The sequence below is a fragment of the Cryptomeria japonica genome, chromosome 9 (assembly GCF_030272615.1).
Source record: "Cryptomeria japonica chromosome 9, Sugi_1.0, whole genome shotgun sequence".
NCBI lineage: Eukaryota > Viridiplantae > Streptophyta > Pinopsida > Cupressales > Cupressaceae > Cryptomeria > Cryptomeria japonica.
This window is the reverse complement of record NC_081413.1, coordinates 416,181,684-416,253,772: the sequence shown is the minus strand read 5'-3', so window position 1 is coordinate 416,253,772 and position 72,089 is coordinate 416,181,684. Positions and strand designations below refer to the sequence as shown.

The 72,089-nt window shown below is 36.7% G+C and overlaps 1 protein-coding gene across 2 annotated transcripts; it reads left to right on the top strand.

Moving 5' to 3' along the window:
• Positions 1-31,428: 31,428 nt before the first annotated feature.
• LOC131073387 (uncharacterized) lies at positions 31,429-58,276 on the top strand. Of its 2 annotated transcripts, none has more exons than XM_058009816.2 (3): positions 31,429-31,741; positions 31,831-31,885; positions 58,121-58,276. In XM_058009816.2, exons 1-3 carry the CDS (start codon positions 31,674-31,676, stop codon positions 58,259-58,261), a joined length of 264 nt encoding a protein of 87 aa, XP_057865799.2. In that variant the 5' UTR covers positions 31,429-31,673; the 3' UTR covers positions 58,262-58,276. The 2 variants fall into 2 exon arrangements, 1 of the variants encoding a protein (XP_057865799.2); XR_009112869.2 differs by lacking the exon at positions 58,121-58,276 and adding an exon at positions 41,049-41,537 and having other exon boundaries at positions 31,444-31,741.
• Positions 58,277-72,089: the final 13,813 nt, after the last annotated feature.

Below are 72,089 nucleotides of genomic sequence, written 5' to 3'. Positions count from 1 at the left end.
TTCTAGTGTCCTCAAGTTGTTGTGTTTGATACTGGCTTCTATTCAATGATCCCTCCTTATACATACATCTATGGCGCTATTCCTTATACTTTCTATGAAAAGCTTGGTTTAAGAAGTTATGGATTTCATGGAACAAGCTACCAGTTCCTCCTAGATCGAGCAACAACATATCTGGGGCAAACAAAAGAAATATTAATGCAATTGCATTTCATCTTGGTGTTGGAGCTACAATAGAAGCAATCAAGAATGGGAAGTGCATAGATACAACCATGGGTGTAACCCCATTAGAAGGGCTTGTTATGGCAACACGATGTGGTGACATTGATCTTGCTATTTGTTAGATATTGGCTTCTCAAAAAACAAAAAACTAAAAAACAAAATAAAATTTGAATGCAAATCAAATTGATTATGTATTAAATAATGAAAGTGGATTGCATGGCATTTGTGGTGACAAAGACACGAGGAATGTCTCGGAAGCATCTGATGCAGGAAATGCAAATGCATTGATATTTAGTGGAGGAGTTGGTGAAGGTTCTGCCAAAATTCGAGAAGTGATTTGTGCCCATCTCACTGCATTTGGTATTGAGATAGATGATATTAAAGAAAATAAAACTCATGCAAGGGAAATCCAGAAGGTTGGTTCAAAGGTCAAAGTATTAGTAATCCCCATTGATGAAGAACTTTGCATTGCAGAGCACCATAATGGATTTAATGTAATGTTCCAAAATCTTCCAAGCTAGTGAAATTTTGGAGAGTCAAAATGTTCCACAAAATCACTCATAGTGATATCGTCTCAAGGAACAACAATGCTTAATATCACAAATATTTTCAAAAGGTGTCATAGATGAAGCAGATGGAGTGAACAAGTAGCTTAGAAAACCAAATTTGACATTTCATTGAAATTGGGAGTTTTCAAGTATCTTTGGGGTAAAAGTGACTTATGTCAAATATTTGTATAAAATTGGAAAATAAACTTCATTTGTGTAAAAATTGAGAAAAGTCAAAGTAAGGAAGCTTATTTTTAATTTCTAAAATTTGCAAAGATAGTTATCTCTAGGTAGTTATCGAGTGGTTACTAGTTAGTTATCAGGGGAAAGCATATAAATACAAGGCTATTTGTAATGTATGGGGGAGATGCTTACAAAGGGGAAACTCTGCAGAAACTATTAGAGAATCTTGTAATGAATTTTGACTTTACACTATGTACAAAGAGGTTTATGAGATTGTATAACCTCACAAAGACAATAAAGAATGCTTTCAAGTTTGTATGTTCTTGATGTTCTTCTAAGTTGTCATTATTGATTTTTCGTATGTTAAATTAGTAATTCCTTTTTGTGCTCATGTGAATTATCAACAATATATGAATTGATGTAATGAAACACAATCACTTCCTGGTATCTTGACTTAGATGTGTCAAGACAACTTCTCTTTCTGTATGTCAAGACTTGTTATCTCTATTTCTTCATCATTGCATATCAACACTTATCTTGTGCTTAAAACCCCTTTGTAATCATTATCAGTTGTGGAATCTCAGTTTGTTTTTGTATGTCTATCATTGGGATTCCTGTTAGTCATATTTCTCTAGTTTTGTATTTTCTCCTTTATGTAATTTTAGATTAAAAGTACATAAAAATCTCAAATATCCCATCATACAAGGGAGTTGCCCCTCTCAAACATAGAGGAAGATTGCGGTTTTACCACAATCTCTCCAACTGTTGGAACGTTCATCACTGCTCATCAGGAAAATAGGGTCAGTTTCGAATAAACGACTGTAGCGACACATCTGTTTACCAATAGATTTTTGGCAACTTTGTTGGGGAGTGAAATACCAGTGTGCTTTGTTCCTCATAAATTGTAAGGTACCTTCTTCAGAATGAAGGTTGGTGACTCTGTTTGAAAGATCAAATTTAGAACAATGGTTTGGTACAAAGGAGAGTTGGAAAGTGATAGTGAAAGTGATGATGAAGACTGTATACATCAAAAGAAGCAAGTTTTTGATGAGCCCATACAAGTTGAATTCTTGAAGAACCTTTATGGTGGCATGTAGTTTACTCCTGATAAGATTCATCCCTCTTTATGTCAAGTGTTGCAAGATATTGAATAAAAGCATGGAAAAGAGATTGGTTTTCTTGCTTGTGATCATTTACCTAAATCAACAACAATCAAGAAAGATGAAGACAAAAGTGATCTTTTTCCTGTACCAATTGCTCAACAGAATCAAAGTCTTGATAATCCTGAACAAGTCAACTTCTTGAAGAGTTTCTGCAGTGGAAAGAAACTTGATCCTAATAAGGTTCATCCTCTCTACTCCAATATTTGCAAGAAATTAAAGAGAAAGAAGGAAGGGTAAAATCATTTCTTGCTCGTGATTATTCACTTGAATTAGAGGTAAACAACAACAATGATGAAGAAAAAGATCTTCTTGTTTCACTTGTTGCTCAAATAAATCAAGATCTTAATGATGTTGAACAATTTCAATTTTTAAAAAGCTTCTATGGTGATAGGCAACTTGATCTTAACAAAGTGCATCCTTCCTTGCTTCAAAAATTGAAAATGACTAAACAAAAAGAGGAGGGAGAAAATTATTTTCTTGAAGATGTGCACATTCCTGATGAGATGTCTTGTGATCCAAGTTTTGAAAAAGATTAATCACATTATGCATGTATTGAGGAAGATGAAGCCATATTAGCTCATAACGATACATGTCAAAAGAAAGATCAAGATGAAGTGTGTGAGGAAGAGAGAGAAGATTGCATTGAAAAATTCCATGAGCACTATGAAGATTGTCATAGCAAATAAAAAGTCTTCTATCAACTTGAAAACAAAGAGCTTGAAGATGATGAATTAAATTCTTTTCAGACATGCATGCAGCCGAAGCTTGAAGAAGATGATGAAGAAAGAGCATCCCAAGATGAATCCCCTATAGTCTTCATTCCAACTTGGTGTCTCAATTCTTCTGACGGTGAATTTCTATGTGGAGAAGATATTCTCATTCATCCATCACTAATAGTTGAAGATGAAAACTTTTCTGAGGAAATCAAAGGTATGATACCTAGTGGACAATCTTGTACGGATATGGCCAATGGAGAAGCAACCATAAGTAAATTTTGTAGACATATTCTTTATCTTAAAAAATGGAGACTTTTACTGAACTTCTAGATCAACCCTGAGTGAAAGAAGATGAACCATCAAGCATCCACTCTTTATCATACATACCACCCGACTATGAAGTTTTCAAATTTCATGAAGAGTGTGATGAAGAGGAATCATTGGGACTAGAGAACATACAAAGTAATGTAAATGTCTATGAGCAAGTTGAAAATGAAATCTATGTAGGTATATGAACAAATGTCCCTATTTTGATGGAATTACAATCTATGCCTTATGAAGTATTCAAGGTTCAAAGCAATCCTCTTTTTGAATATTTGGATCAAGGAGACACCCCTATACAAGAGGATAGTTTTGGGAACTGTAACAAAAATGCAGAGATAGATGAGGTAATGGATGATCTAATGAAGGAAGCCAATGAAGTTAATTATCATAATGTTTGTATTCCAGATTGGTGTTTGAAGGCTTTAAATGATGACTTCTCCTATGGTGAAAGTGTGTACCTTAATCCTTTGTTTTCAGATGAGTGTATTTCTACAGTTGATTTTCAAGTTGATACTCAAGAACAGGATTCGATGGTTGTGTCTACTCAAGTTTCTTCACATTACAAATTAGATTAGGGTTGTCCAATTCATGGGTTAAATAGTTGCAAACCAGACTATCAGAGGGATCTTCAGATAGAGGATATGGGTATGCTTGAGAATATTCCACAATTTGCCAATAATGTTCAAAGTGGTACCAAAATATTTCAAGAGTGCCTGCAGATTTATGATGAGAGATGGTTGTTTGATTCATTGCTCAAATATTTTTCTCATCTTATACATGTTGATCTTGCAAACCTATTGATCTTATAGGTGTCACATGGATGCACGCCATTTTTCCGCAAAGGTGCCTATTTCTCTCAACCTGTGAATGGTTTTGTATGACAATCCTAGAGAAGTTTGAGGTGGGCTTTGCCTACCATGTACATATTTAGTTAGAATTTTTGTTGTGTTCATCCCATTTTTGGTTTGTGTCTGGTTTCTCTAGCATTTCCCTATGTTGTTTCCTCTTTGACTCTGTTGCCCAATGGATAGTAAACTAGCCTACGAACCAGAGATTTTGTGTTCATCTTGCGTCCTTTGTAGTCCTTATCCCCAGTCAGATTCATCTCTTGCCCCATATTTGACATAGCCAAAATTTTGACTTCAAATTGGTCCCAATGTTGAATGAAGGTCCAATAGGTGTTTATGCGTAATGAGTGAGCATGTGACTCAAGGTCGTTGTTAGTCAGAAAATGAAAAAAATGGACAAGTTTTGAAAATTACCAAGAATTGAGGGAAATAATTTGATAGACATGTCGTAAGCATCATTTTGTGTCATGTGGCCAATTTTTGCTTGAACCCAATTCATAGTTTATTATATTTTAAACTTTCAAATTTTGATGTCCCTTGCTTGCAAATAATTAAAATCCCTCACACTAGGTATCTTCATGAGGAATAAATGATGTTATTTTCTCATTTCCCTACCATCATTTATGCTCCCTTTGTTCTACTCAAGGAACAACAATGCTTACTATCAGAAATGTTTTCAAAAGGTGTCATAGATGAAGTAGATGGCGTGAACAAGTAGCTTAGAAAACCAAATTTGACATTTCATTGAAATTTGGGGTTTTCAAGTATCTTTGGGGTAAAAGTGACTCATGTCAAATATTTGTAATAAAATTGCAAAATAAACTTCATTTGTGTAAAAATTGAGAAAAGTCAAAGTAATGAAGCTTTTTTTTTTCTCAAATTTGCAGAGGTAGTTATCTCTAGGTAGTTATCGAGTGGTTACTAGTTAGTTATTAGGGGAAAGCATATAAATACAAGGCTATTTGTAACGTATGGGGGAGATAGTTACAGAGGGGAAACTCTACAGAAACTGTTAAAGAATCTTGTAATGAATTTTGATTTTACACTATGTACAAAGAGGTTTATGAGATTGTATAATATCACAAAGACAATAAAGAATGCTTCCAAGTTTGTATGTTCTTGATGTTCTTCTAAGTTATCATTACTGATTTTTTGTATGTTAAATTAGTACTTTCTTTTTGTGCTCATGTGAATTATCAACAATATATGCAATTGATGTAATGAAACACAATCACTTCCTAGTATCTTGAGTTAGATGTGTCAAGACAACTTCTCTTTCCGTAGGTCAAGATTTGTTATCTCTATTTCTTCATCATTGCATATCAACACTTATTTTGTGCTCAAAACCCCTTTGTAATCATTGTTAGTTGTGGAATCTCAGTTTATTTTCGTATGTCTATCATTGGGGTTCTTGTTAGTCATATTTATCTAGTTTTGTGTTTTCTCCTTTATGTACTTTCAAATTTAAAGTACACAAAAATCTCAAATATCCCATCATACGAGGGAGCTTCCCCTCTCAAACGTAGAGGAAGATTGTGGTTTTACCACAATCTCTCCAACTGTTGGAACATCCATCACTGCTCATCGGGTAAACAAGGTCACTTTCGGATAAACGACCGCAGTGACAAATCTGTTTACCAACAGTATTCAAAAGGCATTTTATGAATTTATTTTTCATCGGAGTCTTTGACATCCAAAGGGGAATCTGAAGCGGTACCAACTACTGTGATCTTAGGTATTGGAGTGTAACCCATGCCCCTGTTATACTTGTATGAGATGGGATTGATTGGTGCTTTTATTCCTTTCTCTTCTGGCCCAAGGCCATGTCCTTTATAACCCATATTATCCACTATGGCTAATGCTTTTGGATACATCTTCTTGGGGAATTTTACTGGTTCTCCATCCTCTTCTGAATACAACCAAGAGGGAACATTTGTCTCTAGGATTTCTTCATCAAGTGGGCCCCATTTCTTGAAGGTGGTATCTTTACATTGTATAGTGGGCTTCTGATCTTTTTTTATTTTCTTGGGTTTTCCAAATGACTTGGGAGATAGTGGGAGTTTGCCCACAAGTAGGACATCCTCAAGGTTGTACTCTCCGCAACCATTGTCTATGATCTTGACCTAAGGTTATGGTTGAGATGAAGTGGAGGCAACTTTAGATGTATCAGATGGAGGAGGTGGAGCGAGTCTATTTAACGGGTAGTGGTATGGATGTTTCCCCTCTTAGATCTTACAATATTGAAAAGGTTATGGATCACCTTTGATAGTGATCTCTCTACCATTGAAGGGGAATTTAAGGCATTGGTGATAAGTGGAGGGGATGACTTGAAGGGAATGAATCCACAAACGACCAAGGAGAATGTTATAAGGGAGGTGGAGCTCTAAGACTTGGCAATGAGTCTCAATTGTAACAGGCCCCACTTGAAGATGTAAGGTGATCATTCCTTTGGAAACCCATTCTACATCATCATAGGCCTTGTTTGTGATTTTTCCTAATGGGTCAACCAAGTCCTCAGAAAGTCCCAATTGCTTTATTAACTTGTATGTACAAAGATTGAGTCCAGATCCACCATCTATCAAGATGTGTCTATCATCGGAGGGAGCATCATTGGAGGTAAAGACAAGGTGGTGTTGGGCAACGAGATTTTTAATGAGGGCTTGGAACTAGGCAACATTGATGTTGCCAGGGACACGTGATTCGAGGAGGGATTGTTCCAAAATCTCCTTGTGAACGGGGGATGTCTTGAGGAGCTCTAGGATGGAAATCTATGCAGGAGTCTTCCCAAGGTGATCAAGGAGATCATATCGGTGGGTGGATGACATGGGGAGAGGATTTGGTGGGGGAGGGGATCCTTGGACAGTTATCCTTCCGCTATGAGTAGTTACATTACAATCATTCTGAGAATGGGAAGTGGAGGGTGTGGCACCTTGAATGACTAGTTTAGCAAGGTTAGACCTGCTTGCCGGTTGTGAAAGGGGGAGGACCACCTTGAATAGTGACCCTAGGTCTATTTTGCGAAGGGGGAGGGTTGGCTCCCTGAACAGTGATCACATTGACATGATTATCTGCAGGCTCTATACGACCCACCAAGGAGTCAAAGACAAATATATAATTGGTGTAATCATAGTTCACAACATTAGATGTCGAGGCCTTGCCTTTCTCATGCTTCGGGAAGGGTTCTTGGTACATCTTGAGTTTATCATTATTATTAGTAGGTTTTGTTGTTGCTACCTCAATATCCCCCTTATCAATGAGATCTTGGATATAGTTCTTTAATTTCATACACTTTCATGTATCATGCCCATTGATGCGGTGATAGTCACAATACTCATTCTCATTATACCACCTAATTTTGGGTTGATTAGGATCAAACAGGCGAGTTATTAGAAAGACAACTACACCAACTTGGACAAGCTTTTGGAACACAACCTCAATGGGCTTAGCAAGAGGAGTATACTCCCTTGGAGTTTGATTGTTAGATCGGGGTGGTTTGCCCTAGATTGAGACATTGTTGGGGGGTCTTTGACTTTGATTATTTTGCTGAGTGTTGAATTGATGATTAGTGGTGGTGGGTTTTGGAAGAGTGGCCACATTTTGGACCCACTTTGCGTTAGTAAAACCATCGTTGATTATGTTCTTATTTTTAGACCAAAATTTTGGTTTATCATTGTTTTGATAGGAAGTGTTCTGATTTGATTTCTGATAATGTTTTAGAGTGCCTTCCTCTAACAAGACATGTTCAAGGGCTAAGCCTTTGCTAGTCAACTTTTGGAAAGATTTTATACACTGAGTTGTCAAGGGTTTAGATAGTTCAGGTACCAAATTCTTTTGAAATAATTCAATATGATGTTCTTCTGGCAATATCCCACAAATTTTTTTTGATGAGATGCCTCCACCTTTGTAAGAAGTTGGCAAAGGTCTCTCCAAGCCTCTGTTTTGTGTTACAAAGGTCCATCATGGAAACATCATTGACGATATTGTAAGCATAGTGGGCCACAAGCTTTTCTGCCAAGTCCGGGAAGGAGGTGATGTAACCTTGAGGTAGGGATGAGAACCACGCAAGGGCGTCTCTGGTAAGACTTTTGGGGAAAAGTATACAAAGGTATAAATCACTATAGGAGACCTCTTGACATAAGATATGGAACTCATGAACGTGGTCTCGAGGGTCACCCTAGTCTTCATACTTCATGAACTTAGGCATCTCAAACCCTGGCAGGTAGGGTGCGACCGATATTGACGGATCATAAGTGTATATGGTGAAAATGGATAAAACAATGATGAAAGACTAAATGAATTCAACCACAAAACCCTAGCCTAACAACAATAAAGATCCACCATAACATATGAAGATTACCTAAGACAATGTAAATCAAATGAAATCACAAAGATTATACCATCACATGTCCAATAGGGTTTGGATCTCCATTCTTCCTATCTCCATTGATCTTGCTTGATATATTTGCTCTCAGATTTTATGTGCACAAGAACTCAACAAAGAACGGAATGTGGTTGCAAGTAGGATCCCATATGAAAGCGCCAAGCGTAATGTAGTCAATTGATCAAGTAGTCAGGGTTTGATAATGAAGGAAGCATCTCCTTATATAGAAGACACCATAAGAAATGGAGGGATAAGATTGAGAGGTGTAAAAGAGGTCGGCTATGATTAGAGGGTAGGTAAAAGAAATAATAAAATAATGAGAGGGTAGGTAGTGTATAAATTAAGAGATGAATGACATGTGTCATGGGTAGAAAAGGCTAATGAATTAATTAAATAAATAAAGATTTATTTAATTAATAGAGGAAGTGGGATCAAATTAAATAAATAAAATATTTATTTATTTAATTTAAGAAAAGGACAATTTAAATAAATAAATGTAATTATTTAAATGAGAAATAAGGCTAGAAGAGGATAAATGAATTAATTAAATAAATAAAGATTTATTTAATTAATAGAAGAATTAGGCTAAAGATAATTAAATAAATAAAATATTTATTTAATTAGACTGGACAATTTTGGGTGTCTACATTTTGCCCCTCTTTGAGACAATGCAACTTGTTGTGTTGTTTCAAAGAAGATAATATGAAATGATACAGAGTTGCCCCAAGATGGGAATGATATGCCCCCTCGAGAGATTGGATGAAAATGTCTGAAAAGATCGCAGACAATCTCTCGATAAGAAAGAATGGCTAGAATGGACTAACCAGATAGGATAGAGGGACAGAGTCACGGGATAATGAAGACTGACTCGGGAGACGCGGGCTAGGGCTAGGGTAGTCTATAAAATATACCATGAGGGGAAAACATCCTCATTGTCATCCACACATCCAAGAGATCAGAGTGCAGAGTGAGATAGAGCAGCAACAGTCAGCAGCGATGGCATTGGTTCATAGATTCGATCGCGTTCGCCGATTTCAGAGGCCAGCAAAGGCAGGAGAGCCGGTAAGTACCGCAAAACCTCCTTGTACTTTGTCGCAATAAATGTTGTCATAAATGCATCATAGGTAGGGTAATATGTCTTCAAGGCCGAATCGACAGTTATGTGATGAACATACGTTGTCGATTGGATAAACTGCTGAGAGGATACACTCAAGCAGGTCCTCTAGGGAAGACTAGGATAGCAGATAGGGCTAGGATTGACAATTCTATGATAGAACATACGTTGCCAATTAGGAAACTACTCAAGAGGATTCACTCAAGCAGAGGCCTTAGGATAGGATAGATCAAGGCACTTTGTGATAAACAATGAGTACCAAGACATAGTACTTTGTGATGAACGGGGAGTACTAAAATATGAGCAACACTTTGTGATGAACAGTGAGTGCAAATGTGAGCAACACTTTGTGATGAACAGGGAGTGCAAAACACGTAGTACTTTGTGATGAACAGTGAGTACCACTAGGATAAATAGCACCACTTTGTGATGAACAGTGAGTGTCACTAGGATAGAGTACCATACGCACTTAGATAAAAAGTAGCATTTTGTGATGAACAGTGGATGCCACTATGACTGACATGATTGATTTGCTTGACTGCAGGAGGATCTACCTATGCTAGAGTCACGGGAGAGGTTCCCTTCGACTCAGAGTTTGTGAGCAGAGATGACATTTGAGGATAGAGCGACAGTTGAGGCCATGGGCTTGCGATACATTATGTATGTGTTTGAATTCAGGCGAACATGGGATTGCTGACTTCATTAGCTGAGAGATGGCACTCAGAGACTTGTAGTTTTCATTTGTCGATGGGTGAGATGACAATCACCTTAGAGGATGTGTACAGGATTTTGAGGATACCGATCGATGGGGAGCTGATTCCCTATGATCGAGACGGAGATAGGGATGCACTGAGACGAGTGTTCCAGGATTCGGGACTGGAGATGAGGGCTGGACACATGGCTTGGGACACGATGACATAGACAAGATTAGCGCTAGCGGTGGTGCTGGTAGGAGTGATCAGTAGGTTCCTTTGTCCGGACAGGGCGACGTGAGGGGTGGCTACAGAGGACATAGGGGCCACGAGAGATGATCTTGGGGCGGGTCCTTCCAGGGCTCAGACTCCATCGAGGCCAGCCGACTCTGAGGGAGGGAGTTCATCATAGCCGTAGAGGGCTTTCTATGTATCAATTTTGTGCCATTTTGTATGATGATGTAGACACCTTCAGGTGATTGTAGCCATATGATTTTGACATCATCGTATCATGACACTTATGATTATATATATGAGATGATTCATCTTTGCGGCAGCTATATGCATGTGTACCTATGTGATGAGATGTTTCATGATGTATGTTTCTATGTGATGGTTATGATATGGATGCAAATATGTACATGATGAAATGCAATATTTTTGATCTTTTATGTTTTATATGCTATGCTAATGTGAATGTATGAAATGCAAATGACTATATACATGATGAGAATGTAAAATATGCTAACATGTGTTGTGTGCAAGATGCGATGCAATTGTGATATCTATATGTATGTATGAAATGCTTATATGTGGTAATGCAGGTGCAACTACATGAAATGCAAATATTTTTGGCATGTCATTATACTCAGTTGTGTGACAGTGGGCTACACGGACTCAAGAAGGACTATGGAAGTCAATCAAGAAAGGGGGATGGAAGATAGACGATATGAAAGTGAAAGAGCTTCTTGTGCGTTATCATCATTGAGCTTTATTATGGTAAGTAGGTTATGACAATCGAGGCATATGTTTGACCCAGAAAGTCATTGTACCCGTTTGCATGAAGATAAGACAGTCACAAACAAGGAATGCCCCAGTTCATACTAGACTCATAGTATCCTCATATCCTTGGACAAGTCATAGCATTACTAAAAGACAATCCATAGACATCAAAGAAAAATAGGTGACGATACCCCATCCTCGCCTTTCTAGTCAAAGACATCCTGGAGATAGAATCTCTAGTTAGAGACATCCCGGAAAAGCTAAAAGACATGTCACCAGAAAGATAAAATCAAAAGAAAACCAAGACTCGACACCAACATCCACTGTAGTCCTCAAGTTTTAGTGTCTCTTGTCACTTGTATAAGTCTTATTTGATTGTGGTCACAATGTTTACTTTCACAAAAAGGATAAATAGCACTGAACCATAATGTTGTCTGAGTCTGTTGAAAGATTTGATTTGTTGAAGCCCATTGTTTGTTGTTGTGTCTCATCTGAAACTGACTGAATCCATGAAACTGATACTTTATTGCGGAGAAGACGGAACTTTATTGTGGATGATGATGCAAATACTGCTTTATTGTGGATTGTGTGCATATAGACTGAAGAAAACTGGAAGAAACTGTACTCCTCGAAACATGTGATGTTCTCAATTCCACACCCATTACTAGATGTAGGATTTGCCTTAGCCACAGATAGGAGCTGATTTATTATGAATGGAAAGGGATAAAAAGGAAGGATTATTATGAATGGCTAACCAATCTTGGGTAGATCAATAACAAGCCATGATGGGAATGTGTAAAGTTTATTATGGATGGATAGGATGTGAGTGTGTGCAGAGTGAAAGGATGCAAGTGAATCCTGAAGGAGGGAGGAGCAATGTCTTTACACATGGCACTGGTGACCCAGTTTTCACTATGGTACTTGCCCAGGGCACCACCAAAGTGGTTTTCACCATTGGACGAAATGTTTTTCTTTAATTTTTTAATTTTTTTTTTTGTTGTCACAAGGCGCCTGTTTGTTAGGTTTTCACCAAGTAACGATTTTTTATGTTTATGATTTTTTTTGTATTTTTGACATTGGGATACTTTGAAGAGCTATGTGTAAAACCTGCGAAGGTGCATGATGTTGATAGGATCCTCCAAAGGTTCACCCTCTGTGGTTGAGAGCTGATATGCACCAGATCCATAGGCTGCTGTAATGATGTAAGGGCCAAGCCAATTTGGTTCGAACTTGTCCTTATTCTATATGTCTTGTTGATTTTTGGGATTCTCCTTGAGAACTAAGTCACCAACCTCGAATGTGTGAGGATTTACCTTATGATTGTAACTGCAATGTTCCTTGACTGAATGATGTGTAGCTCGAGTGACTGTCTTCCTTAATAAAGGAACTGAGATAGAATTACTAGTGTGTGGACTGCACAGGCCCGTATGCATGTCACCTGAAGAAGTTTGGGGATCCCTGATAACAAAGTCCTTCAAGGAAGCTCCATTAAAGGTCCATGATGTATCGCCAGAAGGGAAAGGATGTGTGGAACAAGTGGATGAGTGATGAAGGCTTATGATTGTGAAAAGAAGTGAAAGTAGGATAGCATGATGGAGACTTAGGATCAACAAGTATGCTTTTTGATTTAAAATTTTAGAACTTTTGCCCCCAGTTATTTTGGTATTAGGGGAGATCAACTCTTGTTGTTTTTTCTTCATAGGATTTTTATCCTTGACTTTGATTTTTGCAGAGTCCACTAGCTTTTGATTTTGATTTGAACTAAAGGACTTTTCTTTATTTTTGACTTTTAGATTTTTCTTTTCAAGGCTTGATTTGTGATCCCCAGTGAGTAAGGGATTTTGTAATTCTTGTTGATCCAAGTCTGGAAGTGGAGTGGAAATGGAATGAGTGGATGATATGGTAAGACTATGTGAGATCTCAAAAGGGTCGGCGATACACTCAATAGATTCTTTGTTGGAACCACTCTTAGGAGTATTGATATCAAGAGTTGCTTGCACCACTAGAGGAGATTTGCATTTAGACTTAGTAGCCACAACACTAGGTGGTTCACACCCAATTCCTTGCAAATTTTTTATAGATTGTTCATGTTGACTGAATGTCTTAGGAGATAGTGGGAATTGATCAACATGAAAGATATATTAACCACATCCCATGTCTTTAATCTTGAATTTTTCTTTTAGCTTTGCTTGTTTTGTTGTAGAAGTTTTCAAGGATTCTGGATCCACATGTGCTGATGAAGGAATAGCTTCTTGATTGGTTGGAATTGTTATTTTTGATCTAGGTTGCAGATTGTTGCAATATATGAATGGATTTGGGTCAGCTTTGACAGTCATTTCAACTCCATTGTGAGGAAACTTGATACATCGATGATATGTAGATGGGACTGCGCTCATCTCATGAATCCATGGACGCCATAGTAATATGTTGTATGTGAGATCCAAGTCTAGGACTTGACAAACCACATCTTTTGTAACTGGCCCAACTCTGAGAGGTAAAGTGATCGTGCCCTTGGATGAACGCTCTTCATCATCATATGCTTTGATGGTAATTTTGTTTGTAGAATTCATAGCTTTTTCAGAATATCCCAATTGTTTAATTGTGCTCAATGTACAAATGTTTAGACTATCTCCTCCATCTATCAGGACTCGTTTTATTCGATGTTTGTGTATGAAGGCTTCAATGTGTAGCGGTGCATTATGTGGCTGACTTACGGAGGCATCATCGGCTTCTGTGAATGTAAGTGAGTGTGGAACAAAAAGGTATCCCACCATGGCTTGAAACTGGTCCACGTTCAGATCAGTAGGAATGACAATGTCTCTCAAGATTTTGTCAATAATAGCTTTATGTGCAGGGGATATGCGTAAGAGCTCAAGGATGGAGATGAGTGCGGGTGTCTTCCCTAACTATTCTACAAGGTCATACTCAGGTTTGGTTGATGTGGAAGCGATGCTTTTAGCTGGAGCACCTTGCAAAGTGAATTTACCTCAACGAGTTGTAACATGACATTCAGAGATAGGTTCGGAAGAAGATCCAATGCCTTTTAGGACAATCTTGGGTCTTTGGGTAGAATTCTCAGACGTTTTATCCTTGATGATAATGGTAGAGACATAATTGTCCATTGAAATGTGATTGATAGTTGAATCATTGTTATAGGATGCTCTAGTATAGTTGGTTTTCTCATCTGTGGCTTTAGCTTTTCCCTTGTCATGTTTTGGGAATGGTTCCTTAAACATTTCATGTTCTTGATTGGATGAGTGTCCTTCAATCTCAATGTCACCTCTATCAATGAGATCTTGTATGATGTTCTTCAGTCGATTGCAATTTCCTGTCTTATGACCCTTGCTCTTATGAAATTCACAATACTCGTCATCATTCCACCAATTTGGCTTAACCTTTGGTTCATATGGAGGAAAATCTGGAACTGTGATTACTTTGTTTGCCACTAACTTTTTGAAAACAAACTCAAGTGGTTCTCCCAATGGAGTGTACTTCCTTTGTGATTTGGAAGTTGTTTGAGTATTCACTTGGTTGTTTGTAGAGCTTGATCCCAAAAAAATGATTTTGGGTCGCACTATATTGGCATCAACAACACCATCATTGACTGTGTTCTTGTTTTTGTTCCAAAATCTTAGCTTGTCTTTTCCTTTAAACACATCTTTGTTTTCTTTGAATATTTTGACAATGCCTTGCTCAATTAGGACTTTCTTTGTCGCTAAGCCTTTTTCAATGACGTCCTTGAAGGTGGACAAACAAGATTTCCTTAGATCATAGCCAATGTCTTTGTTAACATTTTGGGTGAACATCTCTATCATTTGTTTTTGTGGAATTTCACAAGAGCATATGCTAGCTAGATTTCTCCATCTTTGTAAAAATGATGAAAAAGATTCTCCATCCCTTTGTTTGGCGTTACACAAAGTAGTGACTGATATGTCTGTCTCTATGTTGTATGAGAAATGTTGGATAAATGCCTCTGCTAAGTCACCCCATGACTTAATACCAGGTGGAAGTTGGGAGAACCATTCCATAGCTTGATCACCTAAGCTTTGTGGGAATAATCTCATCAAATATGTCTCTTCTGCTGCTACTTCAATGCAAGCTGTGAAAAATTGTCTTATGTGTGCCTTGGGATCTCCTTTTCCTCTGTACTTATCAAACTTAGGCGTCACAAAGTGTGTAGGAAATGGAGGCATTGGAATGCTTTTGTCAAATGGATAAGGACATATGTCTCTCATTGTGTAAGTTGGCTTCGGTGTATTTATGTCCTCCATTTTCTTTTTTAAGTCCTTGATTTGTTGTTCCAAATTGTTCTTAGGTGGAGATCAACTTCTTAGACCATACCCCATGCTTGAGGCACCAATTGGAGGAGGAGCATGTTGCATATATGGATGATATTGATCATACACATGTTCATATGGAGGAGGTCTATAATGATGCTGCATATATGGACCACTTGGTATAGAGTCATGTTAAGGAACGAAATATCTGCTTTGTCCATGTATACCATACTCTACAGGCATGTCATGAGTTTGTTCTAGTGTGTTGCCCCCAATTTGACACGGGGTTTCCTTGTGTCCAAATTTTGAGCATGCCTTTGAATATCCAATTGCTTTGGTGGTTGATCCTTAGCATTGGTATGTGGTTGAGCATATTTCTCTGCATAAGATTTCCATAGTGGTCTGCGAAGGTGAGTATCATATGCTTGACCATAAGGGACCTCTGGTTTTTAAAACAAAGACGATGGTGATTCAGGCACCATATGTGGTCTTCTATTGCCTCCACTATTAGGCCTCCTTTGATCCATATTGGAGTGAGGTTGTTGCAAAGGTCGATTTTCCATTATTTGAGACATGTCAAAATCATGAGGTATCTTGGCTCCACTTTGTGCCATCACTTGTAAGAAATATTGTCTATCTCTCCTCATTATTTCCTCAACCAATCGATTGAAACGGGGATCCATAATGGAGCCTTCCACTTCTGCTGAATGTATTGAAATGTTGTCCATATTGTCATTGTGTGTATCATTGTTGTTTGTAGTGTCAATGTTTTCAACATTTGGAATTTTTCTATAGGCATCCATGTCAGGTAATGTAGTATGATCAGTATTGAAAAAGATATCATTGTCATACTCATAGGAGCTCATGTTTGCGGACTCTTGAGCCTCTTTAGTTTCTCTCCTAGATTTTTGGGAACGGGTTTCAACCATGAACTAGGTATTGACCAAGATGTATGAAATTAGATGAAAATGGAAAAGAGTATGGAAGACCAAGAGTTGGATGGAATGTAAATGAATCTGAGGTGTACTTGCAATGTCCAAAGTGTAAGACCAAGTATGTATGTAGTAGAGTAGGTGTGGCTTCCAAAGAGAGGATAGTTTCTCTTGATGAGGTAAGTTGACCTTGACTCTAAGTAAGACCAAATGAGACTCAAAGGTGATAGACCTTGATGAGGGACCACTTAGCAAAATGTTGTTGTATGTAGTGTGTTGACAAAGTATGATGAGGACAAGCAAGTGACCTTTTGACTCAAGTTTAGACAAATGTGAATGTAATGTAAGGTGCAAAGCAATGATGGACTTTGTGAGACCCAAAGATAGGTTGAATGCTAGATGAAAACCTGGAGAAATAACCTAGGAAACTTAAGAATGCTGAAACTGATTGCTCTTGTTTGTTGGATTGTAAATTTTTCCAATTTGTGAAGTTGTTGTTATGACCAAATCTGAATTTTTTTACTATTTTTCCATGACAAGAGGACACAATGTTGATGAAGACTCAATGTTTGCAAGTGTTTAGACTCAAAATGACTCCAAGAAAAGTGTGTTGTTTGATGTAAAAATGTTTTGCATACACTTGAAGACACAAAAGACACAATGTTTTGCTATTTGGTCTTGAATGTTTTGAATGTTTAAAATAAGTCAAGCACAATTCTTATGGCTAGCCAAGACAATAGTTGTTGATTCCACATGAGGTTTTACCCCCGAGGCTACGCTATTCAGAGCAGATACTTAGATGTTTGACCTCACTAGCTCCACCCTCGACACTCACTTCTCGGGTTAGCCAAACATCAGTCCCCACGAAAACTCCCCGTGGCAAACTTTGTATCTCTACTAATAACCGTATGTGTGTGGGCCGCTACCAGAGGTCCGACCTCCTGCCTCAACAACTAGAAGGATTTTGGCTTCTAAAACAAAAAGGTGCTAGTAAGGGCATCCGCTCGTGTGACCATACATGCGGCACTTTCAGATCTGTAAATACAGAAGGCTTCCAGTCGGTAGGGGTTATGCCCTACAACTAATCAAATAAATTTGATCAAATGGGTTTATGGGGAGACATAGTGTCGGTATGAACTAATCAGCACACGTTATCCATAGTTTTCACCATGAATACAGTTGTTTATAGTGGTTCGGAAGAGGTGGTTTTTCCTCGCTACCACTTGGGTCATTCTCTTCTCACTAGTAGTCCTAATGACCACACGGGAAGACAGACCCTCTAAAGATTAAACAAAAAGAGCCTATTACTCAAGACACAAAAAACAATGATTCAATTTTAGTGCACCAATTGAAGTGTTGCTAGTCTATGAAAATAAGGCACACAATAAAAATCCAAAAACCCTTGCCAAGGGCCTGCAACAAAGATTTATTAGTAGTTTGGATTGTTTGAAATAATCACCCCTTCCTGCAAGCACACAAGTTAGGTAAATTTTAGATCCAAAATACTTTGTGAAATAGGGGCCTTCAACAATGCATTTTGTTGACCAATTCAAAGATCTGATTCATCATAAAAAAAATGCCACCTGTAAAATTTCAAGAGATTTCCAGAAATGTAAGAAAATCCAAAAAATTTGCTAATTTGCTCCAAAAATTAATTTTTTATGAAAAATCATAAAAAATTCATATAAAATACAAAATCGATCAAAAAAATCTAAAATTTTTACTGGAGAGTCCTAATGGTCTTTCAAACCTGCATAAAAAAATTTCTGCAACAAATCCAAGCAGTTTGTGAGATATGAATAAAATAATGCAAAACCCTAATTTTCAAAGATCTGATTTTTAAGGAATGATTTTGCATCAAATTTAAAATCACAAAGAACAGATCCCGTGTATAATTCTGAGAGATTTCCAAAAATGTAAGAAAATCCAAAAAATTCACTAATTTGCTCTCAAAATTATTTTTTTATGAAAAATCATAAAAAATTCATATAAATTGAACAGGTGATCCAAAAAATCTAAAATTTTTACTACATCCTTCTAATACTTTTTCTGACTTGCACAAAAAATTTGATGCCACATTTCGAAGCCGTTTGTGAGATCTGATCAAAATAAGGAAAAACCCTAATTTTTAAAGATCCAATTTTTAGGGAAATATTTTGCATCAAAATTAAAATCACAAAAAACAAATCCTGTGTATAATTATGAGAGATTTCCAAAAATGTAAGAAAATCCAAAAAATTCTCTTATTTGCTCTCAAAATTATTTTTTTATGAAAAATCATAAACAATTCATAGAAAATGAAAATGTGCTCCAAAAATTCTGAATTTTGGATTGAGAGCTCCTGATACTTTTTTCAACCTGTGAAAAAAATTTGGTGCATAATTTCTAAGCTGTTTGTGAGATATGATCGAATCTCTCCAAGATCTTGATTTTGTGTCCGAAACCCTAGCTGCACAAGGTTATTCTCCAAATTGTTTTACAAAACAGCAATATAGGGTTAGAAAAATCTGCAAAAAACACAGATCTAACAAAAATCCATGTCCCACGGGGCGTGCCAAAATGTATATGGTGAAAATGGATAAAACAATGATGAAAGACTAAATGAATTCAACCATAAAACCCTAGCCTAACAACAACAAAAATCCACCATGACATATGAAGACTACCTAAGACAATGTAAATCAAATGAAATCACAAAGATTATACCATCACATGTCCAATAGGGTTTGGATTTCCATTCTTCCTATCTCCATTGATCTTGCTTGATATATTTGCTCTCAGATTTTATGTGCACAAGAGCTCAACAAAGAACGGAATGTGGTTGCAAGTAGGATCGCATATGAAAGCGCCAAGCATAATGTAGTCAATTGATCAAGTAGTCAGGGTTTGATAATGAAGGAAGCATCTCCTTATATAGAAGACACCATAAGAAATGGAGGGATAAGATTGAGAGGTGTAAAAGAGGTCGGCTATGATTAGAGGGTAGGTAAAAGAAATAATAAAATAATGAGAGGGTAGGTAGTGTATGAATTAAGAGATGAATGACATGTGTCATGGGTAGAAAAGGCTAACGAATGAATTAAATAAATAAAGATTTATTTAATTAATAGAGGAAGTGGAATATTATAAACAAAATATTATACAAAATAAAAAATCTGATATATGCGAAAAGCTACAGAGAATGCGAAATTGGTGGAAGAGCTTGCACAGGACAGAAGGAAGAAGACAGGTATACGCGGAGGCCCCAAAATGCATAACAGTTGGTTCGACACCATGCAGGGACAGTTGGAAAACAAAGGCAACTCCGGCAGGATTAAACAAAAGGCTTAATGCTAGGTGGAGGGCAACATATGCGGAAGATGAACAGAGAGAACAGAAAGCTAACGCAGAAGGGCAATGGCAGATATATTTGTCAAGAAAAACCAAGCGAGCCATGAAAAAACAGGGAAGGAAAGTAAAGAAGGGCAAAGAATTCGCAAGCTACCATAGAAAAAGGATGATGTCTCACCCGACTACAGGAGCAAACAGAATTCCGCTTGGAAAAAATAGGGCAGTCGAAACAAACCCTAGAATACAGAAAAGCCAGAACACTTGTACAATTCCAGCGGAGGTATTAAATCCCCTGTGGGAACAATTTGAGCAAAGGGGAATATATGTTAAATGGCTCGGACAGGGAGGAGACATAAAGGAAATCATAGAATGGTGGTATGAGCAATTTCCGAGACAGGTAAGTATAGCGATCCTTGAAAATGGCTTCCTTTCAATTTTATGTGATAAGGATAAAACAAAAAATGAAATTCTATATGGAAAATTGAGATTATTTAAAGGATATGGGTTTATCTGTAATGAATGGCAACCAAATTTCGATCCTAGGGTTTTCAGACCTGATAAGTGGCTCAAATGGGTTGATTTGGGTCCGATTCCGATGGAATTTGTAAATCTTAATGTGCTGGAACACATTGGCAATCATTTTGGGTGTTATATGGGATGTGAGGGATTAGAAAGAGAAGACTTATCCAGACACATCAAATTATTAATTAAGATTACAAGCGAAATATCCTCCATTCCTGATACTGTTATAGAAACAGAGAGAGGAAAGTGGAAAATTCGCCCCTCCTTTTATGAAGGGGAAATAGAGGAATTGGATGTTTGGGTGAGGGAGTTAAAAGAAGAGGTGACAGAACCTAAAAAGGGAGAAGAAGAAAGCGGGGGGAAAATTCCTGAAAGCAATTTCTGTGAATTATCACTGGAATTACAAAACCCTAACCCTAGTATCGAATTAGATAATCTAAACCCCAGTAATAGGCTTGAATCAGAAAACAACATTATCCAAACCGAAGAAAAGGAACCGGTTTCCCTAAATCAACAACATTTAGTAAGACCAAAAGACAAGGAAATTATAGTCAAAGAAATCGAGAACCTTAAAGAATTAATCAAAGATACAGAGATGCTCAAAGCGGAAGCAGAATTAGCTTTAGGCAATATAATCACCACACAAGATAAAGAGGTTACATCGGGGCAGAGGTCACCTAGGTTTGAGTCTAATCAGAACCCTTCTCATGAAGAGGAATTGGGCAACGAGCCTCTGTTAGAAGCAGCGATAGAAGTATTTGAGAATAATATGGTGCAAGAACTTACACCAGAAGAAGAAGAGGAACGCTGCTTCATAATCAAGGAACTAATGGCATCTATGGAAGATGATGACATTAGAGAGGTTAGGAAAGAACTAGGGTTCCCTGAAATCAGCAGCCAGAGGGCAGATTCAATAAACTCTCCTATATCAGTTAGGACTGATGCTAAAATTAAATCAAAGGAAGTATTAGGGATTAAGAATACCTATTCAGGGAAAGCTCAACCTGATTGTGCTAAACTTGTCAAATCCCGAGGGAGGAAATCCCTAGGGGAATTAAGATCCCAAGTGGGGAATGCAAAGGATCAAGGCAAACTAACTGCCTTTTTCGAAAATGGGAAGGGGATGGGCCTTCCCATATCACAATGAGAGTCATAAGTTGGAATGTTAGGGGCATGAATGCCCCTAACAAACAGCGCCTGGTTAGACGCTTCATATCTAACAATTATGGTGAACTCACCCTTCTCCAAGAAACTAAGCTGGTTTCTAACGAGATTGAAGCCTTTAAAAAGAAAGTAGGGAGATTAGAATCTGTATTCGTAGAATCGACAGGGGCAGCAGGGGGATTGGGAATTATTTGGAATCCGAGGAAAGTATCATTCTCTCCTTTGGTTGGGAATAGAAATTGGCTTGGGGGGGAGATTACTACACATAATAGTAATCTATCTCTCTACCTTATAAACGTATATGGGCCAATCCATGATAGAGATAAACGTAGGGTCTGGTATGAAATTAGTAACTGGCTGATTAGGGATCCGAATAAGAATTATATAATAGGGGGGGATTTTAATGCAATTCTCGACTTATCAGAAAAAAACGGAGGTCTACGAAGAGAGTCTCAATCTCTCAAAGATTTCCGAAATTGGGTAAAACAGGAGAGCTTAGTAGACATTAAAACCAATAATGGGTTCTTTACCTGGAATAATAGAAGAAATGGATTTACCCAAATAGCAGAAAGACTAGACAGATTTTTATTCAAAGGTGTGTTGTCAGCCTTTCCATTCAATTTATCTGCTTCCATATTACCAGCCTCAGGTTCGGATCATTATCCGATACTCCTTCACATAGAAGAGGCGGTAAAACCTATAAGATGCCCATTTAAATTTGAAAGAATGTGGCTTCAAAGTCCCAGATTCTTTGAGCTGGTTGAAAAATGGTGGGGAGAAGCAGAGTTTCAGGGATCCAAAATGTTCTGCCTAATAAGCAAAATGAAGTATGTTAAGAATAAGTTACTTAAATGGAATAGGGAAGAATTCGGGGATATATTTCTGACTAAAACATCTATAGAAAAGGAAATAAAGGAATTAAACGAGAGAGTGTTTAAGGAAGGGATGAATCAGGACTACTATCTCAAGGAGAAAGAACTTCTTAGGAAATATGAGGATATTCTTTCCAAAGAAGAAATATTCTGGAGGCAGAAATCTAGAGCAAACTGGCTACAATGTGGAGATAGAAACACCAAGTTTTTTCATAACTGTACTAAAGTGCGTAGAGCAGTTAATACCATAACCAATATTATGGACACTAATGGCAATATGCTGGAAGATCCTAAGAATATAGCAGCAGAGACAATCCGGTACTTCAAAGTGACTTTCAATTCGGAGCAGTCTGACTTGGACAACACAATCCGAATAATCAGCAATATCCCCAAAATAATAACCGAAAGACAAAACAGTATTCTAAATAGGAAATTCACAGAGACAGAAATAAAAGCTGCTCTCGATCAATTCAATCCGGATAAAGCTCCTGGGCCTGATGGTTTTCCAGCTTATTTCTTCCAAAAATGCTGGCACTTCTTAGGAAAAGAGGTGGTGGAAGCTCTAGAAGCTGTAAGAAACTCGGGCAACATTCTTAAAGAAATTAATAATACATTTATTACATTAATTCCAAAACATACTGAGGCAAAGAGACTGGATGATTTTAGATCAATCTCGCTTTGTAATACTATTTATAAATTGCTTACTAAGGCTCTTGCCAATAGGTTAAAATATGTGCTTCCAAGTATCATATCAGAGGAACAGACAGGTTTTGTACCAGGTAGATCTACATTCGATGGAATAATTATTGCACAGGAAGCAATACACTCATTACAAAAAAATGGGAAGGAGGCGATGATGATCAAACTAGACATTAGGAAAGCATATGATCAAGTTGACTGGAGATTTCTATGTAAATGCCTCGAAGCCTTTGGTTTTTCAAAACAATGGGTGAATTTAATAAATTCATGTATATCCACACCAAAATTCTCTATCCTAATAAATGGATCTCCAGAAGGTTTTTTTGGAATATCCAGGGGTATCAGACAAGGGGACCCATTATCACCTTTTCTATTTATTATAATGGCGGAGGCCCTTGGAATATCTATAACAAAGGCCAGAATAGAACATCAATTAGAAGGGATCAAGATTACGGAGAATATGGAAGCACTCACGCACCAACAATTTGTGGATGATACCATGCTCCTGGGGAGTGCTAATAGAAGGGAGGCTATGTCATTTAAGAGCATACTCAACCGATATGCACTTGCCTCTGGGCAGAAAGTTAATCACCGGAAATCAGAGATTTTTTTCTTTAATACCAATTATAGGATAGAAACAGAGATAAGCAGAATATTGGAATTCCCAGTAGGGAAACTCCCATGCAAATACCTAGGGATTAACTTAGACAAAGGTAAAGACAAAAAAGTATTATGGAAGAACATCACGAAAAAAATGAAACAAAAGCTAGATTCATGGAAGAATAAGTGGTTATCCTCAGTAGGAAGGTTGACGTTGATCAAATCTTGCTTGTCAGCTATACCAATATATCAGATGTCATGTATGCAACTACCCAAATGTGCCCAGGCAGACATGATCAGAATCATGAGAGATTTCTTCTAGGGAACAACATCCGAAAAAAAGAAATTTGCCATGGTAGCATGGGACAAAGTTAGTCAGCCAAAGAATAAAGGGGGGGTGGGTATTAAGGATTTAGAAGCTCAAAATATGGCACATGGAGCAAAATTGGTATGGAAAATGTTCTCCGAGCCAAATCTTAAATGGGTAAAAATCATCAAAGCTAAATACTTGGAAAATTTTGAACCGGATTGTATTTTCCGTACAAAAAACCCCCCAAAAGGATCGAAAGTGTGGGACTTCCTGGTAAAATGTAGGGACCTAATTAGGAATTGGCTAACTTGGGACATAGCGGATGGTAACAAAGCTCTCTTCTGGGATGATTCGTGGGGAGGACATGCGGCTCTAAGCAAATCAGGTATTAGTGAGGAAGGTATTGAACTATGCAAAACACAGAGGGGGATATATGTAAGAGACTATGTATCCTTTAACCGCAATGATCAGTTAATGGGATGGAAATGGAAGTCCTTGGAAGACTTAAACTTAACTATGAGAGATAAAGAAATTCTAAGAAATACACTAAAAGAAAGGCAAATGGTCTTTAGAAGTGGGGAGGACAGGTTGATTTGGGCTGGTAGTTCAACAGGAGTATATAGGGTAAAGGAAGGATATGAGATCTTAAAGGGTAGATTAATAGAAACGAATTCCAACTATAACCTGTGTTGGAATAATCTGGGGTTGCCTAAAGCAGGGTTATTTTTATGGGCCGTATATCAAAAAAGAATCTTAACCTCAGATTGGTTCAAAAAACTTGGCTATTCAGGACCATCAAGATGTCCGCTATGTGAAGCAGAGGAAGAGAATGCAAATCATTTACTCCTTAATTGCCCTTATAGCCAGAGGTGCTGGGATTGGATGTGCAAGAGCCTTGATTGGCAAACACCAAGGCCAAATGACATAAAGGAGTGGATTGATGGTTGGCAAACCCCATCGAATCTTAGTGTTTATGCTATGATTTGGAAAATAGCACCAACCATTATAATCTGGGAAATATGGAAGGAAAGAAACAGAAGAATTTTTAAGGATAAGAAGATGACTGTAGAAACCCTCATTAATAAGATTGAAGCTTCTATAGTAGAATTAACTAATAATAGATTAGAGGCTCTACAGTTAAGAGGCATTAATTTGTCTAGGGGTGATGAGTTAATCAGAATGAAATGGAACGGACTCAAAATCCCACCTTTTATTGGCCCCGGGGGGAAACAGACGTCATCCCTTAGGGAAAAAGTCAAATGGTCACCACCAAGAATTGGATGGTGCAAACTAAACTTTGATGGTGCCTCTAGAGGCAACCCAGGTAAAGCAGGAATAGGATGTGTATTACACCAAGATAACGGCAACATTCTGGCTAGCTTGAATAAACCCATAGGTATAACAACTAACAATATAGCTGAAAGTAGAGCCTTATATGAAGGGCTTATCCTAGCCAAGACATTGAAAATTAAGAAGTTGGAAATAGAAGGGGATTCAGCTTTGATTATCAATGCAGTTAGAAATGAGAAATGCAATAATTGGAAACTAAATGCAGAGATTGGAAGGATTTTGGACATAATAAAACACTTCGAAGAGGTGTCTATTAAACATATTTATAGAGAGGGAAATAAGGTGGCAGACAAGCTGGCAAACGAAGGGGCTGATGGGAATTCATCTATAAGAATAGCAGGGGATAGATAAGATATCAATGTGTAGTTAGAGGGATAGACATTCATTTATAATTATATGTATATATATATAGATATAAGGACATATATATATATATATATATATATATATATATATATATATATATATATATATATATATATATCTTAAAATAGTTTGGTATATTCATAGAAGTGATCATATTTATGCATATACTCTGGTATATTAGGATATGTATATATATATATATATATTTATTTATATAATTATAAAAATAGTATACCTACCATCTTCGCTGGTTCTGTCTGATAGGTAATAGATAATTATATAAATGTTCATATAGGTATATATATATATAAATAAAGTTATATATATATATATATATATATATATATATATATATATATATATATATATATATCTTAAAATAGTTTGGTATATTCATAGAAGTGATCATATTTATGCATATACTCTGGTATATTAGGATATGTATATATATATATATTTATTTATATAATTATAAAAATAGTATACCTACCATCTTCCCTGGTTCTGTCTGATAGGTAATAGATAATTATATAAATGTTCATATAGGTATATATATATATAAATAAAGTTATATATATATATATCAGCATTGATATAGTTATTTAAAGGAAAGTGTCTCTAATAATATAGATATAACTAGCATTAGGCAAAGATATATTTGGTAGGTATGAGCAATATATACGCTTATATATATATATATATATATAAATATAAATATAGAGGTATATATACAAGGGTATAAATATAAATACATACACTGATAGATTTCGATATTGATACAAAAAACCGAATTAGCTTATCTAGATGTGTACATATATATATATATATATATATTTATATATAAATATATGTATATAAACATAAATATATAAATATATAAATAGATATATATATAGATACACATCATAAGGTGGCTGCATCATGTAAACAGCGTATTAAGTACAGCCTTTAAAATACGGGACAATCTAGGATCATGATTGTCAAGATCATGATTTACGTCTAAATAATCATAGTTGGAAAAGAGATATCAAGGAATAAAGATGGTAGGATTACAGGTGGAGTGGTCGTACTCGAAGATAAGTACGAAAAACCAGAATGTGAAGAAGAGGATAAGAAAATAATTAGAAATGTACAGTTGAAGCAAAGTGAAGATATAAATGGCACTTGCGAAAGGCTTTGTAATCTGGTTTTAGATTTCGCATGAGATTTGGGAAAGTCTGAGCATGTATAACAATGATGACACGGCTAAGATAAATAAACCGGAAGCTTTGAGTCGAAAGCATTTCATATAGGATTGAAGAGTATGGATACCAATATCAGGTTGATGAGCTCTAAAAGGCTAATGGCTTTTGTTGGGGAAATTACTAAAAAGAGACTGAAGGAGATCATCCAATATCCACATGAGCTAGTAATTTATGCGGTCCAAAAGATTTTAGGCAGAGAATTTATCTTCAATGAAGATAGAACCAGGGCTAACACTGACATCGCCGCAATGTTTGTGGCAGTGGTGCTACATTTCGAAAGAAATAAGGAACTTGTTGAAGCCCTCTGTAGGAAGGTGTTTATATCGGCAATATTGGGGGAACTCAATAGGGTTTTAGTAAACATTGATGATGAACTAACGATACCGAAACCCAGGCATTATGATGTGCTGATAGTAAATTCTCTTCCGGTACCTAGATTCCCGGTCTTGATGGTGGAAGACATTGGAAACTTCGAAGCCAGAAAGGAAGAAGTAGGGAGGAGTGTAGATTTCTGTTCAGGCTATTGCAGGTTAAAGCGCCACAAGAAGTGAATTGGTTCGAAGAGTTTATGCAGAAAGAAGGCATTGGTATCAATGCCGAAATTAATCCCCCTGGTCCTTTGATTTAATTTTGGAATAATGCAAATATTCAGAGAGAAACAGGGCTTGATTAAAAATAGATGATACTTGTTTATAGGGGATGCAAAAGTCTTAGCATAGGAAAGTAAAGGGAATACTGGTCTGTTATATTTTGATAGGGTTTATATTTCCGTTAAAACATACTTTGCATTAGTAAGAGACATAACCACGTGAATTATGTGTAAATATGGGGATCCATAGATTTATGTGGATAGATATAGTTGAAAACATATCGATTATAATATGGTTTGCTATTTAAAATTAGGATCTCTTTCATATTAAGCTGTTATTTTAGATAAACTCATTGAATACTACCGTAGTCCGATTTAAGCTTATTTTGAAGAGTTGCGGGTTAACTATTAAATGGGTTTAATGGTTATTTGTGGGGAAGAGTATGGAGTAGGGAATAACATGTGAAAGTAATATATAATTGAATGAATATGTGTAAAAACAGGGGTAATTACGGATTTTGTTATTCTGTCCCTTCAGAGGTATAAATAGATGTATATGCAGAATTTGGCTAGCCTCATTGAAAGCAAGGCCTCAAGATGGAATATGGCAGAGGAGGTATAAACAGGTATGGATAGAAAGGTATAAAATTGTAAGGAGAAGTTGCTTTTGGTTAGTCTACTGCATATTTATATCTAGAAGCATATGCAGGAATATTTGGCAGGTTCGCAATACATGTTTAATTGCATATGCATATTCATATATATATGCTTGAGGAATCATCTAAAATGGTTAGCGGTAAAAGCAGAAATAGAAATTGATAGTTGAAGACATATCAATTATAATATGGTTTGCTATTTAATTAGGATCTCTTGCATAGTAAGCTGTCATTTTAGTGGATACTACCCTAGTCCGAATTAAGCTCACTTTGAAGTAGTTGCGGGTTAACCATTAAATGGGATTATGGGTTACCTGTGTAATTAAATGTATGGGGAAGAGTATGGATTAGGGAATAACATGTGAAAGATATATATAATTGATTGAATATATGTAAATACAGGGGTAATTGCGGGTTTTGTCATTCTGCCCCTTCAGATGTATAAATAGAAGTATACGCAGAATTTGGCAAGTTGACACAGAAGAGGGTATAAAAATATGCATTAACATATAAATATGAATGATGGCTTTAATGAAAGCAAGGCCTCAAGATTGAATATGGTAGAGGATGCATGCACAGGTATGGGCAGGAAGAGATTTTGCTTTTTTGGTTAGTCTACCGCATATATATATCTAGATGCATATGCAGGAATATTTGGCAGGATTGCAATATATGTTTAAATACATATGTATATTCATATATATATGCTTGATGTACCATCTAAAATGGTTAGAGGTAAAAGCAGAAATAGGAATCTATGATTCAAAGCTAATCAATAAGCATGGCAATAATGAATTTGGGCAGATATTAACTCTCCTCATAACTGGCTGAATTGTAGCCTGGCTAATCTCTTAACTTGACACCTACTTGATTAAAGGGATGTCAAGCTAAGGGTTAGCAAGGCTATAATCCATCTAAAAGGTGGGGAGGGACATAGTTATTTGCTGAATAAGCTTTGAATTTATTTTTACATGGCTACTAACTGTTTGGTGGAGGTATATGCAGTAGAATTTGCAAGACAAAGGAAAGGAGGGGAAGATAAAAGTTCGAAGCATTAGAGCTCCCGCCAAGACAGAATGAACTGAGCTTTCAAAGGAAAATGGACATAGAAATGTGTAGAGAGACTCTGTGAAAAATGAAATGTGTATATTAAACTATATGTAACCTCAATGGAGGAGTTGTAAATTGAACAGATACTCTGTAATCTGATCCCGTAAGGGATCTGGGCTAGACCGGAGGTTTTCTTAGCTCCATTCTTTCCTATCGGTGCCCACACCGAATGGAGATGTAACTTTATTATAATAAAAATAAATTTGGCCTCGGCCTTTTATCGATCAAAAAAAAATAGAGGAAGTGGAATATTTAGGAAAAGGACAATTTAAATAAATAAATGTATTTATTTAAATGAGAAATAAGACTAGAAGAGGATAAATGAATTAATTAAATAAATAAAGATTTATTTAATTAACAGAAGAATTAGGCTAAAAATAATTAAATAAATAAAATATTTATTTAATTAGACTGGACAATTTTGGGTGTCTACAATAAGGACAAGGACATAATTCCTCAAATGAATAAGGTTTTCTTTTGTTAGTCCCTTCATATTTTTGATGATGTTCTTCATGTCCTAAATTTCTTTGATTAAATCATGTTGTGGATCTTGGACATGATGGACCATGTTTTCCCCAGGCATTTGAGGAGTCGTGGATGACACACCACCACCACTAATATATTGATAAGACAGAGGATCGTGGATATGAGATGTGATAACCGATGTGACGGGGACTTGAGAGGTGATGATTGGTCATGACCTATGGATTGTGGTAGCATGAGAGAGAGAAGCATTGATGAAATTAGTGACATTGCTAAGAGGAATAGAAGATTGGGGGATAGAAATATTTGGACGAGTGGAGGAAGATGGGATAGAAGCATGTTGAAGGATAGATGTGATCGGGTTGGATAATGGTATAGATGTTGGCAAAGAGGAAGATGGTTGGGTGGAAATTATGGGGATGGATACTACGAGCGCTATAGATTGAGGATGAAGTATGGGGTCGATAATGAGATTAGGAGCAAATTCTCCTTGTAGTTGTTGATCAAGAATGAATCTATCAAAATTAGGGGGAAGATGAGCCCCATTTTCAACGAGGGTCCTTAAGAGACCACTAGGATTATGTCGGATGAATTTCTCCATCATTTCTTGATTGTATGAATCCTCTAGGAATGTTCACATTTCTGAGAGGAGGTCATCTTGGTCAGCCATGTTAAGGTCCACTTGATATTGTGGATTTTCAATGTTTAGTTGTGAATTTTGCCCTTGTGTGGGATCTTGTGTAGGATCTTGATATAGGGCACTAATATCCAACATACCGTATTGTTGCTCGACCATCTTCTTTTGGGATCAAGTTGTTACCATACAAGAATAACCTTAGGGAAGCTTGATTGGAAGAAAGAGCTTGATGAAAGGACTTAGCGAAAATTTTAGATTTTGATGGAATTTGATAAAGTTGGATTGAATAATTGATTGGGTCCTTTGATTAGGACAAAGTTTGATTAAGATTGCACCTTAGTCCTTGGATGAAGATTTTAGGTGGGGGATGTTGATGATGAAAACCACAAACAAGGTGGCAACGAAGTTGGGTGAAATTTAGACCTTAGGATAATGATCAAAGTCTCTTTCTACTAAGGATTGACTAATGATCCTAAGCAAAATAAGACGTGGGATTGAGAGTCTTGATCGACTCAAAGGATAAGGCAAAGGGTACTTGGGGGAGATTCTTTCCTAAGCACAAAAGCCAAATGATTAATTGATTAAAGATGAGGTCCAAATAAAACTCCACAAGGTATAAAACCTTAGAGTGATGTTGATTTGATTTGGATGATTAATCGAGGGATTGGATGATTGATTTGATTGATTGAGGGTTGATTTGATTAAGGTTTGATTATTGGATTGATTGATGTGCTAAGTCCTTAGAAAAGATGGATGATGAAAGATCAAAGAGGGATGGTAGTAATGACTAGAAGAAAGTGATGATTAGATTATTCTTAGGATGAAAATGACTCAATAAGTGATTGGTTCGGATGGCAAGTTGTATGAGGGAATGCAACCACCCAAATTTTGATGATAGTTGGTATTGAAAGACAAGCCCGATCCTTGGTGTAGGGCACATACTCTTAGTTCATCATGAGCATCAAATTTGTTGCTATGACCATGGGTATAATCGTGATATCAATGCAAGAAGGTCCTATGTTTGAGCAAGAGTTTGCGGTTGGTGCACCAAAACTTTCGAGTGCTTGTACAACTTAGGCTTATGGAACATGAGGTGGAAAGTGAGGGGGACTAACAAGAATGGCTGTCCTTGAGGTTAAGAGATTTTCTTGTTCTTCACATTTTACATTTTGTGAAGGTCAAATATATAAAAGGAGGGAATGTAGATGCCGAACCGCAATAACCTTGGTACCATACGAGCTTGTACCTGGTTAACACTCGTCAGGGCTAGAAGAAAGCTGAAGTTATAGAAAATGTTCTCAAACGGTGTTTAACTGCACAAAAAGTGAATCTTTATCTGAGTATGGCGAGGCAACGAAGCAGCAAATTAATGGAGTGTCTGGCATGCCCTCTGTCTAAGGAATCCTTGAGGTAAACTGCACAGGTAAAATGCATTTCTGCTCGTTGCAATAAAATAAATTGTTAACAACTTTGTCCTAATCTAATCTTTCTTTTTTTAGGTTCTGCGCAAAATCAAATACTCTTATCAACGATTCAATGGGCGTTAGTTATCCCGTGAGATCGATCATTCCATGCGATATTAAACTATTACAGTCGCACTTAAATTGCTAGGCAAATAATTGTTATTTTCATTTTGAATTAGTAGAAGCAATTTCTTTGAAAGAGGGATATTTGCATTTTGTCTGGGCAGTTCCATTTGCAGTTTACATCACTTTAAAATTAAGTTTTTGAACTATCCTCTGCGAAATGTTGCAAGTCCCAAAAATTGTTGTTGTAATGGCGATGCAAATGCAGTTATAGGTGACGGTAAGCGTTTCGGTCCCTCTCTACCTAGCACACTTGTACGACGTATGTACGAAGAATAGAACTTTACATAGATTTTACTTTGATATAATTTGTTTGATTTTATATTCCTTAGGTTCTGACCTATTTGCCGAGCTCAAAATTAAACAAGCCTTCAGTTCACATACACCCTCAAATTTGCAGGCTTAAGAACGTGGATATATAATGATTCGTAAACTTTTCCTGCAATGTGCCCCATGAAGAATATGGATTCATCATGTTTTATGTATTTGATTGGATTTAAAAGACATTGAACCTTAAGAACATAAACGAATAGGAAACAACAAAGTGAAAAGAAAAAAACAACACTCAGATTATATTACATTCAACGTTTCAATGTGTTGGAGTGTCATGTCATATTTCAGATGGAGCTTCCTTACCCTTTTTATTAGATTTTCCTTGTGTCTATTTTTGAGATAATTGCCCGCCAAATAGCCTCACTTTCAAAGATTAGTTTCACGATATAGAAACTTGCTGAAGAAGTCTCATTATCTCTGTATCCACAGTTCCATTGAATAGGCCTTCCTTTTTCATTGGTTTTTCTAGGTAAAATAGTTATCTTAATTATTGGTTAAATGAGCAAGATATATACAATTGAGTCCTTTCTACAAAGATGCTAACCATGCCTTAAGGATCACATCTTCAAATGTGGAAATCAATGCAGATGAGCACAGTGTCCAAATAACTACAAACCATGACAACTACGAGATACAATTCAAGACACACTATTCACCATACATAATACCAACATGATGCTTGTTGTGCCCCAAAAGTAATTCTCATGATGAACTTTAACGTCTGACTCCTAAATTATTTACTTTCTTCTTGAAATATGTATCTGCAGCTACCTTCACAGAACAATATTCTGAGAGATCCAAATGATAACATGGTTTGTCAAGAGGGCTTGGCTGACCTCTATTCCTTAGTTTGACATTTAAATTCCATATTGCTATTTATTTTTTTATTTTCAATGGTGATGACATCGGTCCACCTTTTGATACTAGTAGGCTCATTTTGGTGTGTAGATGCTGTAGAACCAGTTATGTGGTCCACTAGAATTTATTTTAATTTTATATTTTGTTGATTAGTACAGCCAGTCTCGTCAGCCTACTTAGTTTTGGTTTCCTAGACATACATTTTTGTAAGAAACTAATTATTCCACATGCAAAAGCTAGAATCTAGTTGAAGTTAACAAAATTTTATAAATAGACTTTTAAAGATGTTGGAGTTTGTAATCTTGTCCAAGAATCTTCTAATGTATTTTAGCTTAAATGGCTTATTTAGGTCAGCCTCATATACGTGTCTGTGTGAGATCAATGTGTAGGTGCAGAAGAGCCTTAGGGAAGTTTGTGTGCACCTTGATAGCTTTATATGATACCACACACTTATCAACACCACACATGCCTATCTTATTGGATTACTTTGTCTTTTGTTTTTGCATGCATAATCTATAACCCTGATTCTTCACCAAGATAACGAAGTCCCTTGCAATATTTTTCACTTACCAATACAAACCATGCATAACAACATAAGAAAGTTTGTCCACTCAATTCAACTTTTGAGCATTTGGATGAGTGTCATAGCAAGAGTAGAATGGTCAACACATAGAAGAAAACATCTTAAGTGTCAGTAGACATTTGGAAGATGATGAATGACACCCTTGGACAATAGCAACAAGAGCTCGTTGAATAGCTCCATGAACTTGTGTCAATTAGGACCAATGCCACAACACATTGAACATGTTCCCACGCAACCCCAAAATCATGACCATAGCAACAAGAGCTCGTTGAATAGTTCCATGAACTTGTGTCAATTAGGACCAATGCCACAACACATTGAACATGTTCCCACACAATCCCAAAATCATGTTAAGAGTGCAAGTCAACTTGGATATACTACTGTTTGAAGGAAAAACTAATGCCATACATTATAACTAGGTGTGGCAATTGGAAGTGTATTTCTTTATCATTCATTTTGATGATGTAAAGAAGATTTCTTTTGTAGTGTTAAAAATGTTAATTTCAGTGTCGTATTGGTGGCAAACACTCAACACACAACATGGAGGGGAGCATGATCCAATTTGGACATGGGTTTCGTTTGTCAATGTTGTGTAGGAGGGATACTACCTTCTCAGACACTATGAAGATGAGCACATGAAGTTCCAACACTTGCATTAGTGTAAGGAGTAATTAGTTGAAGACTACAGCCACGAGTTACATGTCTACATTGCATGCCTGCATGAGAACACCCTTGAGCAATACAAGGTTCTCAAGGACATAAGTAAGTTACCACAACACATTTGTGTAAAGATTAAGTTCTTGACTTCAAAGATAGTGGAGTAAGAGATTAGATGCATTGTTGGATTGGTCTAGAGACTTTCATCTGTAAATTGATGACTAGATGAATATTGGATACATTGCTAGATTAGTCCATGACTTGTGCATCTACAACTATGTGCATCCACTCACTTGGGATGACAATCTGCTCTACATCCAACATGCCTACAATAGGGCTTTGTATAGTTCTATGAGACATATTCCTTTTTTGACATGTCTTGGGTTCAAGCTTGTGGTACCCTTGGACATATACATAGGAATTTCAAAAGGGAGGATGGGGGGAGCAAGGACCTAAATTCTGGGGACAGCGCCATGCTATAATAGTAATAAATATTTTAATATAATTAACAACAAGCTATACTAGTGTCATCCAGTACGAGTGGATGGGGTGGGATGTATGGAGTAGATAGAATGTCACAACATCATTAAGGATCAAGGTGTGGCATTTGTACCTGTTGATCCATATTCCTTTCCATATCCAAAGCCATATATTCAACAATTTGCATATCTAGCGGTGGATCTAATATAAATATTTATAAAATATATTATTATTTTTTACTCATGATATAATAAATTTCAATATATACTAAATGCAATATGTTACCAAGTTAACAAAGTAATCTGATTGAATAGAGTAGGAATTTATGAGATTTATGATGCTTGACTAGATATTTGTGATTTTCTTTGTCGTTTCTTACAGCTGATGCAACTCTAGTGTTTGCAACTCTTTTCAGATTCGTGATTGGTTTGCTTTATCATAATCAAACCACAACTTTAGGTGATAGAGCAACCAAAAGTTTCTTTGTGACCAAACAACTTAGTCTATGGTTTGCAAATTGTGATGAAACGAAACCTTTTTACTATCTTTTTCTGAATTGGAAAAAAGTAACAAAATATAAAAATATCATGTCTTTCCTTATATCATGTGCCCTTGCAATTTAAAATGAATTTAAGGTTATTGTAAGTGTTTTTATTTTTATTTTTTTTTTCTTTATATTTAAGAGATTTATGCAAATCCTTGGACATTTTGGGGACTTTAGCGTATCCCCTAGCCATTCCTAATAGGGGGATGTCTCAAATACATCCCTTGTTTTTGTAGAGCATCTTAGGGACATTTTTGCCCTACTAGTGGTGGTGAGGGTGTGGTGGGGGAATGTCTCCCTGATGTTCCTGCATCTTGGGGACTTCTCTATTTTGAAAATGTGATAATTTTGGGGCTGGGCAGTATGTCCCTATGGAACATTGGACACATCCTACTACATGCCACCTCATAGGAATGAGAAGTAGATAGAGTGTACAGGTTTTTGTAGCACATCTAGAGTTTTCATCAATAGGCTCAACGAATTCTTTTGCACTAGCAACAAAAGAGCACCATGATGTGCACCACACACCTCATTCTTTCTAGGTCGACAACTAAGTTTGTTAGCATCTTTAGAAGGAATGGTTTAAGGGTCCACATTGTAAGATGAATCTTTTGCACTATGGTCTATACACCATTTTATGTGCAATTGGTGAGAAAGCCCTTGTTTTCGATCTTCTACAATACTCAGTTTTTCATCTGGCATCTTTCCACTTCTTGAGCTAGCATCAATTCAACATTCTTCAATCTTGGATCTTGAGCACTTGTACACAATTTTAGAAGATGAGATCATATAGGCAACCGCAACATGCACTTACCAAGGTTCATATCTTTTTTTCAAAGTGGCTAAGATAGGGTAGTATGCAAATTAGACGGTGTAGTAAAATCTTCAGCAACTCTTTGTCTAGTTTCCATAACTCAACAAAGACACAATGGGAGCCATCACTTCTCAGGAAAGGGTGAATGATTGGTTTGCAGCCACACAAGCCTCAAGGAGCTTTGCATGCTCTTGACAACTTTTTTATGATACTGCACACTCATCAACAACCAAGTCATTATGTCATGCCACCACACAAGTCATTGTTTCATTGCACTAGGACACATGACTCAGCATAGATTGACACATTGCTTGGATCAATCCATAATTTGTTACATATAGTGTGTTCAACAAATTTCTTCTTTAGCCACACGAATTGAATGCCAATCATTAGGGAACTCAACGACCAAGCAGTTTAGGGATGTGAATTGTCTCATCTTCTTTTCTTATCTCCTCTTCTCTTATCTTATAGCAATATTGTAATGCCCCCATTTTCAAGTTCTCTTACTTTGCAATTGGTGCTGACTTTCGGGGTTTGTGTAAGCCTAATCAGAGGGATAATTAGATGTTACTAGCGAGCTCAGGTGGTTTAGTGGAGTTATGTGACACTTTTAAATGTTATTTCTGGCTTCTGGTGTGGTCTCAAAGATTCTTGGAGGGAACATCTATTTTAGTAAGTGACCGGGTCAGATTTAGTTATCATCAGTATCACTCCTATGCAGTCAATTTTCGATTCTCATGCATTTTGACCATTGTCGCTACTTGGGTATAATTGTGAGCTATATTCAATTAATTTTACTAAGGTCACCATTATAATAAAAATATTTTATTGGGCACTTTAGTATTATAGCTCGTTGGAAAGAGAATGGGAAGTTTTAAATGTTAGGATGCTAAAAAGTGACTTTAAGTGCTGGAAATGTTTTAAAAATAAAATAAATCACTTTTTAGATTTAAAAGACTTTTTTAATTGATAAAGTGATTTTAAAATGGAGTTTCCAGAAAGTTCCTAGAAAAGCCTATAAAGGAGGAGGGGGGGGGTGTTGTGACCTTTTCACACATCGCCCCATTGCTAACGGGGACCCCCTCTTTTCTGCATTGTTAGGTTAGGGTTTTGGCTGCTTAGTGGGCAATTTTGCATTTCTCGTGCCAGAGTCTCGGAGTTTTTGATCATGCCTAGTGCCGTTTAGAGTTTTTGAAGCTATAGGATCAAGCGCGTAAAATTGAGATTTCTTAGTGATCCTAGTTTTGTCTAAGTGTAGACCCGTTTTGGAGCGTTAATGTGTTTGTTTTAAATGTCCTCATCGGTGATTTTAAGTGCTAAAGTGTTTCCAGACCTTTTGGAGTTGTTTTCTCGCTCCTAGAGAATTATTCAAGTTGATTTTGCACTTAATCCTAATAGTTTTCCTTGTTTTACGCTCTAATTTTTGATGAATTTGCCTAAGTCCAGTTGAGTTTTTTTAAGTTTTAGAGTTTCTAAGTGAGATTCTGAGTGGAAAAGTCATCATTTTCTGGAGTAAAATCCATATTCTAAGGGTTAAAAGGTCAAAATTCCATGCTAGAGGTACTTTTCCCCTCATATTTCTGACTACCCATGGTTTTCCCCACTCAAAATCCAGATTGGACATGGATTTCCCCTGAAATCCATACTTGCCTCATTTTTCCATCACTGATAATCCATACTAGGGTCGTTTTTCCCCTGGAAGCCTTTAAATTTGTCTAAGTGTCAGGATTTATCCTGACTACCCACGTTTTTCCAGCAGGGAGGTATGAACAAGGTTGCTGATGATGTTTGCATTCATTCCACGCCTGGGTCGATTTTCTACTAGGGTTTTGTGACAAGTTTTTGAGGACTTTTGTCCGGATTTTTATCTAGACTCGTAGCGATTTTCCACTAAGAGTGCATTTCATAATTTTGAGTCCGGATTTTCATCCAGACTGAGGTCGAATTTCCACTAGGGAGTATTTTTGTGAATGAAGTGAATTCTGAGTTTGGATTCTTTATCCATGCCCAAGTCAATTTTCCTCTGGCCCATTTTATGTGAATTTTGATGAGGATTTTTGTCCACACTGAAATTGATTTTCCCTTGTGGGGAAAATTTTGACATTTTAAATGATTTTAATGGGATTTTTAATCCCTACTCATATCGATTTTCCCTTATGGCTCAATTTTTGACTTGAATTGAAATATTTTAATAAATGAGCCCCAAATTTAATTGTTTTTAAATTTTAAATGATGATTGACAATTTTTTAAAATTTAAAAAACAAAATTAACTAACTTGCAATGAGCATTTAATGTTTTTACCCTTCTAGAAGCAAGTTAGTTTTGCCAAACAAGTATAAGAACACATTGCTTGTGTGGTAAAAGTGAGAGGCAAAAGCAAGTATAAGAGAGCAGTCTCCAACATTATTTTATTATTAAGTTTGCCAGGGGTCTCCATGTTTGGCGATTTTTCTCTCTTATTGGCGAATTTTGGCGAAGTGTTGACGTGAAGTGTTTGATTGAAGGCCTCCATTTTTTCCAGCTTGGCAATCCTCTCCATTGCTGCCATTGAGGTTTATTGCCTCCATTATTTTCAGATTTTCAATTTTGGTGAAGTCTGCCATTTTTGGTGAAAATCACGATTTTGTGAAGGGTGGTGATTTTTGGTGATTGATGAACTCTTGTAGTTTGGGAGATCGAATGTTGTTCATATCAGTCTCTTGAATTTTGGCGAAGTGTTGAAGTGAAGTGTTTGATTGAAGGCCTCCATTTTCTCCAGCTTGGCAATCCTCTCCATTGCTGCCATTGAGGTTTATTGCCTCCATTATTTTCAGATTTTCGATTTTGGTGAAGTCTGCCATTTTTGGTGAAAATCACGATTTTGTGAAGGGTGGCGATTTTTGGTGATTGATGAACTCTTGTGGTTTGGGAGATCGAATGTTGTTCATATCAGTCTCTGGAGGACAAAAACCCTCTTGGGAAGATTAATTTCGTTGGTGGAAGATCTACCGTAGTTGGTGATTTGGCAAAGTCACTTAGATTTCACATTGGAGATTAATGATTGGATTTTGGAAATTGGTGAAATCTTCTTCAAAGACAAATTTCAAAGGGTTTGGTGATTTTCAGTTGACATTATCACTTTCTCTAAGGTTTGATTTGCAGAGTATAGAGGTTACTGATATGTTGGTATTCATATTTGCAATATCATATTGGATGCCATTTTGGTGAGCAACTTGTGATCAATAGTGGGAGTTTATTGTTTGGTTGAGTCTTGTAGCGTCCTAAATTGTACTCCCTTACAATTTTGTTTGCATTTGGGCCCTCACCTTGGTGTTGCCTCTTGAGGCTTGATCGGACCCTTGATTTTGCTCACACCATGCACCAAACTCAATATTTTCAACACCTGCACTTTCTACCCCAAAATTCTGAGTCCCTAATTGGCCAGGACTAGGGCACCCGCGCCTTGGTCCTCAGTGACTAGAGCGCCCTCGCTTTGATCCTCCCAATCAGGGCCCATTTTGGGGCCTCATAACGATAACTTAAAATGGGCAAGAACCCAGGTCCCGTGTCGGCTCATGTCGGAAAATAATTTGTTTTTCGACCAAGCATGTATAAAACAAGGTCTACCCCTCTCATTTTGATAGATACATCCAATACATTCAATCAATCCAACATCCGATCGATCAAGCATTCATTGAGATTCAAGTGAGCAAGCAATCGGTCTTCTTTCAAGCATTGGAGTAGAAGTGAAGTCAAGATTCAAGCATTGGAGATGACATTCATGTTCTATGTTTTATGAAGACTACATGAAACCCTAACTCCTTGTGAAGACAAACAAAATCTCATAAAAAAGGTATATCATTAGTGTTGTAGACATTTTCAGCATTTCCTTCAAAAGGAGATCATTTCCATTACAACAATTCATTTACCTTTCAATTCTATTTTATGGTTAATTCCAAAACTGGGGTTTGACCTAACGCAAACCCCTATTCCCAACCATTTTCCTTTCTCTACTGTGTGTAGGAATAGGTACAAAGTTGCAATTTTCAGGATTGGCGTTATTCATAGAGACAAATAGGTTCCCTTTTGGATGGCTAAAAGTTCAGAGGACCAGGGCAATTGGCACTTCGATCTTGACAATTCAGGTTGACCTTTTGGGATAGATCCAAACATTCACATATTGCTCAGATCCAGGTTCGTAGCTCTTGTCGACGACTGTAGCTCACTGTTTATTCATAATTGCTTCACTTTCAGCACATTTACCCTTATTTCAGCATTATTAATCAAATCAATTCAATTTAAAGGGAAAGAAGAGGCATATCTAAAACCCCTGGATTCTGATAAGAATCTTGGTCTTTTAGGTTTAGATCTATCAAATTCCATCTTTCCCTAATGTATTGGTTCCTAAGCAAAATATTAGTGGTTTTACTACATTCTTTGGGTGAAACCCTAAGATTTTCACCTCTACAATTCCTTAATACTTAGCCACAATTGTGCTTTTGGGGAGGATGTAAGTCTAGTGCTGGATGCATTGTGGAAGTTATTGTTGGTTCTTATTCAGCTATGCCCTCTTTTTTATCTTGACACAAATTTCTGTAGGGATGAAAGTCAAAGGAGATTGAAGTCTTTGCTTAGCTGCTTGCTTTCTTGTATCAAATGTGTACTATTGTATGCTATGCGTGGAAGTGTGTTGAGCTGCTGTGGTGATTGCGTATTTTCCTTGCTCAGCCGTCCTCCTTCCTTCACATAGACGTGAACCTTCTTGGACTCTTTCATTTCACACAAATTAATAGTTGGGGTGTTGCATGAGGATTACATTGCATGGTTGGTGTGGTTTTTGGGACGTCAAGGGAATAATAAGCTGGTCAACTATTTTTGGCAGGAAGATTTAATTGGTTGAAGGCTCAACTCTGCTGTATGCTGGACACGGGCTGCTTGTGCACCATTTCTGGACATGGGAAAATACTTCTGAGTGCTGCTGGGTTATTCAGATTGATACACATATAAGATGTTTGTTATGTAATCCTGATCACTGTAATGTCAGTTTTAGAGTAGAATAAAAAATGAAAGGTCATGGCTGGAATTTGTTTGTGATATTTTATATTTTCCTTGCTGCTGTTAAATTCTGTTAGCTGAATATTATTCTGATCCTCTTGGGCGATTGCATCAGCAATATGAACAGTTTCTCTCAGAAAGTGCAATAACATTCTGTGAATTTAAAGAGGTCAGATTTGATTACTTTCAGATATATTGTTCTTAAATCGCTGTTCAAACTTTAATGGTTCAGTGAATGTTATTAAATTATCTTGGTTAATCTTACTGCATGCCAACAAGATAATTTATATGTTTCAAACATTGTACCAAATCAGAACAAGCAATCTGTTTGACAAAATTACACAGATTTGAAGTGAGCGAAAAATTGGGCAAGGATCAGGGGTATCCATTATAAATATTGTACTGGTACATATATGTGCTTGATCCTTCACTTTGGGGGACAGTCTAAGTTATTGGTACGGGTACAAGAACTCTGTGCATGGGTACTGGCAATTTGTTTCTGCCCTTGGGTATGCCCATATATATACACAAAAATTTAAAAAAATATACAGAATTGCAAAACTAAATACATTTGACCGTGTGATACTTCATCATTGATCAATGCCCAATGCCAAAATGGTATTTATAAAGATAAATATTAATGCCAATTGATAGTTAAATATTTAATATTTATCTTTATTAGTTGACATTTAATAGCGATAATTTTAGTTGTCTAAGTTCTTGATTCTAGTCTCCACTCCTAGACCCCCTCATTGTAATCAAATTTCTGATATGACGAGATCCCACTAACTAGTGGGGGTTTGAGAGTAGAGATCCTAGTATGGGTTTGAAGGGCAACAATGATAAGCTACACAAGGTGTTAGATGTGAGAAAAACCCAATGATAGAAGGGGTGAATTTTTTTTAAGAGAAAATAAAAAAAAAGAGAGTGAAGAGCTTAGAATGATCTTTGTATTGGGCAAAATGATGCAGTTAGGGGCATTTAAGGGTTTTTGGATGCAAAAAACGCTTTTTTTGTTACTTTTTGATGCTCAGCGCCTCTGGTTACACCCAAGTACATCCAGGTACACCCACTATGTACCCTGGGTGTACCCAAATGCTAGAGTATGTACCTAAGCAAACTTGGTGCAGGTGTGCACACCAAAACAACCAAACGCTACAACATAGCGGACAAATAATTAGATAGTGTAGGCAAGCTGATTGGGTCACATGAATCTTCGTTCCTTCCCTTGCTATTTTTAACATTCCATGTATCCTATTCATTTGAGCATTTTGCATAGAAGTAGTGCATTATTGTTAAAAGTCATGCCCATTCAATTGTGTATGGATTACTTTGTCTTTTGTGTAACCTTATTTCTTCGCTAGGATAAGGTTGCCCCCTTGATTACTTAGGATTTGGATAAAAAAATGCACAGCCAAACCCAATGTTTTATAATAGCATTTCTAAAACTGTTATTGCCTATGGGTATTGTTGATCATCAAATGTGTACTTTTGTGCAAACTTGTGCCAAGACAGGAGGTTTGTGAATGTGGAATGCAGTTTGCAAAACAACCTCTAGGATTTAGAAGCTGGCTCTTAATGAGGTTTTCAGTGAGTTCATTTCACAGTCACTGGGTGAAAATTTAAACCTATTTTAATAAGGTGATACACCAATTGGTGACTTTTTGCTCGTGTGAGTCCAATTGCATGAGATTTTAACATTTATCAGGATAAAAGACACAACTACAATGAAGAAGGCCCAATGTATGTATGGTCACTAATCTGTAGGAGGTCAGAGGAATCCTAAAAATGTAAATTGAGGCTGCAGCAACAAACAAAATGACAAAGGAAAACCTATAGGCAAAACCACACCTAGGCACAATAAACAAAACATTTTAATCATATATAGAGATGTGTTGAACACCATATATAAGAGACAAATTTGCACAATCATAGAGTTGTTCATGACCAATACAATAATAGAAAAATATTTTGCCCAAAAGGTTTGAATGCCTAAAATGTAAGAGGTTTGCTAGTAAAAAACCCTCCACCTTTTGAATGAACTATATATATATATTTTGTAATGCCCCCTTTTTGGGATGATATGGTTTATGATTGGATTAGCCTATTATTGGCCCTCGTAGGCTAAGACTGATGGTTAGAGGGTCCCAAATGGTAGTGTAGGAGGCTTATTCCCATTCCGGAGGTCAAAAGTGTTTAGGATTGCTCTTCGTTTGGTTCAGTTTGGCCTTCGTTTGACTCTGTTTCACATGCTTACTATTTGATCGAGAGGGGCCCTTACTATTTTTAGTAAGACAATTGGATGCGTAGTGGGAACAATGGTTGACCTCTAGGGTCAGACGGAACAAAGATAATGAGTAATCAATGAGATATTAAAATTATAATGGCATTTAATGATATTATTTGTTAATGATTATAATTATATTATAAAGTTATTATTCAACTTTATAAAATGTCATTAAGAGTGGGGTCATTATAGCATTAAATGAGTTTATGATATGATGACTAAAAGTGGGGGTTAAAAAGTGTTTAAGTTGTTTTCATACAGTGACTTTATAAAATGACTTTTTAATTAATAAAGCTCTCCAGCTTGTTCGAGAAGCTACTTCATAAGGAGGAATTAAAAGTAAAGGAGGATTTATCCCACATTGAGCGTCGAGATTGATTTGGAGTTTGAGGAGTCTTTATAAACAAACCTTGTCTTCCTTCAAGAGCATGCTATGAGATTATTTTATTGAAGCTATTTCTCCATTGTTGCTGGAAATCAGTGACTGGATTGCTCTAAGGACGAAATCCCTTAGGAAGCTGAAGGTTGGATGCAAACCTAGACCTTCTTGTGAGTAGATTTATTTCAAAGTCTACCATTGAAATCAATTTTTAAGTTAGATTCTTGAATAGCAGAGATTGCAGACACTAGAAGAGCAGGTACCATTCAGGAGGAGACATCCATTCTAATTTCCATACTTGAATGAATGATTGAAGATGCAAATCCTTGCTACAGGCAGACTCCCCAATGATTGAACTGGGCTGTAATGGAAGGTTTTGAGCCATATTTCTGATCGCAGTCTGAGAATATCCAAGCACCAGGTCTGAAAGTGACTGTCAGCAGCAACTAGGGCATCCCACGTCTTATGCTGTAAGCTGGAACACTCTTAATTAGGCACCCATAAAATTACCAGTTGACATAGTAAGGATTGTGTATGTTTTGTCAAATGTTTCCTTTTAATTCTGTAGCAGCAAATACTTCATTGTCTCTGGATTGTATGCGAATTGTATGACAGAATGTCACTATGAAGTCTAGTACACTTTCAGAATGCATGGCAGCCAAGTGTTTGTTGAAATGCTGATACAAAAGACATTGATTTGGTGAAGTTTAGCACACATGCTAAGTGTTTGCATTAATACCTAGTTGCTGTAGGTGCATATTGGTTTTCCTAGGATGTATGGAAAGTGTTTGACAATATGCCAACTAGCTGTACAAGTTAATTTCAGTCACTTATATGCATGTGAAAGGTAAGAACAGTTAGCACATCATTTCTATTACATTAATAATCCATCTTGCATGATTAGAAGCATTCAAAAAACATCATTTGCAGCATACAAACTCATAGCAAGGTAAACCGAAGCCCTAATCAACAAGTTCAGACTTGTGTGCAAAGTGTTTGACGATATTCCTTGAGCCTCTAATCAGTAAATTTGGATCAGAGTTAGCAAGGGATTATATATATATATATAGAAGTCAAAAGAAGAGAAGACAAGAAGAAGGAACCAGAACTGGAGAAAAAGTGTTTCCCTTATCTGCTTCAACTCTTGCATAATGAACATCTGTTCTCCCACTCCAGTCTTCTTGCTATGATTTCTGCTCTTGACTGCCCTTTCCTGTATGCAAAACCTCTATTTCCCCTACTCCCTGTATGATAGCTGCCATCCATTATCTTGCTTATGCTTTCCTGTAAGTTCCTTCTATATTGATATTTAGGACATGGACGCTTTTATATATTTTTATTTAATAACAAAGCTTTCGCTTTATTATTTCCTTGGCTCCCTTTCTTTGTGCGAGCTTTTATGTTTTTAAGGAACACCTTTTTATTTAATAGAAGGCATGGACTTTTATATTTAGGATATAGAAGCATTATAATCTAGTTAATCAGAGCATGATGATATGTGGGCTTCACCTTTTGTTTAATAAAAGGATTAAAAAATAAATAAGTCATGAGTTTCTTATTCTTCACAGGAGAGAACTTCTGTAACCTTTGCAAGCATATTGGCTCCATTTGCCCTCCAAAGATTTTCCTTCGTTTGGTGATTTTAAACAATCAGCAACCTCTAAAATAATTAGAAGATTTCCCTTTAATTTGTCAGGCCCACTTGCCATTTTGGATATTTTATCTAATGGTGCATCAAAATAAGAAAACTTTTCTAACAGCATCTAAATTGCCTGCTATCTGTTGGATGTGAAGCGACATGGACAATCTGGACGGTTTGGAAAGAGTGGTTATAGGTGAGGGTCCCACTGCCACATTGTTGTCATCTACCCCAATGGCACACTTGCTTGAACTGATATCTCTGCTTTTGTCAAGGCAGATGTCATGTCCCCTTTCTAGAGTGGACACAGAGGCGGAGGAGTTGGCCTATCATTGGAGTCTCGTAGGCTAGCAGAGGTTGATTGGGACTCATTCAGTGCATATAGTGATTGGATTTTGGCTTTACAGGCAGTTTGGAGCAGTTCCTTGATTTTAGGAAGCAGTTCCTACTTTAGGAGGCAGTTCCTACTTTTTAGGAGGTTGTGACAGCGTCCAGGGTTGGGGTTCCATGAGACCATTCCTTGGTTTCAGTTTCAAGAGATTTGGGTGTGTTTCCTAGTTTCTAGGAGCATCCCTAGATTTTAGGGATGAGACTGCCAGTTGATCCATGATTTTCGACATCAATCACAGACAGGTGACAGGTTCCGTTTCAGGATTTTGGAGTCATTTGAGCCTTCTACAGCTATTTGGGATATATTTTTAATATATTTAAATATTTCCTAAGTTAGCGTTTGATTAATTAAATAAAGCTATGTTTATAGCCATTTTGGAGTAATAAGGGGTTTTTGGCCTCATCTGGATGCATATCCCTTGGTGTAATAGCTCGTTTGAAAGGTCTTGGACTTTTCTAAATATTTCTCTTTTGACTCAGATCCTTTCGGTGAACGAATTTCTTTATATTTGAAAAAAGGTCGTTTTCTATGCACTTGGCAACTTAAAATGAGAAATATAATATTTTAATCCTAAACGCCTCATTGAGTCACTTTTAGGGTTCGAGCTAAGTGGGAAGGTGTTATAAGGAAGTTGAGACCTAATTCTTGCTATCTTTTACATATTTTACATCTTGGATTTGAGATTTGGCTCTGGAAGAGCTTTTCAGCATCTGGGACGCCAACCCCAATGCCTTGCCTGTTTGGGACGTAGTCCCCAATACAGTGGTTTGGATTTGTTTGCAGCTATTAGCATCTTGGAGATTGTACGACATTCTTTCTGGAGGTTCAGCGATTCTGACAGAGTTCAGTTTGGGGTTTCTAACCAGTTGGGTGTACTTGGCAGCCGTACGGCTGTACCTGGCAGTCACTTTCCTTCCCACGTGCAGCACTTGGAGGGCTGGAATCTTGCCGCAGCTTCATTCCTGGTTATGTTACTCTTTCAGCATCCAGGTTGGGATTATTCCTGATTGTAATCTTCCTGAAATTATTGGAAATCTTCATCTAGTCAAATATTTGATTTTATATTCAGAAATCTGCCTTGAATCGAATTTGTCTTGGCTGTATATGAACTTCATTTTCAGTACTTTGTTCATGTACTTGTACTTCATTATTTACTTGTTGAAAAATTATCAAAATACAAAAAGAATCCAACCTTTTTGCAACTTCTGTCTATTTCTGAGAGAAAATATTAATAAGCAGGAAAAATCAATTTAAAATAATAAAAATTACAGCAGATTAGAAAAGAGATCCATCAGGGATCTTTCAGCAGAGTGGTAACTATTGGATTACCCTCTAATTGGATGGTTCCAAATGGTGCTAGGCTGCAACAAATGAAGTGCACAACAGAAGTTTTGAATATCTAAGCAAGTTCATCTTGCTTGGCTGCACTCCTTACACCACTCTTATTCTTTTTTCCTTTCTTTTATTGTGGTCAATCAGGAGGACAATGACATGAACACACTACCATTCAATTTATGGTACATACCATGAAACTTTTATGCCTTTTTATCAACCATTTGAGCCCCGTTTAATCAGTCAGAAAATTCTTTTATCATAGCAGAAATCACTGTTCTTGCTGTGCTGTTCTGAATTCAAAATGGTCCATAGGATTTATTCATTCTGGCTGCCATTACAAATGCTTAACTTTGTGATGCACCTTGGTCATTTTGGATCTGCAATTGACTGGAGAGCTACAAACTGGATTTCTACCACCTATGCATGATTTAAATGATTGCATTCCCTTTGATCAAGGCCATGCCAATCTTGATGGATACTCTATGTTTTGAGGCTGTATTGTAATAACCCACCATAATTAACTCAACAAAATTGACCATTCTTTTTTTTTTGTTTAATTTATTCATTGTGTTTGATTCAATCGCATACTTTGGGCATCCATCCATTTGGATTAGGCATTCATCCATCCGGGATAAGCATCTAACCATACGGGTTAGGCATTTGTCCATACGGGACATAAGATTTCATCTATCCAATACGGGATAGGCATCTACCCATACGGGTTAGGCATAAGATTTCATCTATCCAATACGGGATAGGCATCTACCCATACGGGGTAGGCATCTATCCAATCGGGATAAGAGGTGCTCTGGCCAGAGACTTAGATTCATCGGGACCATTCGGGTCCTGAGCCACTCACTAAGTACTACACTCTTCTAACAGAAGTGCACCGAGGTCGCCGTCCTTAGGAGTAATTAAATAACATAATACAAGCTTGAATTCCGCCTCGGGATTTGGCTTAAAGCCTCGGGAAGTCAAGCGAATCCATACAGGATTCCTTCCGAGTATGCATTGAATTACTTTTTCAAATTTAATTATCTTATCTTTCAAATTAGGATTCTTACTCAATCTTTCTTTTACCAAGCCTAGACCCCACCCACGAACGCCTGAGTACGAGGGACAACTCCGTCCCACGACTGTCTACATACCTGCTTTGGCATGGGATCAAGGCGTAAAGTATGTAGTTCTATTTTCTACTCTTATGGTTTGATGTAAACTGAGTAGTGGGTACGCAACCCTTTCTAGGGTCAATATCCTAGACAGTTTCTCTGCGGTTGCTACCCACGGTGGTAGCGCTTAAGCAAAGGCTCAAGATGGCCTATTGCTTGTGGCCTAAAACACTAGATCCTAAATTCTTATCATAAGCGTCACCCATGACCAATTGTCAATTGACAATAATTTTCGAGATTAAATCAATTTCATAAAAGCATTTCACTCACCATCCCTATAGGGGTTTACTATAGTTTAACTCAGTAGATGAAAGATCGTTTTAGAGTTATCTTATTAAATTATCGATCCAAGGGGGATTACCTGCCCCTTGGATTTTAACTTCCAAGTGCCCCTTATTACTCCCCGACAATTTATAGGGACGATGCCACAGACATCGTTGATGTAGCTTTATTAGGCGTTAAGTGTAGTAGTTCAACACGATGACATTACCCATAAGAGTGACCCAGAGGCACTGTATATACCGAATGCTACTTGGTTTTGGTTTTCCAACTTTTTTTATTTAAATTTTTCTAACTTATGATAAACATCATGTTTGGAAAATAATTATGAATTGAACGCGTATATTTAGACATTGCAAAGCTCAATTAATCGAAATAACTACTTGATGAATGACATGGGATAAAACCCATAACTAGAATTATTTATCATTCAAAACTTGAATATAACTTGCATAATAATGACAGCTAGGTAACTTGCATACTAACAATTAAACTTATAATTTGCATGAAGATGGGAACACCAATAATTGAAATCAATGTAAAGACATTTGCATGAAGCGAAGGTAGGGTAAGTTACATGCGAGAATATCGCTTATAAAACCACTAATCCCAACATAGAATTTAGCTTCAAGTCATTTAATATGGATTAATTGTTAAGTGGATCTTAAGAGGATCTAAGTATCATTTAATATAAATTTGTTAAAACTTAGTTATAAATCTAATAATTACCTAAGTTTAAAAATTTATTAACTAAAATTTATATATATACATAAAAGGAGGACTTTAAATAAACTAAAATTTTAAACATATATAAAAAAAAAGAATTTCTTTTTTTTTTAAATTAACATTGCCCTTCAAATTATGTTTGATCGGCATTAATAAGGGTTAATGGGAGTGGGACCCCACAGGTCCCCTCCACTACCCTGCGGCCACTGTCGTAGCAGTGACCGCAGGCTAGTGGGGGGTACCGTTACGGTACCACTCCTTGTGGAGTATTAACTCCGTCCTCCACTTGCGAGCTGGTACGCACAGGCATTATATCGTGCAATATAATTATTAATTACTTCGCATAAACTATATATATATATATATATATATATGTTATATATATATGTATATTTTTTTCTATAGTTCATTCCAGAATAATAAATTGTATAAAAGGAGAATACATAAACAGGTATGTAAACTTAAGAAAATATTAATGTAAGAGAGAATATCATATTAATCCCAGGGACGAAATATAACAGAGAAATAAAAATAACCAGAGAAGTAATTTGCTCCAGCGATGCACAAATTATTGAGAAGTAGGTAGGTATTTAAATTGAGAAATACAAGCTAACACAGAGGAATTATATTCTATTTCTCAACCAATGTCCAGAGAGGGCGATAGAGAGTTATTTACAGGAAGATTATTTATTTTCAGATTTCACAGGGAGAGAGTTTGTTCGACTGATATTCACAGAGATTTTGCTAATATTCACAGAGAAATTTTTATTCAACTCATTTAACTAATATTCACATAGAAATTTTATTCAACTCATTTAACTAATATTCACAGAGAAATTTATTTAACTAAAAATCACAGAGAGATTTAAAATAATCACAGAGAGATTTTAAAAATAATCACAGAGGGATTTAAATAATCACAGAGAGATTAAAGAATGAGATTTAGATTTCCATTCGAAGGACCAGAGAAATGAATCAGAGGGAGGAATAAAGATTCAAATCACACAGGAAGAATTTTGATTTCAGAAAAAGAGATTTTAAACAAATAAAGGAATATGATTTTCTTTTGCTAAAATTTTTGGAAGGAAAACAAAAGCAAGATCATGTGCATATTTTCTTGAGGGAAATAAAATAATTTAAATAACTATATTTTACATGCACTATATGAAAGCATCATCATTACTATTTATCCTCAAATAAAAGATTTAAAATCAAATAAAAGAATTTCTTTATATAAAGGAAGATCTATAACTATTGATAATACGAATTCCTCATAAGGAAATGTAAAAATAAACGACGAGGAGAGAACCTAGTTTATCGAGCTTGATGTTGAATCCACTAGCTACCCTTATGATCCTTCCTTGCAACTTGAGAGAAATCCTTCAAACAACAACTTAAAATTCCTGCAACGAAAATGAGACTACCAAAAAGATCTATTTCTAAAACTTGGGAAATTTCCTTCAAAACATAATCAACTCCCTTCTTTGAAACTTGCATATAATTTTATAAGAAAATTCCCTCCATTCCACTATCTAGAAAATTTAATTAAAAAGGAGATTCTTTCCCAATTTTGGACTTCATGCCAATTGATTAGACTTAGTGGAGGAGTTACATGCATGATGGTGGAGAATCCTCTAGAAGCTTCTTATTCTTCCTACAACATGTGCCATAATTGGATGTGGAAAATAAATAAATAAAAATAATGTATATTTTCCATGTGTGTGTGTGTGTTATTATTTTTCATTCTTTTTATAACATTTATTCAATCATTTAAATAGCTTATCCAAAGATAAAATAAGATTGTAATTTAAATCCAAAAGTGATAAAGGAGGGTTGTGACATGTATTTTGCTTAGAGGTGGATAGGAATTTATTATGGCTGCATTTGTACCATTTTTTGTTAGAATTTAGGTTGTAGGCATTTGTATTGTCCACTATAACCAGTGGGCTAGGCATTAAGCCTTTCAATAGTGTGCAAGCTTCATTTTATCAATCGGCCACCCCCAAACATCAATGTTAGCTGATAATTGTGCACCATGGATGCTTTGTAGATGGCTGCACTTTTTCCTATTGCCTATGCAATGTTTGTAATGGTTGCACATTGTTTCTATAATGCCGAGTAATTGTTCAACTTAAAATCTATATGCATGGTTGGTTTTCTGGCTATGCAATTTTGAAGTGATGCATATGTTTTTCCTAGAGATGGTTTAAGAGCTTACACAACTCTTCATTCTTTTTCCTATTGTTGCCTATGATGGTTGCACTTTGCTTATTCAATGCTGTGCAATGATTCTTTCATTTTGGTGTGCCATGTTCAATTTGGATGCACCATTAATAGAGTACCGTACCAATTAGCTTTGAATGCTGCATTGGAGTTTTTATCTTACTATTGCATTGGCTTATAATAAATCTCAACCACAGTTGGAAAATTCACCAAGTACACCAAGTACTCCTAGGTTTTTCTTTTTTGAAATGAGTACTCCCATGAATAACTTGCCATCCTTGTTGGTCAAGTCTCCGGTGAGTCACAGTCTCCAAAATTACTAAGTACTTGCTGAAACTTGGTGAGTTTGTTTGAGAAACTCACTAGACATGGGATTGGTAACCCTTTGTAGAAAAAACATGCCGCAAACACAAAAAATAATGTTTTTTTGCCTTTTTAAAAAAATTATGACAATGGCATGCGTCATGATGGATTGCAAGGTCTTGAAACTCTTCATTTGGGCTTGGTAGCAAAAGGCTCCATCCCTCGACCCTACTTTGTACCTTACCAAGGGTGTAGCCCCAAACCCCTACCAAAACACATCTGATACATTTTATAGCTATATTTTGGTAAAGAAAATTGTTTTTTTTTTCAAAAGTTTAAGTATCTTTTTAAGTTGCTAAGTTTTGCCAAGGTTTTGCCGAGTCATAAATTATTGGTTTGTTGAGTCCCATGTCGAGTTAGATTTTTTAGCTTATTTTGCAGAAAATTTATGTTTTTTTTTTAAATTTAATATTTTTAAAGTCAATAAGTTTTACAGGATTATGGTAAGTCAGAAATTATTGGTTTTGCAAAGTCCAAGTTGAGTTTGAGTTTGCAAACTATGGTCTCGACTCATAACAATATCACTTCACCTACTAGTCAAAATTAAAACAAGTCGTTTTCCTTGCTTTGATCAATCTGAGTATGCAAGATCTTGGCAAGTGTTCCCATCTTGCAATATTAAGGCAATTGGTTATAATAACAAGATCTTTTGGCCATAAAGCACCAAACAAGCGAGATGTTGACACATGTCAACATCTTGGCTTATTGCTGTATCAGAGCTATCATAGGATGAGTTTATCATATTAGGTTGATAGACCTCCAATTGTAGATTAAGTAGGTAAGGTCTTAACTCAAGTGTTTAAACTTAGGCTAAACCTATGGTTGAAGTTGAAGGGAAGTAAATAGAAAATCCATAGTTCCATGAGGATGCTTTCCCCTTGAAAAATGTAGAATTTCATAAATGCGGACATTTCAAGGATGCAAGGAGGGGGACATAATGCCCCTCACCACCACCAACAAAGTGTGGATGTTTTCGTGATGCCCTACAAAAGCAAGGGTTGTCTTTGAGATGCTCTCTGTTGATGTGTTTTTTATGCACATGCGAACACAAAATAAAATACCTTAAGTATCTTATCCTCTCTTGAACAAAATCTCTCAAATTGTGAAGATTAGCTTAAGGATCACTTGAGAAGACTCCAAGGTTCATGAATGTAGGGTCACTACGTGTGGATAAGCACAGTTGGTTGATGTGATTGTTGGTATCACAAGGGGACTTACATTTGAATGCCTGAATGCTTGATTTGTTGGAACTTAGGTCATCTAATGTTACAATTTGGTGATGCTTTTTGGTCCTAAACTAACTTGTGTCTGAAAAAATGGCAAAAGGAAAGGGTTGAGAGAGTCTATTCTAAGGCCTAGAATGTAAGAAGATGGATGAATGATTAGATGGAATCCTACTAAGCGAGGTCTCACCATCAAACTGAACAATTTGACACTAGCTCAGTGCAATCTTCTAAGGACATTTCAAAGATGTTCGAATCAATACCATCAAACATTGATCACCATTCAAGTTAATGCATGAGCAATGAGTGTAGAATGGTTCAAAATTAAGCTCATATCATTCCAATTGACCACACAGGGCACACTTACAAGTAGCAAGAGGCAAGTGGTATGGATTAGGCGGATTCCACATGAATACATTCAACGAATTCTTCCATTCAATCTAATTACATGAAAGCAAATTGAGGAGCAAAGACCATGCGAGTTGTTGAAGTAACAAATCAAATTCACCATAACTTCAATGAAATCAATTGTTCTTTACAACCATTGTTTGGCAACAATCTTTGCCTTCTCCTACTCTAACTTTTATTCTAATTGCTATTCTATTCACTATTCTACTCACTATTAACTACTCTCCAACTTTTAACCTTTACAAATGAAGAGTTTGAGCTTATTTACAATGAATGGCCAGGATTGAATTTTCCATCAATGGCCAAGATTTTACAATGAAACCCTAATTAGGGTTTGTTACAACAAACTCTCCTTAGCCAATGAGAAAATTACATTCAATGAGCATGGACCAATAGATAACAAGGGTAGGTACATCAGAGTTTGTACATTCATGGGTGAGCTTGGTTCATTGAATCGATATGCGCCGATGTGGACCTCTCTGATTGGTGTAGTAGCGACTGGGATGCCACCTCAATCTTGCACTTTGTAGACTTGATTTGATTCATCATCATGAAGGGGTATCAAGAGATATCTCTTGATGCTCAACATTCTCTAGCTCGCTCAAAGTAGTGGTGATGGGAATTATTGATGTAGCTGATCCTTCTTCCATCCTTGCTTGCTTGCCTTGGAGTGACTGTATGACTTCTCCTTAAGATCCTCACTCCAATCTTCTTCCAACCTGATCCTTTTGATCTCTTTCCTTACCTCTTGCAAAATAAACAATTAGGCATCAAACATACATGGTATATAACCTTTACATACTACCATTTTGACTTAATCCCTCATTCTGATTTTATGTGATTTTCTCTAAATCTGATCAAAGAGGATTGATAATAATCAAGAAACTTGTTGTAGCTGAAGGGATTTCGCCTTGTGGAAGATGAATTTGCTGCTCTTTAGATGAATTTGGACTGCTCAATAGTGAAATTCGCTTCCCTTTTAACAAATTCGCCCCTCTTGTTTAATTCTGATGCTCTATGATGAATTCTGCCCCCTAAACATCAGATCCACATCTTCAATGCTCAAATTTGTCCTCCTTGATCATCAGGTCCGCACCTTCAATGTCTAATTTCGCCCTTGTGCCACAGCAACTCACCTATATTCTGATAAAATTCACTTATGTGCTGACAAAATTTGATGTCTAGCTGGAGAAATTCGCTGTCTTGCTGGTCAGATTCAGTAGGTCTTCTCTCAAATTCGCACTTGGAGAGAAGAATATACTTGAATTAATGGTTGAGATGAATGTTTTAACTTCTCCTTTATAGGTGCTTAGGGTAAATGTTATTTCTTTTGGGTATAAGGCCAACTTGCTAAAACAATAAATTGCCTTCCTCATGCTGGCCGACTCAACACAAACTCTCTTCATCTCCTTTGCAATTCGAATTTTGAATGAGTTTAGGCGTCAAAAAATGCTTGTCTTATTGAATTTCGCTTTAGGTCCCTTGCAAGGTACATACAATTCGCTCAAGGATCTTAAGGAGGACAAGGCTGAGGTGATAATTTCGCTCTATGACCTTAAGAAGGACAAGACTCAAAATGAGGTTTGCTTTCTGTCCTTTGGGAGGACAAGTCCTAAGACAAAATTCGCCCTCTGTCCTTAAGAAGGACAGGCCCTAAATAAAAAATTTGCTCTATGTCCTTGACAAGGACATAACCTATAATGCTGTTTGCTCAATGACCCTTGGAAGGACAGCTTCAAATGATAAAGCTCGCTCTTGGACTACGACAAGGTATGCTCATAATTCTAAACAAAGTTTGCCTTAAGACTTCTCCAAGATACATATTCAAGTTCGTTCTAGACCCTCAACAAGGACAAGGCAAGGTGATAACTTCGCTCCATGTTCTTTGGAAGGACAGGACCTGTATGGCAATTTTTGCTCCAAGACCCTTCTAAGGACAAGACTTAAAATGGAATTCGCTCAATGTCCCTTGGAAGGACAAGGTCAAGATAGGTATTTCACTCAATGTCCTTGATAAGAATTTCGCTCCAAGACCTTGGTAAGGACAAGACTCAAAATGTAATTCGCTCACTGTCCTTTGGAAGGACAAGGTCAAGTAAGAAATTCACTCTATGACCTTAGGAAGGTACATCACTTGGTGAAGAAATTTCGCTCTGGGACCCCAGCAAGAACTAGACATCAAAATTTTACTCTAGGAGGACAAGGTCAAGGTAAAGATTTCGCTCTATTTCCTTTGGAAGGACATGGCCTTGAAGATAAAAATTGCTCTTGGACCTTGGCAAGGACAAGACTTGGAGGTTTCGCTCTAGGACCTTAGGAAGGACATAACTCTCCAAATTTTCGCTTGACCCTTGGCAAGGTACGGGAGCTAAATGTAAAATTTCGCCCTAAGTCCTTAGAGAGGTACCTAATCTCAAACAACCTTAAACTCAATCCTTCACTTTCCTTCACTCTACTAGATCATATCCCAAGTCTTCACGAAATGTGTTGACTTTTACCTTTCAAGAACGCTCAAGGAAGGAATTCACTCTAATCTTGAGGCAAAGGACGGGTCTAAGGCAAGTTTGCTCCAGCAAGGGACATGACCCTATGTAGACACTTCGTTCAATCTCTCCCCTTGCCTATACTTTATTCATCCAAACTTCCAATTCTTAAGTCACTTCAATGTCCATGTCAAATTAATCTTCAAAAGTGACCCTAGGGAAGACTCCTCATTCAATCCCTTTCCACATGAATTGATGAATTCTTTGGCTACTCAAGAAATTCTATCCCTTCAATGCAAAGATTAATAGAAAGCGAAAAGTGGGGGTCCCCATTTGCAATGGGGCGATGTGTGAATACTTCACAACACTCCCTTGTTGGGACGTTTGGGGATGCCTTGATACTTGACTTCTAGAAGTCCCTCAACCATCTTGGTGATGTCAAGGAGTCCCTATAGTTTCTCTATGTCATGATAACAATTTCGATTTGTGTCAAAGCTTTGATTAAACAAACAACATGATGGCATGCACAAATGATTGACCTTCAAATAAAGGAATACTTACATGCTATTGGAGGCAAATAGTCTATCAAAACAACTATTATTGTTTTGGTTTACTTGGAAGCATGCTCGCTTATCTTAATTTTAGGATGTCAGTATTCAAATATTTCTTAATTTGTACATTGTTGACATCTTGGGCCTAGTAGAGAATAGAAGAAGCAAGGAGGGTGCAATGATGGTGGATGTTATCAAGTTTTCATAAATGTTTGTGAGTTTCTGCTGACTATTCTAAGGACTTTCTATGAATTTGAACATAGAGAAGAATATAAATAAAAAGACTCAAGAATGATGATATATTTGCCTTCAACTACACAACCCTTGTCATTTAGATTGGTTAGATTCCCCAACTTCACCATAAGTTCTTGGAAGAATGAGCATTGGGTCGAAAATCATGAAGACTTGGTGTAGGAGAAAATATAGTGATAAAATTATAAAAAATGGCATGCGCCATGAAGGTTCATGTGGTCTTAATTGGCTTTAATTTGGGCTTGGTGGAGGGGGCTTTGCCCCTCGACCATACCGATATTGTAACAAGGAACATGATAAGGGTGCTACCCATCAACCCCATTGTGGACGTTGCCTTGGAACCCTTCTTTGGTTTCTAAAAATAAAAATAAATTTTGTTTTGGGCCCATGTTTTGTATGTATAGGTATATAGAAGTCATCATCCCCAAATTTGGGGCCATTGTCTACCTTCTCCTATGCCTAAATCTCCATGGAACAATCAACAAGTTCTAAATATCTGATGTTAAACTAGATGTAAGCAAGGATTGGATCTGAAGAACATATCGGCTTGAAATGCCATCTTGAATGAGTATTTTGTCCTAGTTATCTTTCAAAGTCGATCTCTCTACACAATCTAGTTTAATCACTGACTATGTTTGGATTTCAAAAGATTTAAAAACCTTACTGAAACTTGATTTGAGTTGACCATCAAGTCTGAGATCTTATTGGAGGGAATTTGGATATTAGAGAGCTTTTTTGGTTTGATACTGAAATGTTGTGGAATGGAATGTTGACTAATCTAAATATGCAAACTAGGAATCAAACCCATTCACATCAATATTCATTGGAAAACAACCAATTAGGCCCAACTCTAGACCCTTGGGAGAGCTGGGTGATGAGAGTAAATTATGTTCCATTTCATGCCATATTCTAGCCTATTTCATACGCCTTCTTACCCATTACAGCATTCCATTTCCGATCTATTTTTATATCATTTAACCATTTTATGCTGCATATGATTTAATATATAATATATATAAGTCATTTTTAATAAAGTTTTAAGATTAAAATATGGAAAATAATTATTGGTTGAGTTTACTAATGAGCATTGTGATTTCTAGCCTTGGAAAATACAACTTGCAGCATGCAGATTTCCTGTCACATTTTATGAAGGAACTTCCTGTCATGGGCAGTTTGTGTTTTCTATTGCAGTTTCCTCACCCTGTGGTTGACATCAAGCTGTGTGGTGGCATCGATTACCTGTTTAGTGTTGACTGGGCATTGTTTTATCCAATGGCGACCTTCCTTTGGTCCTTCCTTTATGGCACTTCCATATGTATTCTTCAACAATGAATCTATTTCATGATAAAATATTTCCACGTCATAGTGGCTATTTCTGTATTTCAGCATTATTATATCCTGTGATGTTGGGAATATGGACACCTGTGATGGAGGATGCATTGCTAGCTGTATGGAGGATGTGATTTCTCAAGGAAACAAACTTGTGGTAGAGGAAGCATGTGGTAGAGGAAGCATGTGGTAGTTGTTTGAAAGAAACAGAAATCTGTTTATTTCCTATTTCTTTCTGCTGTTATAACAAAACTTTTTTTAATTACTGGCTACTAGCGAAGGTTTTACGTGGGCCATTCTATTATAGCTTGTTGGTTGTGGTCAAAACAAACATTCTATTTTTTTGTACGCAGTTGTTATAAGACCATATGTATATAAGTAGCATAATATAAGCTACAACGGATAGACTTTCGGGTGTGAACAAATCTCTATACATAGAGTATTGCATTGAACTGTGTTATTTCTAATAAATAAAAGAATGTTTCGCATGATTGAAACATCCTAGAAAGGCATTCATACTCCATCATCAGATATACTGAGGAGGCAGGGCCCACTTCTTGGGACATCCCGTGACTCTGTAGTTTAGTAGTGTGCTTATTTTTCGTTTTTAATTGATGTTACATGCAAGTGTGGTTTATTATTTGTTTAAATTTTGTAATCATGATAAGTAGTTGTTGTTCCTATCTCATACTGTTGCTGATCTGTCGCCAGAATTATCTTGATTTGCAATAGATTTATTTTCATAGCTGCATTCATAAACACTCATCTCACGACTTTCACCCTTTTGTGGCATACAACCCGACACCTTTCGCAAGTTTACGTCTTGGATTAATAGGTAGACTGAGCTGAATCTAGTGATTAATTCCTCTTATTTCTTTACTCTAGTGTTGGCCTATCACCGAGCACTAGTGGTTGATTATTCTCTTTGGATTTTGTTACATTTTTATATGATTAGAATGAGAAATGATGCAAGAATTAGGGATTTTGACAAGAAACAACATAAATGGGAAGATACAGAACTGTAAATTAGGAAATAAGCTCAAATTGGGAAATGTGATATAGAGAGGAGCCTGTTTCTGCAATCTGGGCCTGAAAGTGTTGGTCATTGTGGCTAGGCGCCATTGTCCAAGGAGTGTTTTCATCAGCTCAGATGTGCAGAATCCAGATCATGATGCTTTGTAGATCCTCCCGAAATTTTGGCAAAACAGTGTCGGACATTTCCGACTAGTCAACAACGACTAGGGCTTTTTACCTATTTTGAATTTGAAATTGTGCATCTTTGTTTGTACTTTTTGGATCCATAATTCTGTTGTCAGATCTACCACCCACATAGAAAAGAGAGTAAAAGTGTTGGGCTGTATAGGGGGTTTCCTAAGTCAAACCCTAGGTAGGAATTAACCTTCACTAGAACAATGATGATGAGAAAGAGAGCTTACCCTTGGTAGGGCAGAGGCCAAATTTGAAATAGAATGCTGAATTGACTAGATTATACCTCAAATTTGATAATGGTGGTGATGCAATGCTCTTTGGATAGAACCTTCAAGTGTTGGTGCAATAACATGACATGACAAGACTAGATTAATCATGAAAACACACTTGCATGAAGATTGTTGTAACTTGCTGCTCAATAATGCACAAATATGAAGAAATTTTCTCATAGGAATGATCTCAATGATGCTCTAATTTGTAGGATGCTTATGTATGAAAATGAATTAGAAAAGATGCTCTTAAATGGGGTTCCCAAGGTATTTCATGGATTAGGTTGACTTTCAACGGTCATATTGAAACATCGGGTTCAGATAACAATTGGCAGGAACCAGCACACCAACAGGTTTGAATTTGGGCTTGTTTCGAGGGCTATGGTGCCTAGCACCATAGTCCATCCAAAAAGGGGCAGAACAAAGAAAAGTGTGGAGTGCACAACTTTAGGGCATAGGATCTGGTAACCAAATGAACACATGACAACAATTTGGTAGTAACAAGGCCAAAAATAGGATTGGAATAAGCTATGAGGGGGCACACTAAAGCAAGGGCCCAAAAAAAAGTAGTGTGAAATTGTAAGTGTTAATTTTGTAACGTCGGTCGTACTATTTCATGCTTCCGATATATATATATATATATATATATATATATTGATTTGATTACATAAACTAATATGTTAACGTTAACTAATGATAAATAAAACCAAAGTTAACTTATCGCGTTTGACCAATGGTTACACCGTTCATGGTATCGGGTGGTAAAACGATTCTCAAACAAGTCACATTCCTTCCGATCGGGCAAGTAAATGGTGACTTGTTTATATATTGTGGTGAGAGGTACGTAGGGAAGAGATGTGTCTTCCCACGTGAGAAGACACATTTCTTCACTACGTAACCCCTCATCCACTTATATAGCATACTTACATTGAGAAGGATGCATACACCGAAATTGATAAGTGTGGTGCATCTTTAAAACACGCTATAGCAGATAAAATACAACTTTCAGATCATATCTTCATCTCTTCTATTTTGATCACAAAATTTTGAAAGAACTTAACATGGTATCAGAGTGAAGTTAAGGAAGATCATATTAAAATTCTGTAACGATCTCATATACTTTCACTAGGCTATTACTAAGATCACATTCCCATAATCCTAATGGCAATCGGAGTTAGGTTTGAAGATAGATTAGATGGAGCATCAAATTTTGTATCTTGGAAATTCAGGATCATGCTTGTTTTGAAAGAAGATAAAATTGACTCCCATGTCAAAAGTGAAATTCTTGAACCCTCTGATGATATAGAGAAAATTCAGTGGAGCAAGGACAGTGAGAAGGCCCTTAAGATAATTGTGGATTCAGTAAGAGACCACATTGTACCAGTTATTTCTAAATATGAGATGGCCTTTCAGATGTTCAAAGCACTAGCTGACATTTATGAAATCAACAACACTAGCAGGGCTCTCACCCTAAAGAATCAACTACACCATATAAGGATGAAATAAGGAGAAACAGTTACATCCTATTTCTTGAGGATCACTGAGCCTAGGGATCAACTATCCATTATTGGACATCTAGTAGACAACAAAGAACTTGCTATGATGGCCCTAAATGGACTTCCTACCTCATGGGAATTGTTCATTCAAGGAATCAATGCTCGTTCTAAATTTCCTAAGTTTGATAGATTGAAAACCGATTGCATTCAAGAGGAATCTCGGCTTGTCACAAGAGGAATAAAACAAAACAATGGTAATGAAGACATTCAAGTTCTAAACTCTAATTCGCACAAGAAAGGAAAAAAGAACTTTAAGAGAAAGAGGGACAACAACTCAAATGGGAAGAGGTCTTCAAAGAAGAAGAGAGACATTTCTGAAGTACAATGTTTCAGATGTGACCAATATGGGCACTATGCAATGAAGTGTCCAGACAGGATCAAACAACAAGCTTCAATGGCAGAAATTAAGAAAGGGAGTAATTCCGAGAAGCTAGTCTTCTACTCAGCCCTCTCTAGTCAAGTCACCTTCAGTTTCAACACATGGGTGATTGACAGCGGAGCATCTCGACACATCACTGGATTGCGTGAGCACCTAGATACACTTGTGGAAAGTTCAAATGAAGAAGTGACAATTGGTGATGACTCAAATTATCCAATTATGGGAATAGGAACCTGCAATATCAACCTAAAGTCAGGCATATCCCTACAGCTGACTGGAGTTCTATTTGTACTTGGTATAAAGAGAAACCTTGTCTCAGTTTCTGCACTTGAAGATAAGGGTTACAGATTAACCTTTATGGAAGGAAAGGTACTTGCTTGGCCAAATAACTCCACCATCAAGAAAGCCCACACCATTGGAGTAAGACAAGGGAGCCTCTACAGACTTTGCACCACTCCACCTCTAGCCTTGATTCTTGAGACTCTAGATTCGAATGAACTTTGGCACAGAAGATTAGGGCACCTTCATTTCCATGCCCTACCTAAGATAGAGAAGATGGTGATCGGCTTACCCAAGCTAAGTCAAAAATCTGAAGGAGCCTGCGAAGGGTGTGCCTTGGGAAAGAATACTAAAGGGTCTTTTAATTCTAGCAACAGTAAATCCAAAAATGTATTAGAATTATTAGTTCATTCTGATTTATGTGGACCCATGTTTGTACCCTCATTAGGGGGATTTTTATATTATGTAATATTTGTAGATGATTATTCTAGGAAGACCTGGATATATTTTCTGAGGTACAAAGAGTCTGAAGAAATCCTTTCTAAATTTAAGGAATTCAAAGCTCTTGTAGAAAATATGACAGGTAAGAAAATCATAACCTTAAGAACAGACGATGGGGGGGAATACACTTCTGATATGTTTAAAGATTATTGTATAAATGCTGGGATTAAGAGGGACTTAACTATACCTTATAACCCACAACAAAATGGGGTAGCTGAAAGAAAGAATAGGACTATAGTAGAAGCTACTCGGGCTATGTTGTTTGACCAAAATATAGAAACCTCATTTTGGGCTGAAGCATCTAGGACAACTGTGTACATTCAAAATAGATGTCCTCATTCTCTTCTTGACAATAAAACCCCTGAAGAAGCCTTTACTGGCAACAAACCTGACATAAGTCATTTCTGGATCTTTGGGTGTCCAGTCTATATTCATGTCCCCAAAGAAAAGAGGTCAAAGTTAGAACCTTCTGGAAAGAAAGGAGTATTTGTTGGGTACAGTGAAACCTCCAAAGCCTATAGAATATACATACCTGGTCAAAGACAAATTAAACTAAGCAGAGATGTCATCTTTGAGGAAGACATAACATTCAGGAGGTCCAAAAGCTCTAATGAATTAGAACACCAAGATCCTCCTACAAGCTTGGATGAGGATTCCACCCCTGAGATTCAGAGGGAGACCCCTGAAGATGCTGAGCATGAAGTTCAAGGCTTACCTTTAGAAGAAAATTATCTCGAAACTAGGAAGAGACCACTTTGGGCTAAAAAGATGCTTCAAGAAGTTGAAAATTATGCTGCTCCAAACGGGACCTTCAGAGAAAGTAAGAGGCCTAACCTATTTTCTAGTTATACTGCCTTGATGAGTGAGATCATTGATGCAGAACCTTCCTGTGTTGGAGATGCGCTCAAGCATCAAGTTTGGAAAGATGCTATGTCAGAAGAGTATCAGTCAATTCTGAAAAATGATGTCTGGGATATTGTGCCTAGGCCTAAAGGCAAATCTGTGGTATCTTCTAAATGGCTCTTCAAAATCAGACATGTAGTAGATGGCAGCATTGAGAAGCACAAAGCAAGGTTTGTTGCCAGAGGTTTCTCATAGAAAGAAGGTATTGACTATGAAGAGACATTTGCTCCTGTTGCCAGATACACTTCTGTCCGAGTAGTTTTGGCTATTACAGCATCTAAAGGATGGAAAGTCCATCAAATGGATGTCAAGACTGCTTTTCTGAATGGTAAGATTGAAGAAGAAGTTTATTTGGAGCAACTTGAAGGTTTTGTGATTCATAAGGCTGAATCACATGTCTGCAGATTAAAGAAAGCTCTTTATGGAGTGAAACAGGCCCCCAGAGCATGGTATGAAAGAATTGATCACTATCTCTTGGAATAAGGGTTTTTCAAGAATGAAACAGATCCAAATCTCTACTACAAGGTAATCAATGGTGAATTAATAATTCTTATTCTTTATGTTGATGATCTACTAATCACAGGAGAGGATAATTGTATTTCTCGATGTAAGAAAGAATTAGCCTCTTAGTTTGATATGAAAGATTTAGGAATTCTTCACTACTTCCTTGGATTGGAAGTTTGGCAGCAGGCAGATGGTATAATCCTTAATCAAGGAAAATACACCATTGATATACTCAAGAGATTTAGAATGTTGGATTGTAGATCCATGACCACACCTATGGAGACAAATCTGCACAAGCTAAAGGAAACAACTACAGAATCAAAGTTTGCAGATCCTACACTCTACAGACAGATTATTGGATGTCAGATGTATTTGGTAAACACAAGACCTGATATATGTTATGCTGTAAATGCACTAAGTCAGTTCATGTGTGAACCCAGAGAAATACATCTTGTTGCTGCAAAGCATATTCTGAGATATCTTCGAGGAACTATTGGTTTTGGCTTGAAATATAAACATGTAGAACTTGACCTACATGGATTCACTGATTCTGATTGGGCTGGAAGCATGGTTGACAGGAAAAGCACATCAGGATGTTGCTTCAGTTTAGGATCAGGAATGATCTCAAGGATATGTAGAAAACAGTCTTCAGTTGCTCAGAGTTCCACAGAAGCTGAATACATTGCAGCCTCCATGGGAGCAAGAGAAGCTGTATGGCTTCGGAAATTGCTTGTAGGACTGTTTGGCTAGCCCTTAAATCCTACTGTCATCTACTGTGACAATCAGAGTTGCATCAAGCTTTCAATGATTCCAGTATTTCATGACAGGTCTAAACACATTGAGATTCCTTATCACTATGTTCGAGATATGATGGAAAGGAATGTGATCCGATTGAATTATATTAGTACAAGTGATCAGATTGCAGACATTCTTACCAAGCCTCTCTCCAGGATCAAGATTGAACACTTTAGAGATAAACTTGGTATGGTTGAAAATGTTATTTAATTTTGAGATAGAGTCTCATTTATTCTGATATACTAATATATTTAAAGATGTTTATTGTGTAAACTCTTTTATTTGTCATGTGTGTGACTCCATGACTGCATGGGCCTTCTGTGAACATTATTGAAGGGTGACGACTTTTCAATAATGAACACTTGTTTCAAATTGATATTGTAAGGTGACGATTTTACAATTATCAATTTAACTATCTTGATGGATATCATGTGACTTGATATCTGTGGACATGTCATGATAGTATATATATCTCCGAGACATTATGGTAGATATCTGTTGGTTGATATCATTAAATAAACCATAATTATGATAGAGATCTTCATGGTGAATATTATGAACATAATATTCGTGGACATGCCATGAAATCATTTTCCGTATGGTAGGCATCATGTGACTTGATGCCAGTGCACATACCTTACTTGATAACTATGAGTTATGGTGAGTATCATGAGACTTGATATTCATTGTTGAACCATATCTCTGAATATCACTATGGTGTGATATCTCCTCTCTTCACAATCAATGGATGAATTGTGATGTTTTCTCTAACATGAATTGTGTCCTCCCTAGTTAAGAGGGAGTGTTAATTTTGTAACGTCGGTCGTACTATTTCATGCTTCCAATATATATATATATATATATTAATTTGATTACATATACTCTAAGTTACCGGTTCCGGTTCGGATTCGGGTACGGATTCGCGGATTCGACAATTTTTTTTTTTGGTACAGGTACGGGTTCGTCCGTACACACACACATATATATATTTTAATTTTATATATATATATATATTCAAACTTCAAACATCAAAATTATATATGTTCACAGTTCAAACATACAAATATGAAACATACAATGTAACTTTCCCATACAATGATACATAAATGATAACAGATAATTCATAAATCATAAATCCATGATTGCCAATGCCAATAAATATTCTGATATTGATATATCGTAAATCATAAATGTAATATCATATTCATAATTTGCAAAAAAGATAATATTTAAGTTTCAAGTTTCAAGTTTCAACTGATTCAAGTTTCAAAATGTTAAAATAAGATTAAAAAATTTGTTTTTTAATTGTTTTTCTTTGTTTTCTAAGCCGTGGTCCCCGTTTTTGGGAACCCACAGGCTTGGGTTCACCTGGGTCTTGCCTAGGCGGCTGGGTTCCCAGTGGGTCCTACAACGCAGGACCCACAGGGAACCCAGCCGCTGGGGCAGGACCTAGGTGGGACCCAGGTCGAACCAGGCTCAGACCAGGACCAGGCATGAATCAGTACCAGGACCCGACCATTTTTGGCAAGAACCGGTAACTGAGCATATACTAATATGTTAACGTTAACTAATGATAAATAAAACCAAAGTTAACTTATCGCGTTTGACCAACGGTTACACCGGTTACACCGTTCATGGTATCGGGTGGTAAAGCGATTCTCAAACAAGTCGCACTCCTTCCGATCGGATAAGTAAACGGTGACTAGTTTATATATTGTGGTGAGAGGTACGTAGGGAAGAGATGTGTCTTCCCACGTGGGAAGACATATCTCTTTACTACGTAACCCCTCATCCACTTATATAGCATACTTACATTGAGGAGGATGCATACACCGAAATTGATAAGTGTGGTGCTTCTTTAAAACACGCTATAGCAGATAAATACAAATTTCAGATCATATCTTCATCTCTTCTATTTTAATCACAAAATTTTGAAAGAACTTAATAGTAAGGGGTTACAATTTATGACAATACAAATACACATCTCAGATCTGATATGTTCTTGTAAATTAGTGAAATCTGTTTAAAGAATCATGGTGCCTTATTTCCTTGAATTCTCTATAGAGCTTGTTAAACTTGTTTATATTTGAGAAACTGGATGTAAAGGTTGGGTTGGACCTCACTTAAATCAAATTAGCTTGGCTTGTTAGCCTCCTATTTATTAATTGGATTTGACCATGAGATTGCATTTGGAATGGTAGTGCACCAGTTGAGTAAAGTTTTGTGCAGAAAGTAATTTGAGGTAAAATTGGACTTGATATCTAGATCCAACCCAGTTTAGTGAATGACCAAGTCTTCCTTTGGGGATTTAGCAATGGTAGCTCTTGCTGGCCAAGTGTATGCATATTAGACCTTCATGTGTATGTGGTCAGCTCCACAAGCAAAATTGATTAAGTTTTATTTAAGTTTGAGTTTATCTATTGGAATTTAATGTGAATTTAGGTTTAGGGCTATATTAGATGAAGATCTAGCATTTTTTTGGACAAAATACTCCTTAGAACTGATTTACTCATGAAACCTAGTTTATCTAGATTGGATTTCGGAGCATTTGCTTTCCTTAAGTTTGATTGCTTGTGGTGCAAAGCACATAATGTGAAATCTTGCCACATGTTCGCCGAGGTAGTGTGAGATGCAACCAGTTGTCACTCACTCATATCCCCATGATATTGGAGGCCCTTGATGAGTATATAGTCCCTCTTGTGCGTGATTGATCCCTAAGGTGCAATAGGCTGACATGTGTCACCAATCTACCAGCCCATGATGACACAAGCTGCTTGGTTAGAAGTGGATGTGAACTTGTGAGTGAGTTAAAGATCAACGCATTATTGAATTTAGATTTACCTTCCCTTTTTGCCAAACCTTGTGTCCAAGTGCTCTGATAGAGGAGTAGATCCAATATCGAATATCAATCTAGTTAAATATGTGGCCAGATCCAAAAGATTCGCATCATAGTCTTGTTGACATCCAATGAATTTCTTGTTGCTAATTGTCCAACTAAGGTCTAGTCAATTGGAGTCAAGTTAACTCGAGTTAAACCAGATTTTAGGTCTTGTGATTGAATTTAAGCCATCTGGGAATTAATTGGAGTATAAAATAGGATTGGGTCATTATCCCTATCAACTCAAGTTTGGAATTCAAGATAGAATTTGGGTCTAATATGAAAGACGCATCCAATCACAGTTTGTAAATGGATTATTGTCACATTAGATACAACTAGTTTTTAAACTCCCTTATTGTCTTTGTTCTTTGGAATTATCAGGTTTGTGCGGTATTGAAGAATATATCCAAAAAACTTTAGCTTACACTACACCATGAACAACTACATCTATAATGCACTAGAAGATTGAGAATATGAATTCTTGTGATCAAAGGCTAAGGATGAGAATCCAAACCATAGTTGGACTAGTCGTTGAGTTTTAGAAATTAAAAAACTTGCGAGTATTTTTCCTTGGTGTGTTTTTAGCGATTTTAGCGAGTTTTTTCACAAAAACTCGACGAGTTTCTAGAAAAAACTCGGTTGCATTAAAAAGATGCCCAAACATATGAAAAAATTATCTATTTTTTTTCAAGTCAGTCTTATTCTCTTCATTAGAATATATACATGAAATATAACATTTAAGTATAAGTTGGAACTTATACTTTAAGTCATATTTCATGTATATATTGGCATGATGTTTGAGAGTGGTTTCAGATCACTAGGAGTTATAATGCAAATTCTAGGTTTATCGATATGGGTCTGTGCTATGTCTTGGTCAACATTGCCTGGTCCACATGTGATATTGTAGTGTGTGATTATATTTTTGTAATTAGGTGGTGAGTGTTGAGTCGACCTTGATGATCTTCACAAGGTTGATGTCATGTATAAATAATGTAATATCTTTGTAATTGAGTATGTGTATAGATGAGAATCAGAAACGTATGTGTGCTGAATGTATACATCTTTCGTAGGCAGAGAAAAAGTGTGAGAAGAAGTTATGTGCTTAACCGAAACTTTAACCGGGCATTGAGAGATACTATATTCCAATTCATAATCTTCCGGATGTGATTTGAATCTGTTTGTAAGACAGTGAGTTTTCCCTGGGTTATAGCCCTTTTTTGTTTCTGAGCAGTGAGTTCTAGGCAGTGTGCCGGAATGCATGTGCATTCCCCATTGTAATCTTTCTAATACTTTTAACAGAGTATCAACATATTGTGGGTAGGTTCCCTCCGTAGTTTTTCCCTTGACTGGGTTTTCCACGTCAAAAATCTTGGTGTTACACATGTTCATGTTGTATTGCCGATTCATGCTTTCATGGTTAATTAACAGATCTGAGAATAAGTTTAATTTGTGCAAGTTTTGAGACAACTGATTCACCCCCCCTCTTAGTTGTTTGCCCGGAATCAAAGCTAATTCATCAGGTTCCAACTACGTGGTAGTGACTTTACTGTGGATATAGACTCGTTTGGCTTTGATGTTTTCTGGTAATCCCAGTGGACTTACGTTTGATCATTCTTTCACTTATTTGCTGTGGTTGGAACTTCATCATCAGATATAGCAATTTTGTGATGCTTTTGCTTCAAATGAACTAATTTGGAATGAACTAAAATTAAAGGGGAAAGGGTTTAGGAAGACTAAGCTAAATTGAAGAACTCAATAGATAGCAATGATTCAGATGAGATCTACCACACTTCACTTCGCCACTAGAAGACAACTACATGAAGCGGGTGCAATCTACAGGGGTTGTGTTTGAAAGATTTTAAATTATTAAACACCATCAGAGAACAATGTTCATCCAACAATTTAAATTAAGTGCGCACATAAAATAACTCAGTCCAACCTTGCACTGTTGATAAAATTCATATATCAACAAAAGGTATGAGCAATCGATCTTCACCTTAAATCATTGCAATGAACCTTGTTCATCTAAATGCTTGAAATAAATCTGCTCTAAGTGAGGAAGTGAAACCATGCAAGCTATAAAATAGCACAAGTGTAAACCATCAAAGAACAATATATCACCGTGTTGGTGTACATTTTATCATATATCGGACGTCAGAATAAAATGTCCAATGACACTCTATCCTCTCTTGAAAAATCAACGCGTATGCTGAGATTGCGAGAAGATCATATGGCGATTCCAAGGTTTCTTTTGTCAGGTCTTGACGTGTGGATAAACTCAATGGGCGTTGTGATATGCTGGTAACACTCAAAGGGACTTACGCTTAGCTCGTTCAATTCACAATGAAGGTTTAGACAATGAAGCTCTATCATTTGGGACCTGGATCATGGAAAACCTGAAAAGGAAACAAGGTTTTAGAAATTCTAATCTATTCCTGGGAATTCAAGATACAGTATTGACTAGGTGAACTCAATCACCACACTTGCTTCGCCTCTCTTAGGACAATTACACAAAGTGGATGCAATCTTCAAGGGATGTGCTTATGATCGGAAGTTAGGCATACACAAAGGAAAGCTCAGACTAACTTTACACAATGAGCAAAAATCATCTGCTCATCAAAAGTATGAGCGGAGATACACCACAAATCAATACTTATCAAATCTTGCATTCGTCTAACATACATGAAATAAAATCTAAACTATTGTGTTGACGAAATTGAAAACCTTGCTAATCACTCAAATAATAGAGATTACAAAGCCTTAAGAAAAAGCACACAAGTAATGTAATTATCTGAAAATGACCTTCTTGCAACAATATTTCAAAAATCTCACTCTCCAAATGAGAGGAGGAAACCTTATATAGGCACACAAAAGTTTTGAATGGGCGAGATCAAACAGTGATCAAGGGCCCAAATTGAAAGATCAAAACACTAATTAGGATTTGTTACAACTAACTACCCCTCAACCAATGAGAAAATTACACTTGAGGACACTTGTCCTTCTTGCTAAATATGAACCAACAATAAAAATAGAAGGTTGTTGCATTGTGAATTGTGCCCTCTAGAAGCTTCTGTGAATAAGTCAGGTTCATTGAACCTAGACATATTGACTTGGAACAATCTGATTGGTTGGAAGATGACGAGGCGCCACCTCAGCGTGTTGGATGTCTTCCTTGAATTCTCCAATTTGTGTTAAGAAATTGTCTTAGTATGGAAATTTGTTTTTTCTTGTCACCATCTGATTTTGATTGGAAGCTTGTCTTTAATTCTCTAGGAGATGAAATCCTTCAAGAAGTTGCCTTGATTGCTCCAATAGGTTTGGGATTATGGATGAAATTCCCCAAGAAGTCTGAAATTCTTTCTATATTTTCACCAAGTCCGAGAACTTTTCTATCTTGATGCTTTGAGATTCTTTCAAGTGCCTTGAATTTGGAGAAGAATTCCTCTATGCCTTCGCCATAATGGAGGAATTTGGAATTTCTTTCTATGAAATAGTTTTTCCCTTACTTAGCCAAATTTTGGCCATCTTTATGCTCGGACGAACCTTGCTCATGGTCCTGTCTTCAATTCTGAATTTGGCTTGAAACTCCATTTGTGTTTTCTGCGATGATCCCGCCTTAGCTCTCATCCATGATTTGCAAATCCGAAAGAAAATTAAGTTAGGGTTTTATCTTTGAGTGTAAATTTTGGGGTTTGATGGCATAGTGTGCTCTGATTTTCCAATTCCTCAGAACTTAGAGTTTTTGACAGGTTGTAAGCACTTCGAAATATGAAAATACTCAGAGAACTTGATCTGATTTGAGAATTTGGAATTGAAATTGGCCCTCAAGAAACCTGAAAATGAAAAACTTAGTCTCCAAAAATCTGTAAATTAAAGTTGAAATCAGACTCGAATTCTGGAAAATATGTGAAAATGAGACTAAGTCCTGAAAATCTCCTCCAAAACCTTGAAAAGTAGATTGAAAATCACCGAAGATGCCTTGAATCTTCATCAAAAGGTAAGGAAACAAACTAGAATACCCGTCACCTTGAGAAATAGATGAAAACCCTTGTTTGTCTTTCCCTCAATGCCTTAGAAAATTTTTGAACTGTTCTTGAAGCTTTGAAGATGCCTTAGAAAACCTTCAAAATCCTCTTGAAATCTGCACAAAACTCTCAAAACTTGTTGAAAACTCTTGAGACCTGCCAAGATAAAATTCTCCTCAAGTTCGAACTTTCATCATGAATGAAATGAATGAATGAATGACCTTTTGAATAAACCTTCAAGTGGTTCGAATTTCTGCAATTGGAAACACAGCTGGTCATTCCAATCTTGAACTAGTTTTGTTTCTAATTTTCTTCCATTCATCGAACCTAGACATGTCTTGTTTCTTTGTTGAGTTTAGTCTCTTACGAAAGTTTCTATTTTCATTTCAGTTGAACTCAGTCACTTTGGAAAGTTCTGATTTTGTTTCTAGTTTGAGTTTAGTTCCTTGAGAAAGTTTCTATTTTCAGTTTGAATTCATGACTCAAACTCCATCTTTCTTTCTTCTTCCAAATTTTGAAACTTTCTAAAACTT

Coding starts and splice junctions, on each gene's coding strand:
- LOC131073387 (XM_058009816.2), top strand. CDS start 31,674: ATGGCGAGGCAACGAAGCAGCAAATTAATGGAGTGTCTGGCATGCCCT. Junction 31,742..31,830: donor CTGTCTAAGGAATCCTTGAG/GTAAACTGCACA, acceptor TTCTTTTTTTAG/GTTCTGCGCAAAATCAAATA. Junction 31,886..58,120: donor CAATGGGCGTTAGTTATCCC/GTGAGATCGATC, acceptor TTTCTATTGCAG/TTTCCTCACCCTGTGGTTGA.